At 46.2% G+C, this 61,669-nt stretch overlaps 1 protein-coding gene across 1 annotated transcript; it reads left to right on the top strand.

Moving 5' to 3' along the window:
• The first annotated feature begins 4,076 nt into the window (after positions 1-4,076).
• Positions 4,077-28,717, top strand: EDEM1 (ER degradation enhancing alpha-mannosidase like protein 1). The gene is made up of 12 exons (XM_032458043.1): positions 4,077-4,792; positions 10,061-10,133; positions 13,055-13,158; positions 14,379-14,550; positions 15,563-15,746; positions 17,147-17,321; positions 18,607-18,727; positions 19,192-19,362; positions 21,153-21,226; positions 22,097-22,193; positions 24,201-24,404; positions 25,119-28,717. Exons 1-12 carry the CDS (start codon positions 4,284-4,286, stop codon positions 25,206-25,208), a joined length of 1,974 nt encoding a protein of 657 aa, XP_032313934.1. The 5' UTR covers positions 4,077-4,283; the 3' UTR covers positions 25,209-28,717.
• Positions 28,718-61,669: the final 32,952 nt, after the last annotated feature.

Raw genomic sequence — 61,669 nt, 5'->3', positions numbered from 1 at the left:
GGTGGTGAATACTGGATCTTGATGGATCGTTGGTGCATCTGATTTAGTGTTTCGTAGTTAGGACATGTGGGAAAGGCAGCTCACCTCTTTTTCTCTAAGTTCCATTTATCTTTGATTAAGTTGATCTTTCATGCATAAGTCACATGATTCAAAAACTGAAAATAGATAAAAAGACAGGAATTCTTGATCCCACCCATGACTGAGTAAACACCCTTCTACTTCCATCCTGGTCTTACAGGTAACCCTTATATCAGTTTCTTATTTATCTTTCTAGTATTTTCTTATATAAAATACAAAAAGGAAATAGAAATATATACACCTTTAAAAAAAACCTCTCGTATAGAAGGTAGCATGCTGATATGAACATGCCTTTTTCCTACTTACTGTGACCTGGTATTATTTCCACAGCAATATGTAGAGAATTTCTCATTCTCTTTCGCAGCAGTATGGTTCCCATTTCATCGTGGTTTGTGTTGTATGGGAATTCCATGCTTTATTTACCTGGCCCTTGGTGATAGACAGTTGAGTTGTTTCTATAATCTTTCACTTTTATAAACGGTACTGCAGTGGATCATTATGTACCTGTGCAGCAAGTCACAGAAACATGTCTGGGTCAAGGGCAAGTGCACTTGCACTTAGGCTAGGAGTTGCCAAAGTGCCCCTCACGGGGGATGTACTGGTTTTTATTTCTACCAGTCTCTGTCCCTGTGGCCAACAGTGTGTTGACAAACTTCTGGACTTCTGCCCATCAAAGACGTGTGAATGAGCATTATATACTGTTCAATTTTAAAACAAATGTGAAATTTTGCTTTTTTTTTTTTTTTTTTTTTACCTAGCTGAGGAAACATCTGAATTCTGGAATTGGATCTTCATCAAATTAATCATGGGGTTATGGGTAATCCCATACCCCCACCTTTTAACTTTTAAAAGTAGAAAAATCTTTTTTTAATAGACTGTTTTAGCCTTGATATTCCAAATCGGAAGTTTTGGAACTACCCTTTAGGGTCTTCATAAGGCCAGAGCTTTTTTCTGGCTGTGCGCTTTTAGGAACCTAGCGCATTGCTTCACCCACGCAGCCTCACAAGACTGACCTGGAAAACGGTAATGTCTATCTGTTTACTTAGTTGAGCCACTGAAATAGATGTTAGCAGTCGTCTACTTCAACAATCAAAGTAAGAGGGAGACTGAATTTGGATCATCTTGTGGGATATAACCCAAATCACAGAGATTTAGGACTGTGATGTGTGGAAGCTGGAACAGGTTGAATTAAATAGAACTGGAATTAGACTTGAGGATTCAAAGCTTTTTCAACTCTTCATGCACGGGGGTGAGTTTTAGCCCTTGTCCTATTTTATACTTGGTTTCTTCAGACAAAATTTTTTCCCCCTAAAATAATGCTTTGAAAACAGGAGGGACTTGGTTATTTAATTCATCCAACAGGCCTCAGGTGTGTATGTTCCAGGTACTTTTACCAGATGCTGGTTTTTACACAGAGTTGATGAATAGTAACAGTAGTGTTTACCAGGGATGTAGCACTGTGGAAAGTACACTATATACACTAAATAATTGAATTCTTACAGCCATATGCATTAAGTACTTTTCTTATCACCCTCATTTTACAGATGAGAAAAGAGGTCCTGAAAAGTAACTTTCTAAGTTCACTCAGAAGGCAGTGCTAAGATTTGAGCACCTTGTATTTGGACTGCGGAGTTCTTAGGGGTCATCTCTTTGGCGCCACCCAGAGCAAAGCCATTTTTACCATGGTGCATTTCAGGGCTCTTTTTAATCAATCTCCTAATGCTTTTGTGAGATGTACAGAAAAACCTCTCAAAACAATTAAGTTGATTTTTAAGCCTGGTTTTCCTGATTACCTCTGGGTGTTGTTCCATTCTTATCAGCCACATTTACCTCGAGGGGTGTCTAGTCTAAAGGGCTAGTGCAAGATTTTTATATATATAAAAATTTAAGTTTAATTTAAGAAGTTTAATTTAAGAAGGAAACGTTTTCTGAACCTGGCACTTAAATTCTAGTGCGCCTTTCAGGACACTAATGTTAACATTGTTGGTTTGGGAAGAATAGATGGAGCAGTCTTTCTTTGCTTTGAGAACCAGCTGATTTCTGAAAATTTCTGGAACTAAAGTGCGAGAGACCAGGGCAGTAGCTCTTTTTCTGCCTAGAGCCAACTAGCTTGGAGAACTTGAGCGCCCCCAACCTGACCTCTTCCCTTATGGCTTGTGGAATAGACCTTACAAGGTTTTTCTGTGAAGATTAGATGAGAACATGCGTGAAAGTATTTTGAAACTCGCCAGACATACATGACTTGCAGCTATTGTCAGCTTTACCATAGAAAGCATCTTTCAGAAGTTAGACAGTTTTCTCTGGTTATGAAAAGAGATTTGTTTTTATTCGAGCTTGTCTCTAATGTGAAATAGGAGATACTATCAATGTGGTCTGCAGTTGACTGTGGTGAGTTAAAATTTGTAATAAAATAACTTAGGAAGGAAACATACAACACATACGTTATATTCACATCCAGTTTGCAAATTCTGGGAATGCAGACATGAAAGTTTGGGATCAAGCACTGGTACTGGACTTCCAGCAGGGTCCCTACTTGCCTTTCACAGACGAAGAAAAGAAACTGTAGGCAAAAGACCCTGGCTCAGAGTCTTTTTATGCTCTTTTCAATTCCTGAGGCGGCCTCTTAGAATTTTGGACAGGAAGAAGGCTCAGCCAACAAAAAGGGCCTTACTATGTGCCAGCTACCTTGGTTTATAATCAAATGTTTCTTTGGGCGCCTTCTCAGTCCCAATTATACCTCCTCTCTATTGCAAAAAGTCCTCTGACCCTGACTCATCTCATGATGAATGTGCCACATGACGACCTTACCATCCTATTAATCACTCCCTTGGTCACTCAGCCAGTCTCGGATTTGAGCCACCCATCAGGCCTTGCTTCCCAAGCTTTTCAGGAACCTGGGTATAACAGGTACATGGTCTCAACTTACAGAGAGCAAACCTTAGCGGGCATTTCCAAATGCAGCAAACAAAAAGAAAACATCTAAACCGTTGAGGCATTACATGAAAGCAATAGCCCTTCACAGCTAGCGTTTGCAACTTATTAATTATTGGAAGTAGATACCGAGGGGTAAAGTGATTTGACCAGGAATCTATTCTACAGATCAAAGGTTAGGTCAGTGCACAGGAGAGGTGATGGAAGTGGGAGGGACAAGAGGTGACATGGTTAATAGATTTGGTAAAAATAATTTGGTGTTGGCAGCGGCAGCCTTGACTCACCCCCCCCCCCTTTTCTTTTTAAAGATCCTGTTTCTGAGACAAAGGCAGTATAACGTAGCTCAGTATTTCCTGAAATTACCAGATGCTAAGTATTGCCCAAGACCACTTATACGCACATTCTCTGAACCCTCCAATGGAGTTCGATAGGTCTAAGACAGGACCTGGGAATGTGTGTTTTACAATCACCGTGAGCGACTGTTAAAAATTGGGATGTTTTAATAGAGAGTTCAAATAAAAAGTTAAAAAGAGTACAAGTTAGGGTGTTTTAATACAAAAAACTCAGGATACCGTTTGGTGCAGTCTTAAGCTAAAAGGTAGTACCCTACCCCACCATATAACAAATTAAAAACCCTGCCAAAGTAGCTTATTTTATACAGAAATGTCCCCTTTCCTCCCCGTTCCTTACGTGTTTTAACTGCCTAACATAGGGCTGGAGTGGCCTGCCCCAGCTCGGCCAGAGACACGCTCTACCTGGGGCCGGGCGGGTTCGGGGCCACGTCCCTGTCCGGGGCCACGTCGCTGTCCGGGGTCCGGCGGCTGCTCCCGTGCCGCGCTCCGATTGGCTGGAAGTTCCCGGTCCGGAGCCCGAGCGGCCCCTACCCGCCACGCCAGCCCGTCCGACTCGGGACCGCCCAAGGGGCGGGACCGGACTCCGGGGCGGGGCCCGGAGGGCGGGGCGTGAGAACGGGGCGGGGCCTCGCGGCGCGGAGGACGTCCGGGCGGCCTATGGCGCGGGAGGGCGTCCCGGGCCGCGCCCCGCGATGCCGGGCCGGGGCCGGGCCAATCCCGGCGACTTGGGCGGGCGAACGTGGGGCCTGGCTGGCCGGGCCCGAGGTGCCGTGGGTGGGGGACAATGGGCCAGTTCCTGGTGCGTCACGAGGGAGTTCCTTAAAGGGAAAGTGAGCGGGGCTACGGGGCGGACGTGGGTGCGGTGGTCGGCGGGGAAGGCCCCCCGCGCTTTAAAATAATGCCCGCGGCGCCCGCGCGACCATGCAATGGCGAGCGCTCGTCCTGGGGCTGGTGCTCCTCCGGCTTGGCCTCCACGGGGTGCTGTGGCTCGTCTTCGGGCTGGGGCCCAGCATGGGCTTCTACCAGCGCTTCCCGCTCAGCTTCGGCTTCCAGCGCCTGAGGGGCCTCGACGGCTCGGCGTCTCCCGCCTCGGGCCCTGCGGGCCGGTCCGGGGGGCCGTCGGGGCCGTCGTGGATGCAGCCGCCCGTCCCCGGGGCGGCGGCGGGGCGGCGACGGGCTCCGCGGCGGCCCGGGCCGGGCGTATGCGGCCCGGCCCACTGGGGCTACGTGCTGGGCGGCCGGGGCCGCGGCCCGGACGAGTACGAGAAGCGCTACAGCGGCGCCTTCCCGCCGAAGCTACGCGCCCAGATGCGCGACCTGGCGCGGGGCATGTTCGTCTTCGGCTACGACAACTACATGGCGCACGCCTTCCCCGAGGACGAGCTCAACCCCATCCACTGCCGCGGCCGAGGGCCCGACCGCGGGGACCCGTGAGTAGCCCGCGCGCCCCGCGCGCTTCCTTCTGTCCTCTGCGCCCCCCAGCCCCAGGGCTGCCAGGGCGCTTGGGGTCCTGGGGGCCTCTGCCGGCCCTTTGAGGTCCGCTGGGCCTGGGGGTGCGTGGAGGGGCCGGTGGCTGTCCTCTGTTTGGATTCTCCCGGAATCTCAGAATAACTGAACAGCTGTCAGCGCATCTCTTTCACAGATGAGGGAACTGAGACCCAGAGACCAGAGGGGACAGTGGCAGTACCGAGGGTGGCTTAGGGGGCCTTCGACTCCTATCTGCAGCCCCTTCTCCAGATAAACATAAAATCAAAATGATATCCCTTGTAAACGCAGCTCAAAGCAAGCCCGTATCTCCCCTTAGCTAGCCAACTTCCAACTTTTCTATATACAGGTAAAAAAATTCAGGAGTTGATCCCGGGACGGGACTTCTCGAGCCGTCCAGTGAGTCTGAGGCAGAGCTAGGGCTACACCTTTATCCTTCTTAACAGAGGCTGCTTCCTAGGCTGAGGGTGGTTAGGTTTGAGGAAGGCTGTCTGGCCCAGACGTGGGGCCCTGAGAACCCGGATGAGACTCCTTGCCCTGAAGGGCCTGTCCCATTAAATTCCTCGACTCTGGCGGCAGGGCTGTCAGAGAAGATCAGCCAGTCCCCTTCCACCAGCCTTGTTTGCAGAAGGTGAGCTTCAAGGGTCACTGTTGTTGACATCAGAGTCCAAGAGGACAGCATACCCAGCTAAGGACCTCCTAGCTGGAGGGAGCCGGTCGGTGTGCTTTGACAGGGACCCTGTTAGGCTGGATAGGTGACTCCCTTCCTCTGGGTCTCTCCTCTCAGGTGGGAGTGGAGGAACTGAGCTGCCACGATGCCTGCATTTTCCTCCACCTGGTGAAGAGCAGCAAAGTCCAGTCCCTAGGTTCTAAAAAGGAAGCCCGTACACCAAAGGGGCTGAAGAGTTTTAAAAATGGTCCGATAATCCACCAGTTCACGTCTTAAATTGCAGTTGGGAAGCATGATTTTTAGTGAAGCAACAGGCACATCCCAGGTTAACTTAAAAGGACTGGGCCTTCCTAAAATCGTAGGAAACCGATGAGTTATTTTTCTTGTTTCTCTGTATCAGGCTTTATACATATTAATGTATTTTCTGTCTCAAATTTTTTCGGGGGAGAATTTTTATTAAATTTTGAAAAGAATTACTGGGCCTTTCCAGATTGTAGGAAATTGAATTGTTTCACTTAACTAGTTTAACTATACCAGACTTTATACCCATATGTTTTCTTTTGAACTCAATCTTTTGAGGAAAAAAACATTAAAATTTTTTTTAAAAAAGCCTGAAATCCCACCAGTTATTTTTATTTTATCTTTCTTGCCAGCTCCTGCCCATATGCCTCCACATTCTTAACATAGTTGAAATCAAAATGTGTGTACATATTTTGGATCTTAATTGTGTTTCCTCACCCATGGTCATGGTATTTCAAGAAGGGAGGGAACACTTTGAGTAAGTGCCCTTCCTTCTCCCTCACCAACTTTTTCTCAGATTTCCTTTGATGGTGTAGACCTAAGAAAAACAGCTTAATAAGACTTGTGGTAACACTCACAATGGTCTGGAGAGTGAGTTGGCATTTTAAGGCTTTCCCTAATGAACCTTAAGAACCCTCTGGAAAATTGGAGCCCCTCTCCAGAAGGGTGAGGTGGCCTTGGTTAGCTTGCTAGTCCCCATAGTCGTTCCTGGCGGCACAGGCCTTTGCTTCAGAATGACGTCTGCTGGTGAGTGGTTTGGTTTGACTGTTCACTGACAGTCTGGGTAAGCTGAGGTCAGGTTGCTTTGGGACAGATCTGTTGCTGTTGGAAAGATGGCGTTAGAAACATTGAGGGGATGCCATGTGGGAAGGGCTGTGCCCAGAGGGTAAGAGTAAACCTTCTGGTGGGTAAACCTTGGTGTCTTTGAGGAGGTGAAGGAGCTCTGAGATTTTGGTGGCCCTGAGCATACCCTCACACTGGCCACTTAAAAAGCGTGGAAAGGTTTATTTTTCTTCAGCCTTTTCCTTTAACATAACTCCTCTCAGACTTTAGTATTTTCAAGGAAAGTTTAGAACCAGAGCTTTGTTACTGTGGCTCTGAAACAATAGGGCACATTTACATCCCCGAAATAATAACTGGTAATAAAAATCTTGCAGGTATTTATTTTAACCAAATGTATCCTCAAAATTGCTGTCAAGTGTATTCTAATGATTTATTTTAAAAAGTAGGGTAGCTGTTAGAATATTATGTAGAAAGTACAGGAACAAAATAGGAATGCTAAACATATGTGTCTTTCTTTTTAGTCACATTTACTTGAGGCTTACCTTGCCTGCTTTGTTTGACTGGAGGTAGAGTGAGGAGTATTTACATGAAGTAAATAAAACCTGAACCCTTTTTAAAAATAGTAGGTCTTTCTGTCCAGCTACGGGTCACTGTGCAAAGTCAGTTCCTCTCACATCCCCAGTTTGGGCTGGAGGATCCAAATTCAAAAGTTTCTCCAAGTCAATTTGGTTATTAAAATTTTGCAATCTCGTGAATAATAATGTTCGTTCAGGCCTTGGGCACATGACCCTTCTTTGCTTTCTCCTTAGCCACGCTGCTATTCAAACAAAAAAAGCAAATCTCAAATTAACAGATCAAACAGGTACTGGCCCCTAAATGGACTCATTCCTAGGCACGCCTAGTTGAAGGTGGCCTCCTCCGTCCTCCCCTTTCTTTCTGAAACCCTGGCCTCCTTCAGAGTCAGGCGCAGGTCTTTTTCCATGACGCCATTGAACTGTTTGAAGATGATTGTCTTTGATTTCCTCGGTTCTCCTTTTGGTTCCTTTCCTTGGAGCTGCTGTTCCACATTTTAACATCGTGTGCGAATTGGGTACTGCTGTGTGTTCACCTTCCTTTGCTTTGTCTTGTCTCCCCAGATTATCAATCCCTTGAACACAAGGACTGTTTCTTATGTTACCTCTGTGCCTATACAGTACCAGGTAGATTTCTGAGCAGCTGTTACAGGTTAAGTATATGTGGGATTTTTTTTTTCACACATACATTTAATTTTGAACATGTCTTATTAGCATTATGTTTGCTGCATAATCAAAAATTTTCCATCAAGACTGTAGATGTCTCCACCTTCTCTGTTTTGGAGTGATAAGAATCCTCAGGTCAGTCTGGCCATGGATCAAGGAGATCTACGCGGGCAAATCCAGTCTCACCTGCATAATTTGGGGCCATCAGGCCAAGAGGGTTTTATGGAGTCTACTTTTTCCTTCCTTCCCCTCCCCATTTTTCTTTTTTCTATTTTGGCATATTTTTGAAAGAGTATATAACAATTATCTGGTAGCAAAGAATTAAAAGTGTTTTCACAAACACCTTAAATCTTGAGTGGCTCTGTCTGACCGAGTGAAGAGAAGGAACCACGACAGTTATTACAGATACGCTTTTTCCTGCGGCATCTCTTGTAATTGTTCATTGTTAGTAACTGCTTGGACATTCTGTTGAGAAGTATTTTAAAACCGGATCCATTTTAATTGTAGCCCCAAAGGAAAAGCACAATAAAACATAGGAAGGAGGGCAGTGACCCACATTAGTCACCCCTTCCAGGGGCCAGTGCAGGTGGAGGTAAATACGTAAGCCCAGCAGAAGGTTCCTGAGTTGGCTGAATTGCGCATGAGGATCTCCCGGTCTGCTTTGACGCTCTCCTGCAACTCTCAACACTCCTCCTCTCCTCTCTGGCTGGCACTACCCTTGAAGTGCTTATTTTAACCCACAGCTCTTACCTTTAGAGGACCTTCTGCAATCGTATAAATGTGTTTAGGGAGAGTCGATGCCAAGAAGAAGCAGGTACAGGCTTGCAGCTGTGTGCTGCGCTGGCTTCCTGGCTTGTGGGAGACCAGATAGCCCTGGTTCCTATACAGCCCTTCTGCACAGCTTGTTCCAAACAATGAATCTAAAGTTTTGCTATACATTCTTTGTCCTCGTTTAAGTGGCATAACCAGCATACAGCAAAGGCTCAGGTAAAGTCAGGAGTGAAACGTTGGAGCTGTTTATGCCTGCTTCACGTAGGGCCCATTTCCCCCGCCTGAGCGCCTAGGAGGCCTTTCAGAGAGCAGAGCAAGACGTGAAGAACACGGGAGAGGCCGCCCACAGGGAAGGGTGGCAGGGCCCAGCAGAGAGACCCAGGGAGTATGTGAAGTGGTCCTGGGGTTTGAGGGAAGACATCATAATATTGGCAAGTCCATTGCTGAAGATTAAACTAGGGCTCTGTCACTGTGGTCTTTCATTAAACGTAATCTCTAAACGGTTATCCTCTTTCTTTCCTTACTTGCATCTTTTTCATTTCTCATCTTTGAAATCTTTTCAAGCCCCTGCAGTTGCTTTCTGGATCTATGGGAATGGGATGGGATAGAACCGAGCTGCCTAGAACCTGTCACACTGTACTGTATTTCTGTCACGGCTTCTCCCATCCCTGCCTTTCCCAGCCGTGTTAGTGTCATCTTTGTCGTTCCTAATGTTATAAAGAACTGTCATTGGCCCTCATTGCAGTCCTGAGGTTCGTGTCTTGGGATTGTTTCAAAATGGGAAATTGGTGTTGATTATGGGTAGGGGGTGTGTGGCAGAAACATTAATGCAGTTCCTGTTAGAAGCAGTCCTGCTTTGGTGCGTGGTACAAGCCATCTCCTCCTGAGAATTGATGAAGGTAGTGGGAGTTCTCTGGGGGAGAGATTAGTGAAGAAATGTTATAAAGAAGTTGATCTGTTCCCCCAGACAATGGACAGATGAGTGATACTGAGACTGAAAGTGAGGTCTTTATTTGCTTCTTTTTGTGTGTAATCTGCTGGAGTCTCTGATTTCTGTATTAAAGTCTTATTTGCAGGTCATATGACAAGACCTCTCCTTTTTCATTCCTGATGATTTCCAAATCAGAGCTTTTTGAAGCTGGACTGAGAGATCATTTGCAATGATAAAACTGTATCTCAGAGAGGGCAACAACTCTTGTTCCCCGTCTTCTGACGCTCTGTTCCGTGCTCTTTCCACCACGGTGTAAGTGTGTGTGTCTCTGCTGTTCTGTGACACTATAGAAACTGTCACCTGTGCAGTAGAAGGACCATTGCTGTCCTGATCCACCCACAGCAGTCCCTGAGTAAATAACAGTTTCCAGCAATTTTAGTTTCTGATGAGTGTTTAGTTTTATTGTCTTCTTTCTCTTTTAAAGTACCTTTGTTTAATTCAGATTTTATTTCTTTTTCAGTTCAAATCTGAACATCAATGATGTCCTAGGGAATTACTCATTGACTCTTGTTGATGCGTTGGATACACTTGCAGTAAGTGTTCAGCCTTATTATTAATTTTTTTTAACTAATTAAGATAAGATATTTTGGAGTTAATTACCCTTCATTTCCCTCAGGGATGAGAATTCCAGGAAACCTGGTACTCAAACTGTATTCATAGCTCTGATTGCTGTTGTTTATTTTAATGAGCTTAATGCTGAGAGCCAGAAAAGCACTGAAGGTTAGATGAGGGGGAGGTGATTACCCTTAAAAAAAATGGAGAAGAAAGTAGGATTGTTTTGGGGAAAACTTTTTCTCCCAGTTTCCCACTCTTTTGTTCCTTGAAGGAACCAGTTTACAATTACTGGAGTTACGATTTCAGAAGTCAAAGACGAGATCTCGGGATCTCAAGATCTTCAGGGGACAGGATCCCCTGAAATGCTACCCAGCTCCTGGCTCCCCAAGAGTGAGTCTCAGCCCTGGCCCCAGCCCCTGTGCAGAGCCTTTCTCTCTAAACACGCCACTTTAGTTTGCTTTCCCTGTTTTGAGGACACTATACCCTGTGGGCTTGGGCTCCCAGCTCGGGGGCTGCCTGCACCTCCTCATCCCTTGGTTTCCCTTGAGGGAACTGGAGGCCTTTGCACAGCCTTGCAGACGGCACCGCGGCCCGGTACTTACTATCTTTGTGCGCTGCGCCTGCATCACCACCTTCTGCTGCAGAACACAGCAGGGGACTGTATTTCATCCTAGCGTTCACAAATTTCCCATGTAAACATGATTTTACTACCTCTTTGCTCCACTTAGTTGTCCAGCAAGCCTTTACCATTGGAAAATTCTTACTGTGGTCGATTCTGGATCCTGCATTTGAACTTAGAAAGAGTTTAAAGCTGTCAGGAGTTGGGTAATGCTCGCTAAGTTTGCATTACAGCTGGCCAGAATCTTGCTACTTGTAGAATTACGGGAACTGGGGCAGAGCTTGAGAGGTCGTGCTCCATCCTCCTAGGCTCACGGTCTGTTGGGAAACCCGGGGTTTCACTCTGCCAGGCTGAAGCTGCGGAGCCATTGAGTCGCCCAATATCTCCTTCTGAAGTTGTTGCCGCTCCATCTCAGCCCCCTGCCATCACTCATCTAACTGTGCCCGGACAAGTATGTTCATCCTCATTAGAGTTAACTTGTTGAATTATCCCAGAGGCAGACTCAGCCTGCAAGTCCTGCTTCAAAAAAAGTCCCAAGACTCATATATGGCTTACGAAAGCCCACCTTTTCTCCCCGAGCTCTCGCTTTTTGCCTCATTGTGTCTTTCTATCCCCCTGCCATGCGCATTAAGTACAGAGACATCATCTCTATTACTCAGCTCACTCTCTCCACACCTACTGGTGTCTGAAACATAGTAGGAGTGCAAATATGTGTTAAGAAAATGCATTTCTACCAACCTGGCATCCCCCAGTCCAGATTCTTAGGGTATGCTCCCTGAAAGAATTCCGTCCTCAAATGAACTTGAAAAATTCTCTAAGTCTGTCCCTCTGTTGGAGAGCTGCAGTGCCCACCAGCATTTTAAAGACTCTGAGAAGGCCTCTAGTGAAGAAACCTATTTAACCCCAATGTCCAGTCCAGCTTTTCTTGATGCCGAATGAATGAATTCATAGCCTTGTTACTCTGTTACTCTGTTCTGTGGCTCAAATGGTAAGTTACAACACGTAATCGAGAGTCGTCGGCTTCCTTCGCCACCCTCTGCGTGATCTGAGATCATGTCAGCATCTGCAGCTGCTCACAGATATTGCTGCTGCTGAACATCTGTAAGGAAACAAGCCAGCCTCTGTGGTTTTCATTGTAGAATATCCGGTCTTTAACGCACACTTCAGGCTTATTTTTCAGGTGTTACTTCTGTTGAGGTTTTCCTTTCCTTTTGCTAACATTTTAAACGAACTGTAACAGATGTACTTTGGAAACCATCCGTCTCTAGCAATCCCTCCACCATTTGATGCAACTTGCAGCATGATTGCATAATCCTTTAAAAAGAAAGAACTGAAAGCCAGAAAAGAAATGTCTGTACTTGCCCTGCATGTTACAGCAGAATAACAGTGAGGGGCGGGGCAGGGAAGGAAAACAGATGCGCTAGACCAATACATACTAGGAAATAAGACATACTGGAAGTAGTGTCTGAATGAAGTTACTTGTTCTTCCTTGTTTTTCTGCGTATGTCCTTATGATGTCATTTTGGTCTCAGGATTGTTCTAAAATTTTGAACAGCATGAAAGCATTTCAATTCAAGTTCATCTGTAAAATTGTATGCCCCTTTGGCACTTCATGTAAGAGAGGGAAGCTTGGAATAATGCCATATCCACACACCCAGAACAGGAATCCTAATTCTCAATCACTTTTTAAAAAGGATGGAGAGCTGGTTATGTGTATGTTTTGTTTGAATTGCATGTCACTGGCTTTACGCTCTGCTCCAAAAGATAATACCACTCTTTCTCAGAGCGTTCAGACGTCTGGATAACAAGCAACAAGTCAGTGACCCAGATGTTGCAGTTTCCCGGGAGCCAAGCACCCCAGCTGTCGAATTATTTGAGGAGCAGAGGGAAAGTTATGTTTTCTGTTTCTTCAGTTTTTGGATTTATTTTTTCCCCATTTCAGGAACTGCAGGCACCATATGTCCTGCATGCTAAATGTCAGTCTGAAGTTTGGGGGAGAGAGGAGTGGGTCACCGAGGGTGCTCATTGCTCGTGATTTTATGAGGAGTGACTGTCACAGTTTTGCCATTCAGAGGTAGGATTCTTGAGTTGGTGGAAATGGGCTTGCCGTCTGTCCCAGAAAATATCCTGGGACAACTGCTTTTGTACCTTGAGTGGTTCTGCTCCCACGAGTAGGAAACCAGACGCACAGACGTTTAAATGAAGTGGCCCGTCTCCTGACATCATCTCCTTCAGTTTCATTTCAGGCTGTTGTAATGGTTTCTGTTCCTCTTTTTAAAGATAATGGGAAATTCGTCCGAGTTCCAGAAAGCTGTCAAGTTAGTGATTGACACAGTTTCATTTGACAAAGATTCCACCGTCCAAGTGTTTGAGGCCACAATAAGGTAAAATAGTCCATAGAACGGATTGAAGGCTGCTTCTGTGTGTGCGTAAGGGGGAAAATTCTTGCGAGGGGCCACCAGCCACAAGGTGCAGACCTGCTGGCCTGGTGTCCCCTTTTCATCTGCTTTTGGATTTGTGAAAACTGAAACAATTGACATTTCAAAGCAATTACATTTGGGACTGAATAGAAAGACACACTTAGGCTTTAATGAAGGTTTAAGACTGAGTCCCTTTAAAGGAATTTTTCATGATTTCTCTTTGTGTCTAGTCTCATTTCCTTCACTCTGTCCTGGGAAAACCCCTGCGTGTTTCTGATGACATTGGTTTCCCATCTCACCCCCGCACCCCACCCCCACCCCCCGACATGAGACCCCTGCGGACCATTTGGGTCTGTCTGCGCCATGTGTGTCTTTCTTGCTCTCCCCTGCCCCAGTGTACTGGGCCCGTGTTTTATATCTTGCCTTCTTAGTTTAATATATTGTGACTATTTTCCTATTCCATTTAAACTTTCTGAAAACTGTATTACTGCATAACATTCCAGATGGAACATTTATTTGAAATTGAAGTTAGGAAAGCATTTGTTCTGAAAAATGTCACAGTCCACTCCACATCACCGGAGTGGGACGTGGATTCATGACTGCTGGGGAAGGGAGGTCTAAGCTGGCGGCCCCTCCCTCTGAGTGGGCCATTTTCTCCCCGTCTCCTCCTCTTCCTCACCTCGACTCTTGACCAGAAGTTGGAGAGCTTCACGTTGCTCGGCCACCAGAATTACAGAAGTTGGTCAATATTTGCTGTCTTGCCCCTTTCTGTTTCTCATATGGCTACGTTTTTTCCCCAAGCGAGAGAAATCAAGAGTAGTTTGTTAATGCTGAAGGGTGACACTTATTCTGAGAGTGATCAGGGTCCTCCCCTGTGATGAGATGATGCAGATCACCAGGCATAGTTATATTGAAGTGGGATTATTCCCAGGAGCCTCGGATGAGTGGTTTGCTGTCTCCCTTTCAGTAATGTGGTTAGTTAAGAATTGATCATTTACCATTAGGGCTGGAAAGGACTTCAGGGGGTCATGAAGTCCAGTTCCTCTGATTTCAGGCAGTTCCAAGTCCATAAGGAACTGAAGCCTTTTTCCGCTCTGTTCAGAATGGTTCTGTCATTCTGAGCTGGATTGTGCACATTTCCAACTGGCATGATTTTATTACTTTTTTGTTCTTCCTGTCATTAGGGTCCTGGGAAGCCTTCTTTCTGCCCACAGAATAATTACTGACTCCAAGCAGCCCTTTGGTGACATGACGATTAAGGATTATGATAATGAGCTGTTGCACATGGCTCATGACCTGGCCGTGCGGCTCCTCCCTGCCTTTGAAAACACCAAGACCGGGATCCCCTACCCTCGGGTAGGTAGACCGCGCTGATGGCTCGCCACCTTGCTGAGTTAAAACTCTTTGCTGATGAATTTATTTGCAGGGAGGAGTGGGGCTGATGTGGAAGAGGAAAGCCATGTCCTTGTGAGAATTTGGCCCTAAATAGGATGTAAAGAGTTTTTAATGCATTCAGCGTTTACTGAGCACCTACTGTGTGCCAGGCATCCAGTGACATATGTGACGTATTCCCTCCCCTTGAGAAGGTTGTGTTCCTGTGCTCAGTGTTCTTAAGTCCACTGGCGTGTGGGATTTGTATCCCCTGCTACGAAACAGTGGGGAACTTGTCTTTGTTTCTGACCTGGGTCCATCTCCCCAGGGACTCCACCTGTGCCCTGTGGGGGCTCAGCGACTCCTTTGAACGTTTCACGTAGATCTTTCATGTAAAGCCTGCACAGGCCAGCAAGTTAGCTGCTGGTTCACATGTAGGGTCCGGTATGAGAGCCTATCTTTGTGGCATCTGATGTGCTGAGGCCAGAACTCCTCTGGGAACTGAGTCAGGCTCTAGGTAACCAGTGGAACCAGACCACACAGCCTCCAGGATGAAGGAGGCGGTCATGTTCTCGCCGTGTGCCCTTTGCCTCCCAGTCTGAGTCCTGTGTGTGTTCGCTGAGAGCAGGAATGCGTTCACAGTGGCTCACTTAGCATGTCCAGCTGATTCCGCAGCTTACCTGTGTCCTGGTGCCCAGCCTGGTGCTGGGTAACCACGAAGAAAACCTGCTGGGAAGAGGTGGATTAGCACATAGCATTGCCATGATTCCCCCAGGACTCGCTCGTATTAATAACACTGGGCTCTGGTGTTGCTGTTGTCTTGTTTGTGTCTTTTAAACTTAACCCGCATTCCTCTCAGATGTAAAGGGAGGGAGGCGGTGACTCAGGCCACAGCGAGCTTGGCTCATTAGTGGAGTGCGGTGGCTGCGGCCCACCCTTCCAGCCCTGCGGGGGCCTTGAGTTTTGCCACAGAGCCTTTGTCTCTTCCTGTCCCCAGGTGAATCTAAAGACAGGCGTTCCTCCCGACAGCAATAATGAGACGTGCACGGCCGGAGCTGGCTCCCTCCTGGTGGAATTTGGGATTCTGAGCCGACTGCTGGGGGATTCTACGTTTGAGTGGGTGGCCAGGCGAGCAGTGAAAGCTCTTTGGAACCTGCGGAGCAACGACACAGGACTGTTAGGTGTGGGGCACCTGTCAGGCCCTTGGGACTGCATCCATCGCCCCCTTCCTCTTCTCTGGGGCCCTCCCTCCTCTCCACCCCTCTTTCTTGTACCGTTGACTCTGAAAATTAACAACTCAGAGAGAAAGGCCCTCAGCATCTGCTGTGTCTAATTTCTTTGTGCCTTTTTGCTTAGAGTGAGGCTGTAAGGTTCGATGGGGCAGCATGATGTTTTTGCTGTTTGCAGCTCCCTTCTGATTTGAATCCCTTGGCATTTTCCACTTGAAAATCATTGTTAATGAGAATGCTATGAAAAGCTGCCTAAGAGGCAGGCTGTACTGCTTCAGTGTGAGGTTCACATCATAGGAATTTAGAGTTACTGGTAGAGTGGCTTTCTCCTAAAAAATTTTGGCCCGTGGTGGTAGGTTCAAAGCTCTGGTTATACCTGTATTAGGTGGGTTTTTTTCTCGTTTTTCCTTGAGATTTTTGGCCAAGATGTTATTAAAAAATTATTACGGAAAATTTCAAACACATAGAAGTAGGAGAAAGTGTAACGAATAATGAACCCCTGTGCATTCATCATTTATCTTCAGTAATTATCAGTATTTTGCTAACTCAAGATACAATTTGTGATAGGTTGTTGCCTCCTGTAACTGTTTGTCTTATGTTGAGAAGTATTTTCTTCTTGTCATTGAGAAGGAACCGGATTGATGGTCCTGGAGCTATAGTGTCATTGCAAGAAGTAATTTTTGATTATTCCTGAAGTTCTTAAATTTATTTGTGAATTTCATGTATTTAACAACTGTGCAGATAAAAAAGTTGTCCAGATTGTCAGCCCATCATCAAATGATTGACCAGTGTCACCCCAAATTGTCAACTCAAAAATTTCCCATGAGCCCTTTCAGCCTGGCATGGGCCGCTGTTATGCACTGACATGATAATATAAATATTTTTATTTTGCCTTACATTTGGCAAGTCATTCAGGTGTTTTCAAGTTGGTAGCTTGTTTTCATTGTTACTGTTTTTAAAATCTACGTGATAGTCTGTTAACTCTTCTAATATTGGACATTTGGATTATTGGGGTTTTTTTTACTCTTTTACAAATAATGTAAATTATATAATTTATAATTCTCTAATGAACAACTCTCTTTTAGGCTTTTGAAAAATGCATTTTCAATCTGGAAAAGCAAAATAACAAACCTGTTTTCCTTTACACGAAGTGTTTTCCCCATTTTTGTGTCAGTGGTTAAACACTGTATATGCAGAGAGCTCTCCTGGCCATCCCTGCTCCTGGTAGGGCTGATAAAGGAGTGAGGGCCACGCATTCATCCCCTGTTTCCTGCAAGGGGCTGAGGGGCAGTGGGGCTGAGGTGGGAGCCTCCCCTACCTGGGTACCCTGACGGTCTCTGCTTATTTCACAGGTAACGTCGTGAACATTCAGACGGGCCGGTGGGTTGGAAAGCAGAGCGGCTTGGGTGCCGGGCTGGACTCTTTCTACGAATACCTCCTGAAATCTTATATTCTCTTCGGAGAAAAAGAAGACCTAGAAATGTTTAATGCTGCATATCAAAGTATTCAGAACTACTTAAGAAGAGGGTATGTCTCCCCAGCATCGCTTTTACTGCCCTGTGAAGCAGAGAGAATGCATTCTGAGATGATCATGCTTTTCTCAGCCTAAATTCACAGGGTCTCTTCCTGCCTCCGAGTTGCCTGTCGTTTGGGGGTGAAGAGGTGTGTTAGCTATCTGCTGCTGCAAAATCAATTACCCTGAAGCCCAGTGGCTTGAAACAACAGATGTTATCGCATCCGGTTTCTGAGGGTCAGGAAGCTTGGAGCAGCTGGGCTGGTCCTGGGGACCCCTTCCAGGTTTCAGTCCCTCACTGGCTGTGGCTGGAGGTCTCAGTTCCTTGCCCCATGGGCCTCCTTGTAGGAAAGCTCCTGGCAGCCGGCTTCCCCAGAATGAGTGATCTGAGAGAAAGAGAAAGTGCAGAATGGAAGCCACGTGCTTTCGTGCGCTCGTCTCAGCACGATGCCCCCCCCCCCACTTCTGCGGACAGCTGCTGGTTGCACAGACCGAGCCTGACGTGATGTGGGAGGGGACCCACCAGGGTGCGGCAGTCAGGAGGCAGGGATCATGGGGGGCCACCTGGAGACTGGCTGCCACAGGTGACAAGCAGCAAGTGACGGCAAGAAGAGAGGTGCCTTCCGAAGCTGCAGCGGCTTCCCCCCCTGATGTCGCCTCTCTCTCCCCGGGCCTTCCCTGTGTACTTGGGTATATTACACGGCCCTTGCAGGTGACAGCTACTGAGTTGGCTACAGGGTGGGATTTTCTTGGACTCATTTCCCCCCGACTATTGTAGGAACCACTCGTGCAAGTGCTGCGTTTTAGTAGGAGGCAGACAAGCTGGAGTTCAGCCCTTTTGGCTTTTTAAAGCCCTGAACCAAATTGAGTAGTGATCCCTGAGCGTCTTGCTCTGATGTGTTCCTCCAGGCCCATGGTGTAGGGCTTTATTAGAGAAGAGACTCTTTTGCAGAAATAACCAGGCTTCCCCACTCAGGTCACACCCCACCCAAGCTAAATGCCAGATTACATGGAAGTATTCTCAAACCTGAATGTCAAAGTGCTTTCTGCAAAGTGCAATGAAATCCTGATGCGTTACCACTGCTGAGTTTAGAACTTTTATTCTGTGGTGGGTGTCATCTGATGCCAGAGTCTCATATCAACAAGTAGAGGCAGTCCCTCTCCAAAGGTTTAAAGAACGTGTTAGGAGAAAAGGTTAATGTTGATTCCATTTAAGTGAAACCACCCGGGGCTGCTGCAGGGGCACGGCTGGAGCTGTTTCTGTTTCTCCTGCTTTGGCCCCTTTGCCTGGACCCGCAGCCGGGAAGCCTGTAACGAGGGAGAGGGGGACCCGCCGCTCTACGTCAATGTGAACATGTTCAGTGGGCAGCTCATGAACACGTGGATCGACTCTCTCCAGGCCTTCTTCCCCGGACTGCAGGTACTTCACACAGTAGTGTTTGCTAAGAAAATGCCATTATTGGAAAGCTTTTTTTTTCTCTTTCTTTCCTTTTTATGATATCAGAACATTCTCTGACTCCTTCAGATTTGGGATGTTAATAGCACAATGTGTCTCCATTGTTTGGAAATTACTCCATAGTACATAAGTGCAAAGCCATGCTTGGAAAGTAACGGTGTGTGGTTTTCCGATGACCCGTCTCTCAGTTCTCTGTCTGTTCATGAGTACAATTAACCTCTCGTCCCATGCAGTTCATGTGAATTTGGCATTGATGGCCAGATTGGGGGGAGGGGGCATCTGCCCGGGTTGCTGCTTTTGGGTGGGTTTTGTCTCCACGCGCATAGGTCAGGTAACCAGTGGGTAGAGGTGGGGCGTCCGGGGCCTTGCTACCACCTCCGGCCACTCTGAGACGTGCCTTAGTCTGGTGGCCTGCGTCTGCTCCTCAGGTTCTGATAGGAGACGTGGAGGATGCCATCTGCCTGCATGCCTTCTACTATGCCATCTGGAAGCGCTATGGGGCCCTCCCTGAGAGGTTCAACTGGCAGCTGCAGGCCCCCGACGTGCTCTTCTACCCGCTAAGACCAGAGCTGGTGGAGTCTACGTATCTCCTCTACCAGGTACTGGAGGTTGTTAAACAGTGGTTCGGATTGAAATGCCGGAAAGTCCTGTAGCAGCTGGCTCATCGCGATCACTTGCTGACTGGTGTAGAATTGTGTTGTTTCTCAGTAACTCTGTTGGACTTACATTCGGTCCATGGTCTTGTTAGTGTTTAGTGCGAGCGCTCGTTCCACAGGGCAGAGAAGGTGTCAGCGGTCACGTGCGTGTTTAGCCTGCACTCTGCAAGGTTGAAACACCCTGTTTTTCCGGCTTGTTTTTCACATTTTAAACCATTTAGGAGGATGGTTTGGTACTCACTGTTTTCCGAATTTATTTGACCGAAGAACTCTTTTCTGGGATGCGTTTCAGTGCTCCTGTACTATGGAACCCTGGTGTATGTAAATTATTCAGACAAAAAAAATTCTTTTTCTTAATTGCAAAGGGAATCATCTGGGATTCATCCGAATGTCTATTTTTGTTTAATCTTAAAAAAAAAAATACAGTGTTCATCTTTGGTGAAATTACTTGAGTGCCAGAGGAAATGTCACTTTGACTGTGGAAAGTCTTCTCCTCCATGGGTTAAGGCAGATATGCGTACTTGTGTGCACACCATACGTGTACATGCACCGAGAGCTGTCCGCCGTTCGCAGACACAGCAGCCTGAGCTGCTCACTGCCCGCGGGGCCGGCCGGCCGTGCCGTTCAGTAGACCTGGAACGAACACGTGTAGTGGGCAAGCTCTCACCAGGAGGTCTCGTTGTTATGAGCTCCAGTAGTAGGATCAGTACTTTGGTTTATTCAGTATTTTTTTTTATACCAAATCCTTGCCATTTGCTTCTGATAAGGGAGAAATCCTATGAAACTGGTCACTGACCTCATGTGTGAAGAGAGACCCTCTCGGGAGCGGGAAGAGAGCCCCTGGGTTTGCCTCTGAACTCAGCGCAGAGCCAGGCCACTCACACCCCGAGGGCGGCATGCCGGTGCTGTCTGAGTTCTTTCTTTGGGTTTATGCCCCTTTATTTCTGTCACTGCTTCTTTGCTATTTGAGCTTCCACCTCACGCTGACTATTTTCTTAGAATCTGGAGAAATCCTTGGCTTTCCAGCCTTGCCTTCTGAAGCCGCTCCCTGCGCTCTCTTAGTGCAGAGACAGCTAACCTCATGGTCGTTTTTCTTTCGCTGCTGCAGGTTGGCCCTGAGCATGAATTACAGCTCATCCCCAACTTTCAAACTATTTTGGGGGTAAAAGTCTCATCATCCCAGAGTTTTTCTTCCCCTAATGAAACCATCTGATTTGTGAGCATGTGCAGAAGAGGAGGCAGCCCAGGGACTGAGCTCGTGGGCGATGGGGTGATGAGAGCGAGTGCATGGAGGCGGCTTCCTGTACCCGGGGAGGCAGCTTGCTACCGAGCCCGCCCTCACCGTGCTCCAGGCCGGGTGGGGCCAAGCCCTGTCCCTGTGCCTGCAGCTCATATTCTAGAGAGCTCTGAGGCAAGAGGGAGACTGGGTTTGGGACTGTCCATGAGGCATCGTTTCATTTCTGACCCTGATGGGGCTCAGGAGAGACAAAGGCAGCAGCTCGCTCTTCCCTGGAGCAGATCTTCTCAGCCCCGTTAAAGTCCACCAGACTGGGGTGCGCTTTGACGTGGCCCAACAGAACACCCGAGTCCTAACACTCGTGACCCCTTCAAGGCGAAGGCAGCTGGCGATGTGTCTTCCTTTGGCCAGTGACTCCCTCGTTGGGAAATGCCTGCGGTCACCCGGCACGCCTCCCAGGCCCTCGCTGGGTCACTTCCTCTTGTGTTCTCTCTAGGCAACCAAGAATCCCTTCTACCTCCACGTGGGAATGGACATTCTGCAGAGTCTGGAAAAGTACACAAAAGTCAAGTTAGTTTTCTAAATTCCTTACTTTTTCTGTTGGCCACTTTTGATTTGTTTTGTGTTGTTCTGGGAAAATGTTATCTATTTTGCATTTTAATTTCTAGAATAGGTCATTAATGTTAATTCTGTAGGGAAATTGCTTACTTTTTGTGTAGTGGAACCTGTCCATTATAGTGGGAATTTAAAAAAAAAACTTTATTCCTGTAAGGTTCCAGCAGACTGTATGAGTTCTTTTAAAGCTAATGGTTTTCCTTATTATACAGATGAGAAGTTACACACTGAAAAGTGTAGGGAGTATAGGAAATGCAGAGGTAGAATGTTACCATCATAATCTCCACGTGCAGAGATAACCATAAGCAGCATTTAAGTATACAGTCTTACACTCCTTTTTTACATATATATATAAAATGTATGTGTGTATATATATATGAAAAAAACTCAGTATTTTGATTTTGTGACCTGCTTTTTTCACCTAGCAGTAATACCATAAGTATTTTCTTACAAAATACTGTTTTAGACTGTCTGTATGATAAGTCAGTCTACAAGTGTTGGGACATAAGATTTAAATCAGTCCCTTTGATGTTACCAGTCATCTTCTTGGTGTCCTGTTAAGCTTTTAGCAAACACTCTCTCCCGCTCCCAAGCCCCCACCCACTTCCCCTACAAATAACCTGATGATTAGGCAGCCAAGCCACTTTCTTAATGAACTTGCAGACAGCATAGGCTACAAAGGATTGCGCTTAAACCGTACACAGTTTGTTTTTCATGGGGTGTTTGGTAACTTGATTATTCTGTTAACAGACGACTTCTGCTTCTTCAGTCAGTGAGCAGGTGGGAGGGAGCAGAGGTGGGACTAACTGGAAGATTGTTTTGTAGGTGTGGGTACGCTACGCTGCATCACGTCATCGACAAATCCAAAGAGGACCGGATGGAGAGCTTCTTTCTCAGTGAGACCTGTAAATACTTGTATCTGGTATGTGTGCTGTAAGGGAAACCCAAGAAGTGTTTGGTCCCGCTGAAAGCAGACACCCCTTCTGCCTCCCACGTACCACCCGTCACTGGGCGCTGCTCCGCGCTGGGCGTTGTGCTGGCCCGGGGACGCAGCACTGTCAGAGCAAAAGCACGTCGCTGTCTCCCGCTGTGGTTTCTAGCCTCGTGGAGGAGGTGTTGTCAAGTAAACAAACAGACACATTTAGGATTACCAGTCCTGTGGAGTTACCAGAGGCCCCGCCTCAGGGTGGCGGCTGGAAGGCTTCTCTGAGGCAGAGAGCAGTGTCTGCGGCTCTCACTTCCCTTGACGTGTGTGCCCTTGGCTGAGACCTGCCGCCCAGTGGCTCTCTGTCCATACACACGTCCTAACGTGTCTGGAGAGAGACTGACTTTTTGGACCTGGAAGAAACTGTAGGGATCATCCAGCCAGTGTTCATTCTTCCCTTCGTGAGAACTGGCATCTCCGAGCGAGGTGACTTGCCTGGGTTCTCGGGGTGACTCCAGGCAGAGCCGAGGCCAAAGACCCGGTCCCGACTCCTTGTCCAGTGCTATTTCCACTTCAGTGCTCTGCCACGGGCACGTGTGGTGTCTGTCCCAGTGCCATGTCCTCCCCTCTCTTACTGTCCAGTGTGGCGACACAAAAACAGATACTTTCTCAAGGTACAAAGGGTCAGGATATGGGCTGAGAGCCAAAGATAGCCATCAGCAGTGATAGAAGAGGGAAGATATAGCTCAGTGGAAGAGTGTGTGCTAAGCAGTCCCCAGGACCTCCACTAAAAGAAAAAAAAAACCTACCTAATTACCTATTACCACCCCCACCTTCCACCGCCAAAAAAAAAAGAAATCTTAAGAGCAATAGTGATAGGTTGTTTTATCTAGTTCATTGGTTCCCAAGCCCGGGGGCAGCTGGTTCAGAATCACCCTGTCAAGATTATAGCCACGTTGAATCAGGATCTTTAGAAGCAGGCTCAGGAATCTGTAGTTTTGATTAGTGGTTCAAATGATTCTGTACGAAGGTAGGTTTTGGAAGCACCGGTCCAGTCCTTTACGATGATGCGGCTGGTGGCGTCACTCCTGACAGCAGGCAGCAGAGGTGGCGTGCCCGCCAGCTGTCCCGGGGCCTCGCCAGTGAGGGGCCGCAGACCTGCTGCCGGATCCCATGCTGTGCCGAGGGCTCCCCCACCGCGTGCCGGTCAGGGCGGCTGGGGCCGGCCACCGAGAGCCTGCGGGCATCCCGTCCACAGCTGTTGTCTGGGATGTTCCCGGGGCAAGTTCTGGAGTGAAAGAATGAGACCCCAGGTGTTCCGGGGGAAGAACTCAGGGTCCGGGGCGGAGTCGGGGGTGTCTGGGGAGGGGGTAGTGGCGGGGAACCTGGGCCAACACTCTTCTCCCGATAGCTGTGTAAACACAGACAAGCTGCTCTGAGTTTTTCCCCATCTGTAACATACTTGCGGTGGTTGTGAAGTCTCTTCCACCCCTAAGGGTTCTGTTTCTGAGTTCTGCCTCTTTCGTCGTTGACTGAACCCCTGCCTTCTCCCCACACTGGCTTGTCCCTATGGGTTAGGTGTTCTTTCCCGGTGTCCCCTCCCCTCCTTCACCCCCTGCACAGTCCTCTGTCGAAGAAAAGGGCTGCCTTGGGTGCCCTCGGCCCCTTTCCTTCCAGCATTTCACAGCTTAGGGCCTGGTGTGTGCGAGGTGGTGGGTAGCTCTGGAACTCCAGCACTGGAACTCTCGGGAGCGCGTGGGGCGTCTACCCAGGGCTATTACTGACTGGTGGCGCTTGGGTCTTGGCCCCCGGCTTTCTGCAACTCTAGGTCAGGGTGGGGTCAGGGAAGTTCAGTCATCAATTTAAGCAACAGGTTTATCCTGCCCCACAGCCTGGGGGGGGGGCCTGAGAGCCGAGCTGACTCTTCTCCTTGAGTGGTCTGGGAGGACGCACCCCTGTGAGTTAGTTCCAATTGTATGTTTTTTTCTTTTTCTTTTCCACTAGCTCTTCGATGAGGAGAATCCGGTACACAAATCTGGAACCAGATACATGTTTACAACTGAGGGGCACATTGTATCCGTAGATGAGCATCTCCGGGAATCACCCTGGAAGGAGTTCTTTTCAGAAGAGGGAGGGCAGGACCAAGTGGGAAAGTCAGAGCACCGGCCTAAACCTCACGAGCTCAGAGTCATCAACTCCAGCTCCAACGTAAGTCGCTTTCTCCAGGGGTGGTTTGCCTGTGGGGAAAAGACTGCCAATCACGTTGTCACCCGGGTTCCTGACGGAAAAGTCACGGCACACTCAGGCTGGGCAGTTTGAGACGGTTTTCAGTGAGAGGCTGTGTCTGTAGGCGCCGTCAGGGTGTAAGGAAACCGTGGGGGCAGTGGCCCATTGTCACTCCTGGCTGAAGTGGCCAGCGGAGAGAGTGGTCACGGGAACACAGCCTCTGGGGCCAGGGCGGCGTGGAGGAAGATGGAGAGTGGACCCGGAAGAGCCACAGGATCACCCACCAGCTGGAGAGGGAAGAAGGACGGTCATCACTCATGATGACCTTTAGTGAGATGCAGGAAGCACCGGCTTCCTTCAGAGCGGGGCTCCACGCGCATGCCTACGTTATCCCCGTAAGCAGTGGGGAAGGTTAGGGAACAGAAATCCAGGAGCCTCTCGTAGCAGCCCCAGGTAGCTGTATTGATTTGCATCAAACAGGGTGGTTTGGACGTGCGGAGGGGGACGTGGGCACTGCGTCAGGTGACGAGTCAGGCCGCAGTATCTCACAGTGGATGCCATCGCTCTGCTCGGAAGAAGCCTCAGTTTCCGAGTCCTGCCACCTACCCCCAGATGAGGTCATCCAGTCCCATCTCCTGAGGAATTAACACATGGGTTTTTAATTCAAAATTCAAATTGTCCCTCCTTTTTCCTAAGTGCAATCGCGTTCCTGACGAGAGGAGATACTCTCTGCCCTTAAAGAGCATCTACATGCGCCAGATCGACCAGATGGTCGGCTTGATCTGATCTGCGCTCTCCTGTGTGGCCTCATCTGAAGTGGACCTGATCCAGCGGAACCCAGGCCTGGCGGAGACCCGGGCCAAAGCAGGAGAGGATGGGAGTCTGGGTGTCCATGACGGCGTAGGGAATTCTCTCCAGCTCCTCACCCACAGCTAGTGGGTTCTTGCACACTTAAGTGTTTCTCTTCTGTTCAATAAAGTGCCCAGGTTGTCTTAAGGATATAGCTTGAAGTGAGAAGGTAGATGGAAGTTGGCTTCTTACGCTGTGCTGATGTCACGAAGCCCTGCGGCTGGGCTGTCTCTGGCGGGATCTTCAGAGCTTCCGTCTGTGGATCCATCGGGTGTTGCGTGTGCGGGCCCTCGCCGCAAAAGCAGCGTGGCTGCCTCTCCGTCAGAGGCTCACAGAAGGGCCTAGGTCCACCTGACCTCCCTGTTCATTGCGTTTCATCATCCTCTCTCTCTGTCTCTGTCTCTCTCTCTCTCTGGATAGCTAGGCTCTCCCAGTCACCGCCCATGATTGTCGATCCAGTGGGGGAACAGTCAGCCACTTACTCATTTTCGCTACAGGTAATCGTCACAGTGTTACAAACGATTTGCTTACGAGTAACAGCCGTATCGGAACTGTAACAGTCACTCTCTTCAGTTGTCAGGCCATGATTCAGGAACTTAACAGGTGGATCTTCTGGATGCCGCTTTATGGTTCTGGTGGACCTCCCTGAGGAACGCCCATAGTTCCAGAACCAGGTGCCTTTTAGGGAGAGAAAAGTACCTACGACTGTCTGAGCTTCCAGCTGTCTTACATTTACTAACCAAGGGTTCTCGATTCTGACCATGTTCGGGTTAGAATTCTGTTTTGTTTGTTTCCTCTGTCTAGTGCCAACTAGCTAAGTCAGGGAGAAAGAAATGTCAGGTGACTTTCTGGTCTCCTTGAGCCGTTGCTCTGTGTAACATAGGCTTCAGATTAGTGCCTTCTACTATTTTGGTTTGGGCCACTGGATGTCACAGCTGCTGCTATGATTTTAACAGGCTTGTTTTTTATTACTACCTAGTGGGACCACAGTGAAAGGGGGGTGGGAATGGGTATCAATTAGGAAGATTCTGGAAATTTCTTGGCCAGTCCTTGTCTTTCAACCTGATATTTTAAGCAAGTATATATATAAGGAAGAAGTTGTGCCAAAACTCCTTTCTTTCTTGTTATTATTTCCTTAGCCAGAACAGAACTTTGTCTCCTTGAACTTGACTGAGTGCTCATAGAAGGCAGGGCTGGGTTTGAGCCCCTCTCCCGGCTTCCCTGTGACATCAGAGGTTGAGCTGAATCTCAGTAGAAAGGGCAGGCGGTCTAATAAAAACCCCCACCTTCACCTGTAGCGTTGCCGTCGCTACTGGCAGATTTCAGATGATTTTGTTATAGTCTTTTGAAAGGAGGAAGGGAGTGCTGCGTAAGCCATTGTGTTTTCAATCAAAGAGGAGTTTTATTTCTTCTTGAAAATTTGTGTTATTGATTTTTAAATATAGTCTACTTCTTTGAGGTTTTTAGGAAAAGGATTTTCAGTAATAAATGTCACCTCTGTCTTAAATATTTACTATGCAAATTGCTTTAAAGTTAAAAAAAAATCAAATGCTTCCATTTTATGTTTTTCATTTCAGAAACATTCTGTTTATCAACCTTGTCTAGTCTACTGAAGAGAGAATTTTGAGAATATTATATATGTTTTAAGTGTTTTCATTGACTCACTAAAGCCAAAAGGTCCCATTTTAAACACACACACACACACACACACACACACACACACACACACACACACGTGCGAGTGCCCTGTATCTTTTCTCTGAGGTGGGACTGTATGGAAGTGAGCCATTTGGGAGAGTGGGGCACCTCAGGGAAGAAAGCGGGCCCTCCGTGCATCTGTTTTTCTTTCTTCGTTCCCTGCCTCAGTTTCCCGCTCACACTCCAACATCCCCTCCCCTCTGGGCTCGGGCGCCCCATCCCCCACACACTCTGGAACAGGGATCCGGGCCTGAGTGCTGCAGAGGCCCCTCGGGCACAGGCTGAGGTGAGACGTGTTCTGTATCAAGTCCCAGAGCCTCAACTTCCAGGCACTGGACTTGTACCAGTTGTGAGTCCCAAGGTGAGCGGCTCACTTAATCCTGGTGGTTGAGCTTCCAGACCACCCGGTCTAGAGTTGGATGCTTTGTAATCAGTGATTTGTGCAACTAGGTGCCAGAATGCTATCTTGTGCTAGTCAAAGAGAAGGTTCTTTGAGCCACATTAAAAACTGGCTTCCTTTTTGAAGATCAGAAAGTCAACAACTATAATGTATTCTGCAGAGTGTTGTCTGTTCCTTCTGTTCTTTGTTGTGAGATATCAGGGAGGGGAGGGCAGAGGAGAGGAGTGTTGGGGCGGTGCCCTTGCTCAGTGATTTGCCCTGGGAACACCCTGGTTCTGAACAGTGTCGTCCTTTGGAACAGCTGTGAGCCTGCACCATCCTCGCATCCCCACGTGTATCTAGTGTCTAGCCTCTGCTTTGGTTGACACAATGAAAATGGTTTTGCAAAACCTTCGTGGAAAGCTAGTTTATAGTTAGGCTTGGTAGAGTCTAAATCTCCCGCCACAAGGTTCTAAACCATTACAGGGCAGGCTTCGCTAGCTGAGATGGTGTGACTGAGGAACTCCATTTCCCAGAGGTGTAGGTGGCAGAGGACGTGTTGGCGAGCTCTCTGGTTGTGCTGGCCTTTGTGAAAAACCAGCTTCCATTTTTCACATCTTTCCTTCAGAACTTTCAAATCTGCCACAACTTGCTCTGGGCACCTGAACCGCTGGGTTCTGAGGCTGTCCTGGGTCACGGGGCGTGCACACGGTCTTCTGTGTATTTTGTGCCAGGTCGGTGCCTTTGCAGGTGAAAATAGCCCGTAGCTCCCTGGCAGGTAAGCGTGGTTGTGCAGTCTGGGGGTCTCAGCTTGATAAGCCCCTTTCCTTCCCCTCTGCCCCCCACCAAAGAAAAAGACCCCACTTAGCTATTTTCTTAGCTCAGTTTACTGAATGATTGCAAACTGTAATCCTTCGCTTCGGATTTTATAGACATTCCTTTTTTCCAGAGGTCATTCTCTTTGGCTGTTTTCAAATTCAGTGCTGTGTAACAGGTCGGGCTGGATGATTGCCCTAGCCCCAGAGCAGCTGAGCAGGGACCTTAGGGAAAAAAAAATCTTGATCTCTCTTTCCTTTTCCATTCCCAGACATCCAGCTCCTCCTTTAGTGCCTCTTCCCTGCAGGGCAGGGACCTTGTGAGAGTGAGGAGGTGGGGCTGCTGGGCTGTGTGTCCCCAGGTGTTACAGGGCTCAGGGTTATGTTTCCACTTGAATTTGGTTGTGAATCTGGCGAAAATGTAAAGTACCTGTGGACCTTCCTGATCTAATACCCCCCCTTCCCTCTTCCTGAAAGGCAGAGAAATAATATTTTTAAAGGTATTTTGTTTTAGTTTTAAATAGCAAAACACAGGCTACATTTTTATTTATTATGCACAAGAAAGATAAATCTGTTTTTACAAAGAAAAAAAATCTAGAGTTGAAAACTCTGGGAAAACCTATTGAAATTTACAAGTGCTTCTCTCTGTCATGTGCAATATGCTTTGCAAGTATAGATGATATTTTATGTTTAATCTGTAAATAAGAAATGTATTTAAATTAAAAGGGAGCTTTTTGTAAAAGGACCAAATGTTCTTTTATAAATGTACTAAGAAGTATCTTGCTTTTTGAAATTTATTCTGATTTTTATGAGTAATTTTTATTAAAAGATTCTTTTTTTTTTGAGTTGTCACTTTGTTTCTCCTTTCTGTGCTCACATATACACACTATGTACAAGACAGACAAGGGAAACTATAAAACTGGATGAATGAAGTCTTTATTTTGCTTTCTTACAGCTAAGCCCACTCCATTTTTGCCTGACACACTTTCACTTCACCCTCCTTCCTGTACGAGTCAGAGCCACTTTTAATGACCTTTGTCCCATCTCTACCCTCCTCTCCACATCCAGTGCTCCCAGGCACTAACTCGTTCTGCATACTCGTTGCCATTTATCCGAATCTTTAGAGTCTGGAAGCAGTTCTCCGTGTTTCCTTAAGCAAGGCAATTCCTTTCTCCTAACCTCTCATGTGTTAAGATGGGTAAAGGCACCATGTGGTCGATAAGAGATGCTCTGGTCCAACGGAAGCACGAGCCAGGACGGTTTTAGAGGGACAGCTCTGCGCCTACCCCCACCTGAGTCATGATGGGATCTTGAAGGAGACTGCTGATTCTGCCCCTGTGGCATCCTGGCTTCCCAGCTCTGTGTCATCGCAATTTTGATGGGCCTTATAAAAACTGTGAATTGCAACAGAGCAAAGGGCAGTCTCGAGATTGGAAGCACCTGCTGATCTCAGAACACGCGCCCTCGTTAGGCAGGGTGCGTGTGTGTGTGTGAAGTCCCGTGGGTTTTTCGTCCTCCTGATGAGTCCGAGCAGGCCCAGTGCGGCAGGGGGAAGAGCTGCGGAGCCCAGAGCCGTCGGTGAGCTGCGGACGGAGTGGACTGGAGCATGCCGTGTGGACGCTGGTGGGGAGCGTCGGAGTGAGGTAGGGGCTCTGGATCCACCCTGCTGGGGGTTCGTCCCGGCTCTACCGCTGATGAGCTTTGTGCCAAGGTACACGACTTACACCCTCTCCTTGGGCTCGGTTTTCCCACCCACTACAGGGGATGCTGCCAGTCTGTGTGGGGAGGGTGGGTTGAGCGGATTGACGTGTGTAAAGTGCTTAGAACGGCGCCTGGCACTTGGCAGGCTCTGCATGTGTTTCTCACGATCAGGGCCACGTCGGATTTGATACTCGGAACAAGCCGTACGGTCTTTAAACGGGCTCCGATGGGGGGTAAGAACTGGGACTGGCCCGGAGAGACCTGGGCCAGAACCTTTCACCCCAGCTCAGAATAATCTGTGTGCCTGTGTGGCAGGGGATGTGGGAGGAAGGCAGTCAGGCCACTCTGGGGGTCGGCACTGCCTCCACCCAACTTTGAAGAGCTTGGTCCTCAAACAGCCACCTTTCCAGGGCAGGGATTTCTTGCCTCATGGGGGACATTGAGGAAGCTCTGTTCTGAGAGGAGCAGGGCTGGGGTGGGGGGCAGCTTCAGTACCAGCTAATCAAAGCCTTGGAGACAACTGCCTGCTTATCTGAAAAGCTTCACACCTGCTTAGCGAGAGGACCATTGCTGGAAAACCCATCTGGGCCACCCTAAATTGATTTTTTTCATAAATAGGGACATTTTAAAACAACACTGAACGTTACTCTTAAATGTATCAAAATCTAAAAACCATTGCAATTTGTTGCCTACCGTCATCTACTTAAAAGTACATTCAAATAAGTTCTTTATTCCTTTTCCATCACAAAATAGTATCCTGATTTAATATATTTCAGCCCTTTAAAGTCTTGCTGTCCACCCAAACTGCCACAGAAATAGATGTATATAGTTTGACAGATAGAAGGTTTAACAAGTTTTCCATGATCGTAAAGCTCTACGTATTAAAAACTTCCTTCAGGATTGGGCTAACATTACAGTTAGTATATAAACAGTAGAAATGTGTATGCTGATATTTAAAAGGCAAAATTTTGTTGGAAAGCTTTCATTTTATTAAATAACAGTTTTTTTCTCTCTCTAATTGAATTGTATATACTTGGTTGAACTCTTATTGCCAGAATGAGATGGATTTCAGTATCAATTATCATCATGTTTTTCATTTTTATAGATGTAACCTCATTCACGTAAATAAGTGGATAGGAATACAAAGTCTTTATAGATATTACATATAAATATCTGTAGATGTACCTTAATTCTTTGACCTTCTGAGAAATATGCCTAAAATTACCCAATAATTTATGATCAGAACTTATTTTTACGAATCCATTTGCTGACAAATTAATTGGGCTCTCTATTTTGTTGCAAGCAAAGAATTAGAGACCACTGATTTGCAAAAGGATTTGTTGTTCAGTTATTAGAGTCTTTCACTTTTGCAATTTCTGGTATATATTCCAGAAAGGCCTTTCAAGATTTATCAAATGATTGTTCATTGTACCTGTTATTTTTCAATTTAGAAGTACCTTGTGTAACCCGAAATATTCAGAAAGTGCTGGGAAATTTAAAAAATGTAATTAATTGAAATATCTCTGATAATACATTTTAAAAAATACTTACCTTTCTCTTATGACCTCCCTTAAATATGTTTGCATCAAAACCTTGGAGCTGTAGACTTAACTCATTCAATTTAGAAAACATATTCATCATTTAACCTAATTGGCAAAGCTGGCCCTTGTTTTCAAGCCAATTGGTCCTATCAGGCTTATTTGCTAAGCAGAAAAGTCTGACTTCATTGTTCAGTCCTAATAAATGTGGTAATGCATGTCCCATGATAGCCATCTCCCTTCTGAGTTCTGGGACAGAGAGAAGTTGGCAGGAAGTTGGAGGCAAACTCTGGTGAGAGGCATTGTTTGCCAATAAGAGAGGAAGGGAAAAGGCAGGCTGATACATGAAAAATATTCCACATGGGCCCTTGGGTGCCCCAGAATAAAAACACACCGCGGCTGTGCACCCAGAGTGGTGAGATTCTGGGTTTGTGAGGGGCGCGCCGTCTGGTTAAGTAGAAGAGGAGATTGTAGGGGATGAGAACTGGCAGATCAGAGGTCCGGTCTCAAGCCGATTCATTTTAGGTAAAAGGACAAATGTGTATTTTTACCTTGAGGATCAGGAAGTTGCTTCTGTTAAAGCCAGTGGTTCTCAGACTTCAGAGTGCCTCTGATTTACTTGGAGTATCTATGAAAACACAGATCACTGGGCTGCACCCCACAATTTATGACACAGTAGGTCTGGGGTGAGTCCTGGGACTCGGCGTTGCTAACAATTTCCAGGTGAAGCTGATGCTGCCAATCTGGGGACCGCAGTTTGAGAGCCCTGCTTAAAGCTTTCCCTGCAGTCGGGCCCCTTGGAAGATCTTCCAGTATGAAGGACCTTCCACTTTTCCATGTCTGGCGGGGGTTGACTCGAATTTTAGAGGGACCTCTTAAAGAAAAATAATGTAAAGTGATGACAGTGAATGTAAAAGTGAGTATGTGTTTAGGATGAGAAAAGAAATCATAGCAAATCACAAGTGTTAGAAAAAGGTAACAAATACCACAATAACAAAATCCATAAAATACAATATTTTAGCTAAAATGACCTGATTCACCTCTGTTGTGCCTACATTTTTTGGCGACATACCCTTTGATTACTCTATTTATATTAATATGTACACACTTTGTGGCTCACATTTGTATGCCCCTTTCTAACACATACCCTCAACCCTCTGGTTACAGAACCTCAGCTTCCTGGCAGCTAGAGCAAAGAGGGAAAGTACTTGAGTTCTTGGCCTTCCCTTACCTAGCCAAGCCAAGCTTACTTCTGTAATGGCAAACAAGTGGTTCTGCTGTGGATTTATGTAAGGGATATGTTGCTAGATTCCTGACTGCATTTTAAAAAAACTACCAAGATGGCAATCGCCGGGATCTATTGCTTACATTTTTTTTTATTGGCATAACAACGTTTATTAGATTACAAATAGGTTTTTAAATTATTTTTTATTTTTTATTTTTATTGAAGTATAGTTGGTTTACAATGTTGTCTTAGTTTCAGGTGTATAGCAAAGTGAGTCTATTATATATATATTCTTTTTTAGATTCTTTTCCATTATAGCTTACTACATGATATTGAATATATTTCCCTGTGCTGTGCAGTAGGTCCTTGTGGCTTATCTCAGTTGCATATAGTGGTGTGTATCTGTTAATCCCAAACTCCTGATTTATCCCTCCCCCATCCCCGCTTTCCTCTTTGGTAACCATAAATTTGTTTTCTGTGTCTGTGAGTCTGCTTCTGTTTTATTTTTTTTCCCTCATGCATTATCTCATTTAACACTTAGACTAAGCCAGTGAGAGAGGTTCAGTCATTGCTCCCTTTCTGCACTTGAGGAAACAGGTTCGGAGAAGTGGGGCAGCAGCCTGAGGGCACCCAGTCTGTACGGTGGCGTCAGTGCTCAGGCCGTAAACACTGGTTGTCTCAGACCAGTCACCTTCCTGGATCCACGGATGTGGAACCCACGGCTACAGAGGAACGGCTGCACCACGGTGTTTCATATAAAGGACTTGAGCATCTGTAGATTTTGGTATCCATGGGGTCCTGTAACCAGTACCCCCCCAGATACTGAGGGACAACTGTATATCCATGGGGGCAGTATCTTGGATTGGCTTTCTGTAAGTTGATTAATACTGAACAGTGGTTTATAGTCTTTTTAATAAGCTTATAAAAGTCTTCAAATAACACATTACATATGATTGAATTCGTAAAACCGATGACCCCACAAACACAGAACTCATAGCTCTGGGGAAGTAGAGGTGGGAACAGGGAGTCTGTCCTTGGCACCTCCACCCTAATGTCCCACCTCCCAGGCCAGTCTTACAAGACCCAGGGGTCCCCTGGAAACCAACATAGCTGCTCCCTCTGCCCTCTTCACTAGTAGGGTGGTTTTATTTCTCAGGGTTTTAATATATTCCGTGGTCTGTATCCCAGCCCTCCCACCCACCCAGGAATGGCCTCAGCCTCAACCACTAGTCTTGGTTGCCTGTCTTTCCTCAGTAGGAGGGTTTGAATTACCATGATTTGAATTACCAACATAATTGCCTCGGCAACTTGTAAGCATGGTTTTGGGGGCAGGGACAAGAGGGAGACACGGAAGCACGTGCTTCTGCCACTCAGGTGCCCCCGGGAAAGTGACGTCTCCGTTTACCCAGGAGCAGCAGTAGCACTGCTGTCAGAAATACATGCCGTCAGGACTCAGCTACTCAATAGTGAAATGCAGAGCCAACTACTGCACACCCGTGAGGTGGGCAAACATCAGTGATTCCAAGTGTGGGAAGGATGTGAGTGTGGGAACAGCTCTGTACCGCCGGTGGGAATGCAAACCTGCAAAACCACTCTGGGGAAGAGTTTGGCCCCACCCAGCAGAGCTGGACATGCTTGCACACTCTGGCTGCCATGGAGTTGTTCAAGGGGGTGGCCCCGGCATTTCCACTCCCAAGCAGGCCATTTTCAGCAGGAGTCAGCAAACTGCGGGACCATGGTCTGAATCCCGCCTGCCTTCTGTTTTTGTTTTGTTTTATTAAAATTTCAGTGCAGCGCAGTCGTGTTATTTGTCTACATCTGGTCGTGGTTGCTTTCCTGATACAGTGGCAGCTGGGAGAGACAGAGACCGTCTGGTTCACAAGGTCCCAAATATTTACTAGCAGGCCATTTATGGAAAACGTTTGCCAACCTCCGGTCTAGGGCACGTGGGAATCAGGCGACATATGAGACTGTTCATAGCAGTGTCGTTTGCCAAAGCAAAAAACTGGAAAACTACCCAAACGTTCATCAAAAGTAGTCGATTTGTACAATGGGATGGTCCATTTATATGCAGTTCAAAAGCAATCCAAACTAAGTGTATTGCTTAGAGATAGAAACAGATGTGGAAAACCTTAAAGGAAAAGAGAGGTTAGCACAGTCATGCCTGGAGAGGATGTGCTTGGAGAGGACACAGGTGGTCCTGGCAGTGTTCATTCTGAGCTTGGTTCGTTCTTAGTTGCATGAATGCTCGCTTTATTTTTATTCTTTATATGGTCCACTTATTTTAGACGTTCTTCAGACTTCATGCCAAATTTCATAGTATATGATTCATTTTGTGTGAAATCGGTTCCCCAAATCCAGAAATACAAGTCATAATTCAGTGTCTTCTGGGACAGCATAAAAAATGGCAAAATGTTCATCAAATATAAGGGGAAATAAAACAATGTGCCTCATCCTGTGGAGAAACCTACCAAGTATTTTGGGCCCCCTGCAAGCCTTTGAGATGGGTTACCCCCATGCCAGCCTTAGTCTTTCCTTGCCTTTCCTGGGCAAGGGGTGACTGGATTGCAGTCCATTTTGGAGTCGACATGCAGGAGGGAAAGTTTTTCAAGTAGCGTGGTCCCACCGTGACAGTGATATTTACAATGAAATACCACAATGCCAGTGAAACTCGCTGGAACGCTGAATTTCAGACAATGTCTTCCGAACACCTGCTTCAGACTTTCCTGGGTGACAGAGGAGTGCGGAGTGGGAAGGTGGGTGCCCAGTGGAAGGAGTGAGTTTTCCTGTCCCCAAGAAAAGGCTCTCCGGTTTTAGGCATGCCCCTTCAAAAACCATCCACTCTGAATCAGGCCATCTTTCCACCAATGGGCTTCAGAAGCTCCTGTGTGATTCAGTGTCTATCAAGTGTTGTACATACTGCTAACTTCCACAAGAGACCACTATTGCTTCACTGTTTCCCATGGTGCCTTTAAAAATTATAGTTTTAACCACCAGGGGTATAGAAAAAATAGCCTTTTCATGTTTGAAACACGGCGTGCAAAAATGTAATTTCATGGTCCTTTGGAATCTTGTATCGAATTCTCGGCATGTGCTGCTCATTGAAACATGAGCAATAGAGACAATGATGATGAGGACTTTGGGCATCTCTTTAGGGTCTTCCTCCCAAGATGAAGCTCTGTCATAGTTATCAGTTGACTTAAGACTCACAGTCTTGACTGTGTCTTGGGGCTGCGGTTTTCCAGAGGGTAACACTGGGAAGACAGCACAAATTGCAGAGTGAGGGGGGTAGATTTCATAACAAGGGGAGAGTGAAAAAGGGGAAATGCAGACCTGTTTTTTGTGGAGGTGCACCAGGCCTTCCTCAGTCGGCTGGTGGGTGGTTTAATATTCATCTCGTGAAGATGCTTTCAGCCGGATCCGATACTGGGCAGGGACATTGTTCTAGAGAAGGCTTGGGAAGGGGTCTCTCAGTGCTCACAGAGCACAGCACACTTGAGGGGTTCCCAGATAACTGCTTCCGTGAGCTGTCCTTTCTCACAGCCTCTCACCAAGAGCCTCACTCTGGATGTTAGAAGCTTTTGGAACTTGACCTCCCACAGCCTTCTGCTCGTTACTGCCCTGCTGTGTTTCCATGATCCGCTCTGACTGACAGAAAGCAATACTGGGAGTCAACATTGTGGGCTGGAATCTGGCTCATTATTAGCCAGGCAAGTTAGTAAACCTCTCTGAGGCTGTTTACTCCTCTGTGAAATGGGGCTAATTATACCCATGCCGCTGGGTTTTGCAGGGATTTATGTAACTGTGTGCAAAGAGCCTGGCACATGGTGGGTGCGTCTGCTCAGCAGATCTTCCCCTTTTCCCTCCCTTTTCCTCGATCAGCTGCCTCTGTGGTTGGGGACCCTGGTTCCGAGAGAACTCAGAGAATGCTTGTGATCGACCTAATTACATTCAGGTGCAGCCCAGCGGTCCTTGGAGCAGCGGGTCTCACAATTAAATAATCTTCTGTTCATCAGCCATTAAAAAAAATATGTAAGATAAGGCCATTTGCATCAACATGGATGGACCTGGAGATCATCGTTCTAAGTGAAATAAGCCAGAAAGAGAAAGAAAAATACCATATGAGATCGCTCATATGTGGAATCTTAAAAAAAAAAGAGAGAGACACAAATGAACTTACTTACAAAACAGAAGCAGACTCACAGACATAGAAAAGAAACATGAGGGGAGGGTACAGCTTGAGTGGTAGAGAGCAGGCTTAGCGTACACAAGGTCCTGGGTTCAATCCCCAGTACCTCCTCTAAAATTAAGTAAGTAAACCTAGCTACCTCCCTCCCCACAAAAATAAAAAAATTAAAAAAAAAAAAAAAAAGAAAACAAACTTATGGTTACCAGGGGTGGGGAAGAGGATTGGAAAGGATAAATTGGGAGCTGAAGATTTGCAGATACTAACTACTATGTATAAAATAGATAAACAGTAAGTTTCTACCGTATAACACAAGGAACTATATTCAATATCTTGTAGTAACTTACAATGAAAAAGAATGCACTTAATACGAAAATGAATACATGTATGTATATGTATGACTGAAACATTATGCTGCACACCAGAAATTGACACAACATTGTAAAGCGACTAGACTTCAATTTAAAAAAAAATCTGTGCAATTCGGAGGTGTCCGGCCAGGTCCGATCTCTGTGGGCATCGCCCTCAGGAGAGCACGGCTGGCCACTGGCCCTCCCGCCCCCTCCACACCTGGGGTGTGGCTGAGTCATCAAGACCGTCCTCACCCATGGGGGTGGGCGTCCTCCAATCAGGTGCAGGCCTGATTAAGATCAAAAGGCAGAGAAAGGGCAAATTTGTTCTCTGCTGAGTAAAGTCGTCCATCCTCCCCTGCCCTCGGACGGAAGGACTCCTGGCTCTCAGGCCTTCAGACGTGGACTGGAACCACACCGTCAGCTTTCCTGGGCCTCCAGCTTGCAGCTGGCAGATCTTGGGACATCTCGGCCGCCACATCCAGGTGATGCCAATCCCTCACGATACATCTCTTTTTATATCTTAAAAAACATATGAACAAACAAACAAAGAAACCTGATGATTACTCAACAATTTCTGGGTGGCCCTGAGTCAGAATCTGCTTTCTAACAGTCTCTCCAGGGGGTTTTGAGGCTGGTGATCAGACGATCCCAGGTTCAGAACCACAACTCTGGGAGTTTGCTGCCAGGGTGGGTCGTGGGGGGCACCATGTCCCGTACCTCAAGGCTGACCTTCACGGACTTATATGTTCAAATTCACAACCCTGGCTTTTTTTGGCCGCTCCCTGCTGTTCCATCCGGTGGACCCAGGCACTCAGTGGCTGCCGGCCACTGTTACAAATAATATTAGAAGATGCTGTCTTTGGTGGCAGGAAAGCTTAGTTCTCAAAATGTGGTTCGTGAAGTAGCAGCAGCAGTGCAAACTTACTCAAAGTGCGAATTCGTGGGTCCTACGGAGCATTTGTGGAAAAGGACCCCTGGGGTGGGCTGTAAGGAGCCTTGGGGTTCTGCAGTCGAGGGACAGGCAGTCCATCCTCCTGGGAGGGCCAGTGGGACATCTTCCCAATCTGCTGGGACAGGTCCCTGCACCTGTTCTGTTCCTGCTGGAGGCGTGGGAGCTGGGGCTTGTTCTCAGCTCTCCTGAGTGTGCAGGAGCTGAGCATTTATTAGGCACCCGCTGGGTGTGCTGATCATTTATTCTCCATTCTCACATGCCCCATCACCTAAACCCTACATTATTTCTAGCTGAGAGGCCAGTTTGGTGTTTCTGATTCATTCATTCTTTTATTGAACAAATATTTGACAGCTATTATGGGCCACACACTCTTCTGAGTACTCAGGATAGACTCATAAGATTGTGCCTTTGCAGAAAGAAATGAACTTACGCACTAATGTCAAAACATGGTAGGAGTGAGGAGGGCGACGTATGGAGAAAATGGAGGAGAGGAGGAGGGGCTGTTTGTTTGCTCTTAGTTGGTATACAGGCCAATATTTTGCACTTTAATCCTTCTTCAGGGAAGAGCATCTTGATACTCCAAAAGTTTCCAGGCTCCTTACCCACAGTTTTTGGGGTTGGCACGTGACCCAGGTCTGGCTAATCGGAATGTTCACCTGCCCTGCCCCCAACAGTGAATGCTTCAGCAGTGGGCTCTGAGCCACGCTAACAAGACTCAGTCCTGGGGCTTTTCCTAGAAACTAGTAGGGAGAGAAATAAATAACAAACCTCTTTTAAGAACCACTGAAGTCACTGAGCTGTGAGGATTTTAGGCTTGGGGTTTGGGGGAGCTGCCAGGCAGGATGAGCTTTCCTGAGAAATGAAGCCCACCCAGAGGAAGTGGAGCTGAGAGGAGGCAAGGGTTCTGATCACATTGTTTGAACCACTAGATCCAGCCATGTCTGAAGCTGTACTCCTACACTTTTCAGTTCTGTGGGCTAGTATTTTACTTTTTTGGCTAGAACCTCTTTCAGTCCCTTGAGTCTCAAAGGGCCATAATCTCAAAGTCAGAAAACAAGGTTCAATTCCTGGTTCTGCCACTTTTTTTTTTTAATTGAAGTACAGTCACAATGTGTGAATTTCTGGTGTACACCACAATTTCCCAGTCATGCATATACATACAGATATTTGTTTTCATATTTTTTTCCATTAAAGGTTATTACAAGATATTGGACATAGTTCCCTGTGCTATACAAAAGAAACTTCTTTAAAAATCTATTTTTATATATAGTGGCTAACATTTGTAAATTTCAAACTCCCAAATTTATCCCCTCCCACCCCTTTCCCCGGTAACCATAAGATTGTCTACTAGGTCTGTGAGTATTTTTCTGTTTTGTAGATGAGTTCGTAGTGTCCTTTTTTTTTTTTTTAATATTCTACATATGAGTGATATTATATGGTATTTTTCTTTCTCTTTCTGGCTTACTTCACTTAGAATGACAATCTCTAGGTCCATCTGTGTTGCTTCAAATGGTGTTATTTTATTCTTTTTTTTGGCAGAGTAGTATTTCACTTTATAAATATACCACAACTTTATCCAGTCATTTGTCAATGGACATTTAGGTTGTTTCCATGTCTTGAACATGTGCTGCTATGAACACTGGGGTGCATATATCTTTTTGCATTAGAGATCCCTCTGGATATATGCCCAGGACTGGAATTGCTAGATCATATGGTAAGTCTATTTTTAGTTTTTTGAGGAATCTCCATACTGTTTTCTATAATGGCTGCACCAAACTACATTCCCACCAACAGTGTAGGAGGGTTCCCCTTTCTCCACACCCTCTCCAGCGTTTATCGTTTGTGGACTTTTGAATGATGGGCATCTGACTGGTGTGAGGTGATACCTCATTGTAGTTTTGATTTGCATTTCTCTGATAATTAGTGATACTGAGCATTTTTTTTCATATGTCTATTGGCCGTTCATATGTCTCCACTGGAGAAATGCTTGTTTAGGTCTTCTGCCCATTTTTGGATTGGGTTGTTTGTTTTTGTGTTATTAAGTTGTATGAGCCGTTTGTATATTCTGGAAATTAAGCCTCTGTCAGTTGCATCATTTTGGTCTGCTACTTTCAGACTAGTTGAGTCTTGACCTGTTTTGTTACAAGGGCTGGTGGGGTGGATTCAGCCAGGACAGAGAATTTGCCAGGTGGCTGCCACAGCATTTGGCCCATAGTAGCAGTTCAGTAAGGGGCAACTGGATTGCAGGGAATAATTAGCTGTCAAGCTGATTTCTCTTTACCTTAGCTTAATTGTGTTCATATTTTGCGTTTCAGAAACATATGACTGAGTTCCCAATGACGGGATGAGCGGCTGTTCTATTTTTCATCTCTATTCTGACAGTCCAGATGGTACAGTGCGATCCCTCCCACTCCTCCCCCTCCCGCTGCCCAAAGAAGCACAAGCATGGTGAGGAGAGACATTTTTCTTTTTCTCAGTGAAATACAATTACATGGAATTCATGGCATTGATGACACTCATTCTCCCAAATTACACTGATTCCTGGTGCTGGGTTGAGAGCTCTGTAATAAAGTGCTGATACGGATGTTCTCTTTCTAACCCAAATTGTATGCAGATCGATGATACCTTCTGAGGGCAGTAATTTCTCTTTTTCTCAGAATTATGTAAAATCATTCATCCTGAGGCTAATTTACATTGCATGTGTTTTTCACACATCTATCAATTTCAAAATAGATTTCAATGAGGGAAAAAGTAAAATTCTCTCAGCCCGGACATCGAGATGATTTGATTTGCATAATATGCAAAAGAGGGCTGAGAGAGTTGACGGGGGAGCAGCAGGCTTGGCCAGGTGTACAGGAGCTGCAAGCTGGTGGAGGTAGGACGGCACTTCCTCCCGTTGAGAACAGTAGCGCTGGATCAGCCCTGACAGCCTGGGGAGGGGGTCGCAAGGGGTGGGGGTGCTGGAAAAGCAGTCTGGACTGACCAGTCCTTAGACTGGGAGTCTGCCCAGGGAACAGAAAGGGCGCATTTCTGTATTTCAGCCTTTTGGAAGTTGGGGCTCTGCCCGCACCATCACCATGGTTACCATGCATCTCGGGTGTGATGAAATTTTAATACCATGGATAGACTATACACCTGTTTAGGTACTATATGTATATCTGTGCCTTATGCATGCAAATAATCCGATTTTTTTTGTTGCCAAGAACCTTTTTGCCCTCTCGGTGATATTGTCCCCATTAAGTCTTCATGATCTAGTGCTTATTTTGTGTGTACCAGGCGCTCTTCTGAGTGCTTATATCAGAGAATCTAATCCTCACAATAACCCTATCAGCTCTCCTCATTTCACAGAGAAAGGACTTGTCCAAGGTCACAGAGCTGGTCTCAAGTTAACCAAAACTGAAAGGATTAAGGAAAAAGTTTCCACTCAAGATTCCCTGCACTCTGACACCAAAGACAAGGAGTTTGGTCAATAAAAAGTTAGTGACCTGTGGAAGCCACCTCTAATTTTGATAATTTGCTAGAAGGACTCGTAGAATTCACTGCCGGCCAGTAGACTCATGGTCACAGTTTACTGCAGGGAGAGGATGCAGATGAATGAGCAAAGGATTTGACGCACAGGACAGAGTTTAGAAGAGTTTGAAACATGAAACTTTTACTATCCTGGGGGTGCCTTCCCCTCCTGGCACCAAGGTGTGATGATAATGCAGAGAGTATTGCCAACCAGGGAATGCTTACCCAGCTTTGGGGTCTGGAGCTTTTCCTGGGGCGTGACTGATTGATTGCCCATGTGGTTGCGCTCAGTCTCCAGGTCAGCTGATCCAACTTGACCAAGGCCTCCCCCGAACCCAGAATCACAGGATTGGTCTTTTGTGCAGACCCAGCCTCCATCCCATGACTGTTAGGTGTGGCCAGCCCCACTCAGATCTGATGTGGCCAGTCCCTGCCTTAAAGAAAGACACTTCCGTCAGGGAGGACATCAGTTACCTGCAGAAGCTGAGGACGAATCGCAGAGCCCTCTGTGGGCAAAGGCAAATTCTTTACTGCACGGTGTAGGGCTGGGATTTGAAGACAGAGAGTTTGGCCTCTTGTGGAAGAGGAAGAGCCTACCATTTGAGCATTATAATCATTACAGTCACACCAAGGGGACAGGCATGTTCTGACTGCACATATGAGGAAACTGAGGGTGGTTTGTGGGCCCCCAAAATCCTGACCCCTGGATCCTGGGCATGTTACCTTCAATGGCAAAACGGACTTTGGGGATGTGATGAAGTTGGGGAGCTTGTGACGGGGATAGTTTCCTGGATTGTCTGGGTGGTCCCTGGATGTGACCCCAGGTGTCCTTGTAAGAGGGAGGCAGAGGGAGAGTTGACCTCAGAGAGGTGACGTGAGCAGAGATGACAGTGATGAGCCTTGCAGATGGAGGAAGGGCTCACGAGCCAAGAACTAGGAGCAGATACTGGGGTCTGAAAAAGGCTCCTCTCAAAGCCGCCGGAGGAACCAGCCCAGCTTTGGCCGCATGTGACTGATTCTGGACTTCAGGCTCCAGAACCGTAAGAGCGCATGTGTGTGCTGTTGTAAGTTTCCAAGGCGCTGGTGTCTGTCACAGCAGCCGTGGGGAAGGAATACGGAGGCACTGCCCGCGTGCCTGGGGTCCTGGGCTAGTCAGCAGCTGCTCTGCATTTTCAACACAGGCGTCCCTGGCTCCAGGCCTCATTCTCACTTCTGTAGTCCGGACATGGCCTGTTCAAGGCTCGCAGGGTTGGCACAAAACTCTTGCGTTCAGGTCACTTATTGCTAATTGGTCATGCCTCTCTTATACTGATCTGAGTGTGAGGATTGGCACCCTGGTCAACGCAGTGCTCCCGGTGGCCACGAGCCACAGCCGGCCGAGAATGGTCTGGGGTCAATCCCTTAACCTCCCTCCTGGAGGAGAGCAGCCCCGTTCTTGAGCAAATCTCTTCCTTTAAAAAAAACAAAGCTGAGTGTATGATGCCAATTCACTTAAAAACAACAAATTCTCCTTAGCGAATCCCTTCTTACTTCCCCCACCGTAACCCCTCTTGCTAGGATATTTGGCTTTGACCACATGCAATCTGTCCTTGGCATACATCCCGGAGGACCAGCCCTTTCAACTCTGCCAGGCACCTTGTACCTTTTGTCACTCTCCGAGGTCAGTACTCCTAGAAGCAGAATTTGAGACATATTCTTGGGTATGTGTGATTTCTTGAGAGAGAGATGATGTAAGGGAGTGAAAGAAGAGGACAATGAAAGGGAAGGACCAGAGCAAGTTTGGAGACTCTTTCCTGGTGTCTTTCCCAAAGTTTAAAAAAGTCACTTCTGGCCTTGGCTGAAGACTGGTTCTGGGGATGTTCTCAAGGTAGAGACCCGAGTCTCCCCTGGCTGCTTTGTGCTTCCCTAGTATGTGTGACCTGCAGTCTTTGTGGTTATACAGGCAATCTTTCCAAATGTTTAATTCTTTCTTCTCTGTTTGCATTTGCTTCTCCCTTGTTCCCATTGGTGTCTGGCTCCGTGGAAACCCTTGGGTTGTTCAAATCTGCTCTGTTCCCTTGGCATCCTTGCTGAGGGTGAAGGGAAAGTCCAGGTGAGCTGCTGGCTATCAGAGGTGAAGCAGGCTGCTTCTCCAGGGGCCCTAGGGGTCTCTGTCTCCTGGTATTCACGGCTCCATGTAGTTCCCTCCCCTTGTGCGTGGGCTGGACCTAGGCGTCTCTCTGTCTAAGCTCCCAGGGATCCTGGATGTAATCTTGGTAAAGCTGAGGGCTGGAGAAATTAAATCACTTGACCAAACTCACATAGTGGCTATTTTATATTCATGAAAATGACATAAAATTAAACATCCCACCTTCTTTGTAGCACCATCCACATTACGCATGCCTCGAAGGCACACAGGGTACCTTACTGGATGGCAGATTATAGAACATTTCCACTGTCAAGGAAAGTGCTGCTGGACTGCACTCATGTAGAATCCAGGTCTCCTGAAGTTCATTGCTTAAAGCACGACTGGATTCCTTCTCAGTTTGGAGACTGACTGTTTAGGGGCTGAGGTCAGCAGCTCTAGACTGTGCTTGACCGGCAGGTGCTCCCCAGCTCTTGAAACAGAGCAGAGTCCAGAACAGCACTGTTACTCCTGCCCTCTTCACTGAAAGGTAGTGCCTCAGATGTAGGAAGCAGCCATGACGAAGATGCTCATGTGAATTTAATCACAGAGCCGCGGGGGCTGCGTGGAGACCCGGAGGGACCAAGCATGGACCCTTCTTCATGCACAACCAGCACTCAAGGGTTTTCCCAGCCTCTGAATATATTGGCATGCCGCGTACACATTTCACAGCTGGAACTGCCCATTTCTGAATTAGATAAAAGATGTCAGAAGAATAATAAAGTTACTCTGGGCATGTACATATTATCTGTAACGAAATAAAGTGGGGATTGCAGCAACTACAACTCAATCTTCCATCTCAGAGGTTTATTAACTCTGATCCCACTAGAATCAGTAGCAAGATCTGAGAGTGTAATAAAATGGACTCATTTTTTTTCACATTTTTTTTTCCCTCAAGTGCTGGAGGTATAAAAAAGAATGATATTAAAAACACAAGCATTTGTTTACATTTCCCCTGCTAATTTATGACTGATTTTGTGGTGAATTTTATAACAGTCCTGTTGTTTTGGAATAGCAGCTTCCAACTTAGTTTAGTTTAGAGCCAGGGTAGCAAATCCATGGCCTATGTCTTTGCTCCCCCGTCCCTTGCAGACATCATTAATCAATCACGGAACTCTTTCCCTGCGATTTCAGACATGGCCTTCAGAGCCCTTTTCTCCCCAGCAGTCCTAGCAGGGGAGAGAGAATAGGTTAGAAGCCTAGTTGCTATCCTTGGATTAGGGACAGGCATCGTATCTGAAGCGGGGCAAGGAAAATATTCAGTTCTCAGAATATCAGTAGAAAATCAGTCAGAGCTGTTTACTTCTGTGAAACAGGGGAGCATTCTTGCTATTTGGGGGGCTGCTAAGGAGGAATAGTTTATCCCAGTCTACCTGGAAGTGGCTAAATGGAGTAGCATCATGAAGAATAATAGGAACCCTCAACACAGTGGAGAAAATATTTCTCAGCACGTACAAAGGCTTTTGTTGTTGTTGTTCCTGGAGAACTCATTTATTCAATATTTTTACAGTCAGAGTCGTACTGATGAGACCTAGAGCTGTCTCAGCCAAATTTGGCAGAAAGCATGTTGGGTCTCAGATCTGGCTCTGACTCCACTGGCTTTCTTGTCTACCATTTGGCAGGTGTCCCACTCAACCAGGCAAACTAACTGAGGTGGAATGAATGATTTCTGGAATCATTGGGGAAACTGATGAATGAATGAAGACATGAATATAGCCTGCTATTTCCCAAAATGGGTTCCATGGAACCCTTCTCCAAGTGTCAGGAGGAGTTATAGGCTAGAATAGTTTTATGGTCCACCATGTTTTGAAAGTGCTGGGTTAACTGTAGTGAAACAAGCTTCTTTAATGTAGGGCTTCTCTGAACTCTGATGTGTCACTGCGTCTTGTGACTCGTCAACAGCATGATTCGATATGCAGCATCTTCCAAACTTACTTGATCACAGGATCCTTCTTTTTTTTTTTTTTTTTTTTTTTCTAAGTCTATGAAATGTCTCAAAAGACTAGTGTTCTAAGAAACACATTCTGGGAAGGACCACACTGGTTCCAACTCCTCATTTTATAGATTATGAGAAATGAGTCCCAAAGAGGTTGGCATGACTTTCTCGAGGTTCTGCAGGGTGGTGGTTAGGCTGGGATTCAAACTTGTCTGAGGCCAGCGATTGGGCCACTACCTCACGTCACCTCTTGGAGAGTTGGAAGTATTTGACCTCATCCTTCTACAAGACACCTTGGGTTAATGCCATCCCTTCCAAGCAGACTATTAGTTCATATTACAAGCAGGGCTGGCTAAAGTCTAAGGCATGTACTACCAGGTCCATCGGGTGCATGGTTTGTGCCAGCAGAGGCTCTGCGTGGGAGGTTCTGCTGTCCTTGCTGATGTCACTATGAAAAATGAGCACCATTACTCTTGTCTCTAAGTAGCACTGCACAACCTCTCCAAGTGATCCAAAGCTTTTTCATGGATCCTGGCTGCTCTACTTCTTGGCAACAATGAGTGCCTTAATTTATGAGTCCCATGAAGGTACAGAGGTAATTTGGGACATCATCTTGGGCCTTATTAAGTCATTGCAGATGCTTGATTAAACTGTATACATATGTCATGGGAGCCCCTCAGAAAAATCCCTGACCTAGACCTTGAGACCCCTGACGACACTGTGTAATCAACGGAATTCATGTGTGATCAATGGAATGAATGGACTGTAGCTGGTTTCCAACAGTCTTTTCGTGGCGTCTCCTAAGCTTCCTGTGTCTTTGCCCAGAGATGGGCTGCATATCTATCTGCACAAAGCAAGAGAATTCTTAATGTTTGCAAACCTCTGCTGGACACAGCTTCATTTAAAAACCGTGGTTGCTTGCTATGTCTACTCTTAGGCATGTTCTTAGACATATTAGGGAGACACTCGTGCTTTATATTACAAAAAATGCCCAGGAGAGTTGTGATTGGATAGCACCACAGCCTCAGAATTTCTTTCCAGGGAAAAACACTAAAAGGCATCAGGCTACCCTCTCCTTGGGGAAGAATAGCCCAATTGTACCTGCAAGCTTTTCTGTCTTGCCCCATTGCCAAGTGGACTCTGCAAGCCCTGGGGTCCAGTGATGTTCAGACTGTTGAGGAAACCAAACTATCCCAGAGGATAGGAACACTGGGAAAATCTGGTTAAAGCTTAGCATGGCTTCTGACAGGCAATGATGAGAGAGTGAAGCCCTTTTTTTGCTGCTTGCTGATTCTTAATGTCTTGCAATTTCTGCCTCATTGTGATCAAATGGGCTTGAAGTATTATCTGGGACAGAGAGGGAAGCAGCCCAGGGCTGGCGATTTCAGGACAATGCACTTGGCCTCGCTTGCACTGCTCTGTTCGCCAGGCTTTGATAGAATTTGTTGGCTCTCACCAGGTTCACAGGTCAGGTGGTATTTTGTTCTCTGGTTCCAGGTACTCTGACTGTGGAACAAGTTACTGCCACACATGGTGGCTTATGCTCATGGATTCTACTGATCAGGTATAGTCCCCTCCCCCGCCACCATGGCACGTCGGGGGTCTAGGATGTCGGGGTCTCAGATAGGGAGACTCAAAGGCTGGCGATGATGCAACTGTAAGGGGCTGGACTCTCCTGAGGTTCCCTTCCTGCGCACGTGTGGTCCCTGGATTCGGATGACTCAGAGAGTCTGCCTGGCGTGGCTTCCTCACAGCATGGCGGCCTCATGGTACCTAGATTTGAGGCGGAAGCTGCCCCACCAGTTATGCCCCTACCACCAAGGCCATCGGTATCAATTCTGCTCTACTGTGTTGGTTGAAGCAGCTGCAGCCCTGCCCGGTTGCCAGGTTAGGGAGTCACATTGCAGGCCATCTTCGGCAAATGCAGTCCCCCACCTCTCTTAGCAGTCTAGTGGGAGAGAGGCCAGGCTCAAGAAGGGCTCACCCCTTCCAATGCATGAACTAGACAAGTACCCATGGTACCTGCTGGTGCTCGGAATTTCCTGGAGTGATGTTCCTTCTGTAACAGGGAGATCTCCTCAGGGAGTTGTGAATCTTGAGCCGATTAGCATATTCGCTAGCATGTAATACTCTTTCCTAAATGATGAGTCACTGAGGCGGTTGTTAACCTCTATGTGGCCTTTATATAAATTAGAAAAAAATGTCCTCTGGTCATATGGAGGGGCAAGCAGAGCACAGTCCTGCTCTCTTTAAAAGAGCCCCTTTGCGGTGCACAAGCACTGTTATTGGTGTGGTCCTGGTGATGTCATGGATGTAGCTGGTTTTACCCTTAGGAAACAATCAAAGCATTTGGCCATCTCCATGCCCGGGGTCCTCCTGGTTGCCTTCTCCAGGGTCCGTTCTGAGCTGCCCTTTTCACTGGCCCTGTGTTCCTGCCCTTTCCTGTGTTCCTGTCACCTTTCCCCAGAAAGAGGGTGCTCTCTCTAGGAGTTCATCCATTTGCAGAGGAGCAGGGTGAGTTCCCAGGGATGCTGATGATTTCATGAGACAAAATATGTGTTTTAAATATTTCTGAACAATTTTTAGATCTCTAATTTCAAATGCAATGGATATGTCTTCTAAGAATTCAAGCAAACAATACAGAAATGTACAAAAGGTAGTGACTCAGAACTCTTTTTACTTGTGGGCCTTTCCAGCAATGTAGTAGACCTGTGTGGAAGTAGGGTGGACAAGTGTGTGTGTGTGTGTGTGTGTGTGTGTGTGTGTGAGAAAGAGAGAGAGAGAGAGACGTGTGAAGAATTGCCAAGTAAAATATAGCCCCTCAGTTAAATTAGAATTTTGAGTAAACAATGAATTTCTTTTTAGTATAAGTATGTTCCAAATACGTTTATCTGAAGTTGAAATTTAACTGGCATCCTGTATTGATTTGCTAAATCTGGCAACCTTATCTGTGTGATGTGTGAGTGGGGAGTGTAGGGGGGATGTGTGGCATGTGCACGTGCTCTGTGTGTGTGTGTGTGTGTATTATAGGTGGGGTATGTGTTTGGGTGGGACAATGGGAGGAGGGTTGGTCAGAAGAAAGAGGAGATAGAGGGAAACCTGAAGGTGGTTTTATCAAGTGTTCCCCCAATCAGCCTTGTAACCTACAAATTTTTGTTTTTGTCCTTTCAATACTTTATTGTAAGGTATTGGTTTACATGTCCGGATCCCCACTAGACAGAGTCAAGAGCTGAGTCTCGGTTATCTGCAGCCCCTGCGTGAGGCACAGCGTAGACACTTAGTAGCGCATACACAGATGTGGGTTCTCTCAGACTTCAGAACAGTCCATATCTTCCTCTGTTGGAGCTGCTGTAACAAAACACCACAGCTGGGTGGCATATAAACAAGAGAAACCTATTTCTCACAGTTCTGGAGGCTAGAAGTTCAAGATCAAGGCATCAGCATGGTCGGGGTCTGGTGGGAGCCGTCTTCCAGGTTCATAGCTGTGCCTTCTCACTGGGTCCTCACATGGCAGAAGAGGTGGGAGAGCTGCCTGAGGTCTCTTTTCTAAGGGCACTAATCCCATTCGTGAGGGCTCCACCCTCATGTCCTAATCAACAGCCAAAAACCCCGCAATACCATCACCTTGGGGGTTAGGATTTCAACATATGAATTTTGGGAGGATGCAAAATTGGGTTCCCAGTGTTGGGTCACCAGAGTCACCTGGAAAGTTTATTTGAAATAGAGGTTCCTGAGCCCCACCCCTCCACGAGGTTCAGGAAAGCTGGGGTAAGAGGGAATAAGGTAAAGGAATTGAATGGACAGTAAGTGTTAATGTTTAATTACCTCTTCTTATAAAAGGAAAAAGTGTAACAGAATCAGACCTGTGAGCCATGCTATGAATGATGGAGTGTGTGTGTGCGTACGCAAATAACAGACACACACACACACACACACAGAGGCAGCACAAAGCGTGAAAAGTGAACCTTGGTTAATAAAGATTTTTTCCTCTATGAATTTATGCTGGTGCTGCTGCTGATAAATCATGTGCCTTGAGCAAATGTGAAATCTCAAAGATGAGCCTGCAGTGAGCTGGGATCAAAAATGTCTGTAGGGAAAATGGAGGGAAACAAAGATATTATTTTCCAGTAGCCAAACCTCAACTATGCTTTCTAGAGCGAAGTTGTAGCTTCAACCTAATGAAAACACTTCTGCACTGACATTAGGCAGAGAGGGCTTCAACCGGTGAAATGAATTCTGCCCAAAGAAATGATAGATATTTACAAAGAAAGAAGCCATGATGTGGGGGAAAAGTAGCATTTGCTTCATTGAGTTCAAAGTTCATGAGGTTAAAAATTCTTTCAGATTTTTCTTGAGGATTTTCTCTCCAAAAAAGACCAATTCACAAACAAGAGAATTACTTAAAACAGGTTACTGAAAAAATAAAAAAGAACCCCCAACTCTTTGAATACAGTAAAAGCCATTAAATTGTGTACTTTAAATGGAGGAGTTGTATGGTATATGAATTAAATCTTGAAAAAGCTTTTACAAATACATTTTAAAAAATCAAGAGAACCAAATTCCATTAGCACTGAGCTTACTGTAAGAACTGAGTCATTTTCACTGGAAATTGATGGTCTAATGATAAATCTTCTGGCAATTTATCTTCTAAGTATGACCTTGTTGAAGAATTTATAATGGAAATAGTGATACAATTTTAAAAAATGCAACAAGATGGATGGTACTGTTTGAAATATTATAATAGTAGATTTTTAGAAAACATTAATGGCAGAGATGAGATGTCAGATTGTTCCTTATCATTTTTCTTTTGTTATTTACATTTAATTTATTACCTGCTGCCCACGTGGGCTTGGTGGAGGTGGGGAAGGGTGGCTAGGAATGAGAAATACTGGCCAATTGGCTGCTGTTAGTTTTTCGTAGGTCTCTTTTACTGAAGTCTGTAATTTGAACACAACTGTTCTATGAAATGCTCCGGTCTCTTGGAGTTCGATCAATTTCTTAATCATGTAACAACAGCAGAAGCTATTGGAAAAGAAACAGGGGCTCCGGGAAACTACGTGTGTTCCTTTTCATATGGTACAAAATAGGGAATTCGATATCTCCTTCACAAAACCTCATCTGATAACACTGCACATCTGAGTAGCTTGGGGGAGGGAAATGAATATATTTTTAACATAGGAAAAAAGAGAGAAACGATCGTCGTTAGATGAACAACAAAATAGAAATCAGGATCTCAACAGCACCTGATGAGAGGTAAAGTCTACTGTTCGCATTGATTGCTCTTCCTCCCTTTTTACAAGTGATTTATTACCCTTTGATATTACAGTCCGTTAGCTAGCTCACTGCAGCATAAATATTTGATCTTGGTGTGATGCTTCTCACAGCTGCTTTTTGCTACAGCCGGACAGCTTTGCTTTTTCCTCCATCGTTCCTTGATTAAAGCGAGGAGGCGAACATGAGGTGTGCAAAGAGAATGGAAATCATTGACCTGTGAACTATCCAAGTGAAGGAAAGCCCCAGGGATTAAAAAAAAAATACCAGCAGGAGAAACTCCAAACCCGTATTTCCCAGGTGCTATAGTCGGTGCGTCCTTTTTTGGTTCTTGTGTCTGGTTGCTGGAGAGAATCAGGATATTAATGGGATTTATTTTGTCTCCAAATCACAGTCTTTTTGCACTTCAGTTCTTATGAAAGCAAACGGTGCAAAGTGGGAGGCGGGATTTTCAGACAGGTGGTTGTACATTTCAAAATCCAGGTCCAGTAGGGAGACTGGGGCACAGCAAACATTCAGTTGCTCCATGGCACCATCTCCAGTGCAAGTTCTCTGGAAAAGGGCGCCACCATGAGAACTTGGCAGCCCGCACTCCCCGCAACCTGGGTTGGAGAGGATGGGTCGGGTCCGGGGGAGCTGGGTGGGGCACCGGCAGCCTCCGCTAAACCCAGTGTCTTGAGTTTTGTGTTCTGAAGTCTACAAATCTAGTCCAGCTTCTGTAAGAGATAACCTTCTAGATACCCTCAGACAGTGTCTTACCTCTCTAGTGCATTCTCCTTTCCTCTGGGTTAACTTGCTTTTAACCAGGGCTCATGTGACATGGTTTAAAGTCTCACAGTCTCCCTCATCACCCACCTTTGCAGTCAATATTCCAGACTGAAATCTTGGCTTCTGCTTGGATCTGTGTGGGACGTGGCTGGGGGTGGGGAGAAAGGGGTGCAGGGAAGGGGGCGGTATATCCCTTTGTTCATCCACAAAACAGGGAGTGTAGTGCTGCTTCCCTTGTGGGATGTTGGGAAGAGGACAAGAATGATGCTTGTGGAGGGCTCAGCACAGTGCCCCACAGATGGCGTGAGACCGTCACTCAGAGCACGGTGGCCATGACCATGATTCTCTCTTTTAAAAACTTTTTATTTTTAATTTTTTGGGGAGAAGATAATTAAGTTTATTTATTTTAATAATTATTCTTTTTAACGGAGTTACTGGGGATTGAACTCAGGACCTTGTGCATGCTAAGCACACACTCTGCCACTGATTCTCTTTAAGAGAGTCATTTGACATCCATCATGGTGGCTGCTGGCCTTCCCCTGCACCCGGAAGCCTTGTCTCTCTGTTCCTACTGGTCTGGTCCACTGCTGTGCGCTGACCTTGGGTTTCCAAAACAAGGCTGCACCACAGCTGCAGACTCGGTGTTAGCGTTGCCACTTGCCCGGGTGGTTTACCTGAGCTCTCCGAGCCTCGGTTATTTCCCAGAAACGCTTCCTTCCTTGCAGAGTTGTAGGGTCAGATGAGATGACGTGACAGGGGCTGGCCTGGGGCAGCTTCGCCCGTGGTCAATGGTGATTGACATTTTCCCCACCTTGGGTCCTCCTTCTGCCTTTCTCCCATCCTTTTCTTGCTTTATATATTCTCATTCGCCTTGTGTCTCAGCTCAAATGTCGCCTTCTCAAGAAGGCTTTCTTTGCTCACCCTATCCACAGAGATACCTTCCTGTTACTCACACCACCATTTTGACCGTAATGACTTCTTTATGGTGGGTACATTTTTTTTTTTTAATCTCTCTTCCCTGACATGGAATGCTCAACCTTGTACAGCTTTAAGTAAACTCCCAGGTGCCAGGGTCTGTGTTTCGGTGACTGCAGGGCTGAATCCATGCTCATGAAATGGGACCCCCGGCACAGAGCCTTCTGCGTGTAGGCAGGATTCTGAAATTCTATCCCCACAGCCGAAGTCCGCTCTCCTACCAGGACGCTGCCTCCGAGTTTCATCCTTATCCCTTTCTCACCCATCCACCCGCTTTCCTGCTGAAAATGGCTAATGTTTGTTTAGCACGTATCATGTGCCAACCACCTGCGCAAGGCTTTACATGTGTTCTCGTCTAAATCATCACAATCGCCCTTTGTGTGCGAACCATGAATTCCTGGTTTACAGAATTCCTCCTTACAGTTCATTCTAACAGCGTGAGGCTCTAACTGGATCTTGAAGAGCGAGAGCAGGAAGCCGGGAGAAAGCGAACGTGGGAGAGAATGGAAATGCAAGACGGGCGTCTCCAAAAACTGGCAGCGGGGGTAAAACTCATCAGACACCGGTCAAGAAAGCACAAGTCACCAATTCCAAATCCAAGAAGGTCACCCTGTTTCAGGAGCCACAGTTCCCAGGAAGCAGAATCAAGGACAAGTCGCCAGTCCCGACAGCGGACGCAGGTGGGTGTCCTCCCTGTGCACCACGTGACATGAGATCCCAGTCATTTCCTGCTGGGGCACCTACAGTCAGGTCCCCGTGGTGTGCACCAGCCAAGGATCGTGGTGAAAATGGGTTGGAATGGAGAAGGCAGGTAGCAGGCATGAACGATTCTGCCTGGAGGAGGGGTGGCATTCAGCCACAAAGGCAACCACAGATACAACACATATTTTCAAAGGTATCTTCACCAGGGGCTGTTCTTTGAAAACGGGACAGAAACCTCTCAAATGTCAAGAGAGGGGTTTTTGCCAAGGCAACAGAATGCTGAGGACTGCAAGTAAAGATTCTTATTACCAAAAGATGCTAAATTCTGGAGTGGGGTTTAATTACACCTGAGGTATTTCTGACTTGGGGTGTGTGTGTGAAGTTCTGCCTGTCTCTAAGGGGCTCTTATCATCTCATGGGTCTATGGTTTCATTCTTCGCACCCTGGGGCTCCGTGGGCATCTCTCCAATCCCCCAGTGCCCTCGGGGAGGCAGTTACTGGCACTCAACCGCTAATAAAAGTTGCCCCCTGGGTCTCTGATTTGCAATCAAATTCCTGGCTGTGGCTAATAGTCAGGTTGAATCAGACATTAATCATTTGCCAGGGTGGGGTGGGGGCCGACTTCAGATATCCTTGAGGCCAAGTCTGTACAACACAGATATGTTTGTTAGAGAAACATGACCATTGAAAGCGTTTTCCCCTGTGCACGTAGGAGCTGAGGACAGCGGGGAGCATGGCTGCATTTCAGGCTGCAACGTGTGGTCTCTCTTGATGGATTTGTTCTTCTCAGCTGCTGGCAATATATTTAAGCTGCATTTGATATGCTCCGTCTCCTAACCTCTCTGGCTGTTCTCCATTTGTTTTTGCTAGCTTTTTCTGAATATTTTATAACCACGTATTTACCAGTGCCCCTGGAGCTCATCGGGAACTCCATCCGTGGAGTTCTTTCTCTGGATAGCAGTTCATCAAGCCACGCTGTGCTCAGTAGCAGGTCAAAGCCATGTTTCCTCGGCTCAAACCCTCCAGGGCTGTCCCACCTCATTCTTTGGAAATCCAATGGCCTGACCAAGGCACACCACGCCTTGTATTTTCTGGCCTCTGGCTAGCTCTCAGATTTTATCTTCTCGAGATGGCATTTGCTTAGTTCACTCCAGCTCTCCTGACCTCCTTGCTATTTCTATGGGTTTCCTGTGTCTGCATAGTGAATTATTGCAATTGTAGCAACTCAAAACATACCCCCCTCCCTTGTGTGTTATTAGGTTACAGTTCGGAAGATCAGAAGTATGGTCAGTTTCAGCATGTTTTCTGCTTAGGCTAAAATCAGCTTGTCTGCTGGGTTCTTATCTGGGAGCTCTGGGAAAAAGTTATTCCCAGATTCATTCGAGTTATTGGCAGAATTCAATTCCTTGTGATTGTAGGACTGAGGTCCCCACTTCCTTGCTGGCTGTCAGCTAAGAGGCACTCTTAGCCCCTGCAGGCCACCCAAATTCCTTGCCACGTGGTCCCCTCCATCTCCCAGCCAGCAAGGGTGCTTTGGATCCCTCTCATGCTTTGAATCTCTTTGACTTCCCCTTCTGCATCCAGCCAGAGAAAACTCTCTGCTTTCAGGAGATTACTGTGATTAGGTTAGGCCCACCTGGGTAATCTTCCTAAAGAAAGGTCGACAGATGAGTAATCTTAATTACAGCAAATTTCTTTTAACATACATAGTCATGGGAGTAATGCAGGGGAGGGAGGAGATCATAAGGCCCCTCTTAGAATTCTGCCTCCCATACTATTCCTCATACTGCCATCGGCCTCACCTCAGGACCTTTGCACCTGTTGTCGCCTCTGTCTGGTATTCCTCCCCAGAGAGTCACATGGCTTGCACAAATGACATGTTATGTATTTACATGTTTACTTGTTATCTCTCTTCCCTCACTGGCACAGAGGCTCCCTAAAGATGGGGACTTCGCTTGCTTTATTCTGGGCTGCATCCTCAGCTCCTAAAATAACTCCTGGCACTCAGCACATGCTCCACATGCATAAATAAATAAATGCATAAATAAGTCTTCAGCTTTCTCAACCCCTTTTCTCCTCTTCCTTCTCTTTCCCACTAAGATGTCTCTAAATTTTAGAATTCCCATAAAATGATGATTAGAAATGATTTTTTTCCCTCTCTGAATATGAACATGGGCAGTGAAAGCAATCAGGAGCCTCTGCTTTTCCACTTGTTCTATGTAAGCACAGAGATGAAAGAGGAAGGCCCTTTTATCTCTGTTTACCAGTGTATCTTACTTTTTACTCATATGTCACCTCTTTGTCTGGCATGTTCCTTATACATTTCCATCTTTATGCCCCAGCTGGGGGTTGGAAAGGTCTCGAAGATGTGTGTGGGTCTGGACTCTTACCTCCGTTGGAAAATTCTAACACCCTTGGGCCAGGCTCTGCCTTTTAACTTGAGGGTCTATGACAGCCCAGGGTCTGGGTCACTTGAGGGCACATGGGGCCACTCAGATCTCTTCTTTTAGCAGGGGCTCTGGGAGGTAGAGGATGACCAGTAGCTCGGTCATAAAAAATGTCTATGACTAGAGACCTTTGCCATTTGAAGAAGTGAGTTGCTTGAACTTCTTTTAGATATTGCAGATAAGTTGTTTACATGCCTGGCTGTGCCGCAGAAGAACTGAGTGAGATGAGTTAAAATATAGATGTCCCTTCCCACTTCGATGTCCAAGTTAAACCAAGAGCTGTTTGGTTCCACTCACAGCAGGCATGTCACCATATGCTCCAACCTTTGTTTAATGAACGAAACATCATTGGTTCCCAGGTCTCTGCTGGTATCAGTCAATAAGATTGTTTCTCTTCCCAAGGCGCTACAAGGTGATAAACAGAGATGTACAGTAAGTGCTAACAAGAAGGAACAACTATTATTTTTGTACTTTAATGAGGTACCAGACAAGAAAGGCCGTTAATTTCTACCTAATGATCTGATGCAGTCCTTGGAGACAGGCGACTGGGTTGCATGGCTTTTATTGAGCAAGGCTCTCAGTGTTATCTGACCACGTGTCTAGCAAAAAGCCACTGACTGGATTCTGGGGCTGCAGAAAAACATGGTCACACAGTTATTTTGTACCATTCAATTTCTAAACTATGGGGAGAGAATAGGAAAGAACAACTCTTTATTTTTAAAGAGAAATCCAAGGGTGAAGCCAACTTTATGGAGCTTGGACATGAGCAATAAAGATGCAAGTATGTGATAGGTTTCTTGCACAGTTGTCTAGGGAAAGCCCTCCATCACTTTTCTGAGTAGTTGTGCATTGTGGAAAAATGTGGATAAGTACTGTAATTTCCTTAGTGCCATCAGTTGTGCCAGGCATTAAAAGATACTTATTGATTATCCATATGTAATAAGAACATAGTGGATAACTCTGGATGAATGAACTTTTAAGCAGTTGTGGTCACATTGCCTCCCCTCATTACATGTGCAGACATTACTAATTGATCACTGCACCTTTCTCATCACGCCCAGACATGTCTTCAAAATTCTTCTCAACCCAGCACTTCAGGCAGAACTGCAACTTGATTGGAGCTGTCATGGAAGGTGAAGCCTTTTGCTATTCTTGATGTCGATCATAAGAAAAAGTTATCTTTTTCTTCTCTCCTTGCTGGTTTTTTGTTTGTTTTTTACCTTATGGAACTACTTAAGGATGAACAGCCTGGGCCTTGTGTTTCCAGCTGAATCACTAAATGGCTCATTGCTTATTATGCTGCTTTGAAAAGGGGGCCATTTTAGAAGTTCCACTGGGGAATTTGACAGGATTGCCGAGGCAAGTCTTCATTTGATTTTTTTTTTTTTTTTTGAGCCTTTTACTCCACTCCAGACATTGATGAGAGCCAATTCTTGGAACAGATGGAAAATTGTATATTTCAGGAGAGGAAGTAAATGGGTTGTACCAAGTAAGAATACAGTCCTTTAGAGGCAAGGATTTCTCTGATGGCAAGTCAACAGCAAGCAACTCTGAATGCTCTGGTCTGTGTACTTGGTTTCTTCCTTCCCTGTATCTTGAAGCTGCCAGCAAAGACAGACAAAGGACCACCTAGAACAGATTAAGTGGTCGGAAAGGATATGTAGGTGATAGTTTGCAAATTTGAGATGTGACATGTTTTCCTAAAGATGCATTCTTCATAGAATGAGAAGATACACCAAAGGGGTGACACATGATTATTGGCATCCTCAGGACTACTTGAATTCGTTTTGCAACTGACACAACACAAAAGGCATCGGAGCTTTTTGAACCAAAGAAGCAATTTCAAAATTCAATAATGCAGGGAAAGGAAAACAAATAGACTTTGTCTGTTAGTACACAATGGCGTTAGAAATATACAACTGCAATTTCATGGCTGATCTGTGCTGTAATTTACCCCTGATGGTTCCCTCACTGAAATTTTAATTCTTGAGACTCTACATTTGGCCCCAAATGATCTACATGTGAAAACCATGACACAGCCCCTCTCAGTAAGGAAAAGAAAGACAAGGTGGTGGGCGTACTCTTCATAATCGCCTCTGTGGTGTAGCTGAGGAGAGCAAAGCCTCTAGAGGGCTTGAATCCTGGCTTGAGTTTCGGCTGTGCAGCCTTGAGCAAGTTATGGGACTTCTCTGAACCTTAGTTTTGTTACTGAGTCCAAACTCGTTCTGCTCGCCGTAAGACAGGTCAATAAATTGGAAGACAAGGTGTTGGGGTAAGGAATAATAACCTTATTCAGAAAGCCAGCTGACTGAGAAGATGACAGACTAATGTCTTGGAGAACCATCTTCTCCAAGTCAGAATTCAGGCTCCTTTTATACTAAAAAGGGGAGGGGGCGTGGCTGGGTGTTGCAAGCTTCTTGGTGTTGGAATCCATTGTTCTTGCAGCTGTCCACGTAGGTCAGGTCATGGTGTCTCTGTAAACCTTCAACAAAACAAATGTTATTTTCTATTCTGCAACTTTTTAGCCTTTATATGAATGGGAAAGTGCTATACCTTTAGATGTCAGAGCCTTGAGAATGGGCTATGCTGTGTATTTCAGGCTATAGGCAACATTCTTTTGCAAAAGGTGCAGAACAAGCATGACTAAGCACTGGAAACAGAGCACAGGGTTAGGGCCAAAGGAACAGGTCTAATATGGAGTCAGATTTGTTCTTCCCTATTCTTCTTCTATAAATGGAGTAATCATATGTGTCTTAGAGTTGTTGAGAGAAGGAAAAGTACATGAGTGCATGTGGATTGCCCAGCACAGAGCCTGATACTTTGAAAGAGCTCAGTAAGTTTTATTTGCTATTTTTTTATGGTTTTGAATGGCAGTGTTCTTTCTGGTTTATATATTATTTAGAAAAAATTATCTGGGATTGTAGAATAGAAAAGCTTCCAAAAATCATTTTCTTGTGTTTAGATTTTAAGCTCCTTTTTTCATACTTCTTTGGTTGATAACAAAAATGGCCCAATCGTGCCTGCCTCTTTCTATCCACACCCTTTGCCATGTGACTTTGAAGCTCTTCACAAAGAGCTTCACAAAGGGGTTCTATTTGCCTGCCCCTTGTTTCTGAATTTATCACATGACTTTCTTTGGCCAATGAGATGTTAGCAGACGTGATACAAAGGAAGACTCAACAAAGCCATTGAGTGCTTCTGCTGGCATCAAGTCATTTCACAACAAAATTGCAAGTAGTCACCACAGTCCTACTAGGATTCCTTTGAAGGTCAGTTCTAGTTAGTGCAAGTCTCATGAAGTTCAGCACAGCAGTGAGTCATTTCTTTCAAATCATCTCATGCCATCTTTGCAGCCTGTTCTAGGGTTCAAAGCCAAGAGCATCATCAAGAAGTGTTACCAGGTGAAGAGACAGGAATGGCAGTTCATATATTGTAAAACAAACCTAAATCACAAGTCAAATGGAGTTCCTTTGGTCTTTGCACAAAATTGTACTATTTTCTTGGGAAAGTGGTTTTACCTTATCAGAAGAAAATTTATACATTCTATAGTTTAAAAAGAAGTATACATTTGCCATCACCATGAAAATGCCCAGATCTGGAGGATGAGAGACACTTGAAGGTGAGCCAGTCATTCCAGCCAAGAGCATCCGACTTCCTGTCAGCTCCCAGGGCTGTAATCAAGTCCAGCCAGGAACAGCAAAGTCACTTAGCTGACCACTCTGAATTCATGAAGAATAAGTAATAATTGTCACATGCCCCTGAGGTCCTGTGGTTGGTTGTGGTGTAGCATTATGAAACAATAGATATTGGTTACACTTCTGTTGTAGCTCAGTTTCCCTTGGGTTGCAATTATGGCTCATCTCTCAGGCTCTCCAGATGTACTGGGAACTCACTGAGACTAGGGATGGCATCTTATTTACCCTGTATCCCCGGGGCCCGGCATCGTACCTACTGAGTAATTAATATTTGCCACCTGAAGTTCTGGCTTTAATAGGACATTCTTCCACCAATTGGTGCTTTTGTCCCTACATTTGAATGTCTACTATTCCAAGCGCTGCTGGGTGCTAGGGGTAGCCATGTGTGCAAAACCAACGTTAAAAGAATGTCATGAATTAGGAATGAGAACTCTGTCTATGTACCTGCTCTCAAACGTAATACACAAAGGGATGAATAAAACAATCACTTATCAAGTTCCTGCTATGTGTCAGGCCTGGTACCCTCAAAGGAGGGCAGTTGAGATGAAAGAAATGATGGGGAGGAGGGTAGTAATGGGAGAAAAGACGTATTAGGAAGTGAGTTGAATGGGAGGGTTTGGGCTCGGAGTAGTGAGAGAATGTATTGAAATGTAATTCTGGATGGTTTTGATGGATAGGCTGAGGGAATTGGATTAGGGATGAAAGCTGGAATATTTACCCGGGCCAGGCAGGTAATGTACATAAGTGAAGCAGACCTGATATGAAGGGGGTTAGAGTGGTGGGGACCCACCATACCAGTAGGAGAGCAGGTGTCTGGCTACAGACCTTGTCCAGGTCTAGCTAAGTGGGTCTTACAATTTCACGTGCATGAGGATGACCTGAACGCCTTGTCTCTGGGGCTGTAGTTTTGGGATGGCGAGCGGTGGGCTGAGATTATGTATTTCTAACAAGCCCCCAGGGGATGCCACACTGCTGGTCCCCCCATCCACCCTCTGAGAAGGAAGCATCTAGTTGATTATTGCCACGTGACTGTGTAGGTCCAGGTTTGCCAGCTCATTGAAACTTTTCAAAAAAAAAAAACCCCAAATGTTTTATCTGAAATACCCTGATTTGTCATGGTAGTAACTAGTGTTTGTAGAGATCCTTACAAAATGGGAAACCTCTTTTTGACTCCTTCATGGAATTATGCAGATGAATTCTGATTCCAAACACAAGGACCTCACCCCGTTGATTTCACCACACTTTGGATTTTGCATTTCATGGGTTTGCGCCTGTGGCTCTATGTTTTGCATTTCTCTAGGCAGATTTTAAGCTTCTTAGGGACATGGTATTTTTCCATCTGCTAGAATATGTGGCAGAATGTTTCATGCCCTGTAGGAGGTCAGTAGATACTAGTAAACTAACTAATGGAGATAAATGATGTATTTCATAAAGCTGGAATGGATTTTCATATATTATCAGTTGGAGTTTTATTTTGGAGCGGGCAAGCAGAGAGAGTTGCTTAATTTTATTAATCACCCTCATTTTTTAGAAAGCGTATTAATAGCTTCGGAAAGTCTTGGTCTGCATGGGAAAAGCTGAATATACCGAGATGGTTATGATGGCATTGTAATTGGGGCTGTTGGGGAGGGAGGACAGTGCTGTCATGCTAAGCAGTTTAAAAAAAAATACCCAAAAAGTCAAAACTCAGTAAAAAGCTCAATATTCTTAATGATTTATGAGCCAATCCTGAAGGACAAAAGTGCAGTTTTTCTTACAAAATCTGATGGGATTGAAGATGACACAGTGGAGCCGAATTCATGGAGGCGAACACATCTCACTTCTGGATTCTGAATGTCTTTGGAGAGTCCAACTTGGGCAGATGCCGTTGTGAATTCGTCAGACCCTGAAGGATTACTTCTGAGAACCATCCACCCTCCATGGCAGGCACAGCACCCCTCTACCCAAGCATGGCACGCTGGCATTTACTAACTGCTTTGTTAGCTAAATCGACCCTCATAGCCGGTCTGGTAGGTCAGCATGGGAGATAATGTCGAGAAAACTGTCCAAAACTTGGAAACAGGCAAAAGGAGGATGGTTTTCT

This window comes from Camelus ferus, chromosome 17, assembly GCF_009834535.1.
Source record: "Camelus ferus isolate YT-003-E chromosome 17, BCGSAC_Cfer_1.0, whole genome shotgun sequence".
NCBI classification, from domain to species: domain Eukaryota; kingdom Metazoa; phylum Chordata; class Mammalia; order Artiodactyla; family Camelidae; genus Camelus; species Camelus ferus.
This window is presented reverse-complemented; position numbering and strand designations above follow the sequence as displayed.

What these genes read in the sequence shown, in the direction of transcription:
- EDEM1 (XM_032458043.1), top strand. Translation starts at nt 4,284, where the DNA reads ATGCAATGGCGAGCGCTCGTCCTGGGGCTGGTGCTCCTCCGGCTTGGC. An exon ending in GGGCCCGACCGCGGGGACCC is followed by an intron (nt 4,793 to 10,060) that starts GTGAGTAGCCCG and finishes TTTCTTTTTCAG; the next exon opens with TTCAAATCTGAACATCAATG. An exon ending in CAGAACTACTTAAGAAGAGG is followed by an intron (nt 17,322 to 18,606) that starts GTATGTCTCCCC and finishes CTGGACCCGCAG; the next exon opens with CCGGGAAGCCTGTAACGAGG.